The following is a 72,089-nucleotide window of genomic DNA, read 5'->3' as shown; positions in this document are numbered from 1 at the left end:
CGTTCAATGTTTAAATTAGAAATTAAATTCAAAATAGTTTAGGGGCCCAAATTCTTTATGAATTGTTTTAAGCCAGATAAACACTACAATATTAGCCAGAAACTTGATGTTTTAATATACTAGCTTGTTACTGCTTCTTAATATAGTATATATAATTATCTGTAATTCCACCAGTACTCTAAATTTATTCGTGGTTGCAGACTCGGTTGAAAAACTTTTTTGTACCGTGTTTTTCGCCAGTGTGGCGTCCTCTTAAGTTTAATCTCTCTTTAGGAACTTTTTGAGTTTGGTCACATATTTTACACTCTGCAATCCAACTTTCAATGTCTTAAATTTAACTTCACCCCTTTTATGATGATTCTTATGCAACAAGATCAACACTTTTTTTTATAATAATTTATGTATAAAAATAACCTATCCTCAAAACAAGCAATCATGTTGAGTGTTTAATTGATTTTTTAACTTAACAAAATATTTGATATTCATTTTTTCCTCGTTCGGCTAACCCGTCATTACATATTTGTATACTGTAAATAATTCTCCTCGTGTAATAAACTAAATCTATTCACAGATATCCAAACATGCAGTTAGATGTGGATTCAAACGTGACCTTGAAGTCTTAAAGACTGTACTATCGAAACTTTTCCCTGATCAGTCACCAAAAATGTAAAGATATGAGAAGGGGTGAATTCAAACTATGTTCGAGGTATAAAGTTTTTTTGTCACAACAAAAATCCAAATCCCTAAAAAATGTTTACTGTAATTCAACTAGGAAATGAAATAATTTAATATACGACTAAGAGTATTCGTCGCCAATAAAACAGTAGTTATTTACCAAATAAAAGCATTTAGGATTTAATGCTTTTGAAAATACACTATTGCAATATACGCGATAATAGTGATGTTATGAATTATCAATGAAATCGAACAACAGGAAATTGGTTATAGTTTATTTGTCGGTTGACACACATAACGTTGCAGAATAAATATTGTACGCCTAAATATTGTTTTTTTTTTTTAAGTTAAGTTTCGCGTCATACTTGGGTCTTGAAGAAATTGCCTAATATCGAATAGTCGACACACTTTAATAGTAAATAAAAATAAGTAGCTTAATACAAAAACACATTCGAAACAGATTTCCTATAGATCTTTGATAGGACTTTACACTATCCGTTCATTGATTTATTGTCACACATTGCTGACCGCAACGTGAGTTTTTCTGTAAATCGACATCGCCCTAATATTTTATTATATTTAAAGACTGAGGTTTGCGCAGAAAATTAAATTATAGACATCTGTACCTTGAGTACTGTGAGGGCTAAGTACATTTCGTCGCTTAAGACGCATCACCTCACCGCGAACCATTTAGTTATAACCGTGTGGTCAATAATTATTCGATTGTCTATTAATTTTATCATATTCAAAGCTATTTTCAGACACTATATTGATTATGTAAATGCATCTTGACCTAATTAAGTTTCACGTTAAAATAAAATATTGATATACCTGACAATTTTTTGTATTAAATTGAGGCGTTGTGTACTAACCTTCCGAAAACAAAAAATATCAGTAATAAAACAAATAAAAATAAGTCTGTATAGTATAGTTTACTATATTTAATTCTAAAAAAATGGTACTGTCACCTCAATTTTTTAACTTTTATAAACTTAGTTGGTCGCATCAAAAGCCTCAATTTTGATTTTAAGGGGGTAGTTTCTATAAACACCATTTTTTTAATTTAATTTACACAACCGTTCACTACCTAATATTATGACCATATGATGTGTCATTATTTTTGTTTTGTTTCTGGACACCCGATATTTACTTAACCACTTAACTGATTTTTTTTATGTGCAAGTCTATAGATCACAAAATACAAATGGTATTCGGGGCAAACATGATAAAAGACCCTCATTCAACCATAGAACTACCAACAAAGGTTGACAAACCAAAAATGATCATAAACCCTTTCCCTCAAGAGAGGTGGATATTTTTTCATAAGATTCATTCATTTTTTCAGCGAACTTTTAGGTCTTAAGGTCTGAAAATTAAACTGTTTTTGTGTATTATTTACACTAATTATGTTGTTGTTATTGTTTTTTTGTAATATATTTTTCAATCCGCCATTCTTATCCTACTGCGTTTGTTTATTATAAACACCATAACGTACTGAATAAATATTAATTTGATAAATTATTTCACCCACTAGTACCTATGGGTGTAAATCATTTTAAAAAGTAGGTCACAATAATATTATGTAAGAAAACCTCCAATGATATCTCGGTTGGTTGAAATTTAGGCACACTTTAGGACCTGAATACTGTCCGAAGCATTATTTTCATTACTGCGTCACAAGTAAAATTTAACATTTGTGCAAATATACCAAATATCCGTAACAGCAAAAAAATATTTGTTTTTGTGAAAAATTATTAATTATTTATGTAAGACTTAACACAAACAAATAAAAACTTGTTTTGGTTGCATTTAACCTAGTACCGAATTGAGTTATTTGGGTATAAAAGTAACCGAGTTGAACACATAATACACAGTAGTCTTTTACTTTGAGCACAGTGAGTGTTTGAATTTTGACCAACCCGAAATCTCAGTTCATACATAGTGTTCTATTATGTCGACCCGTTTATTCAACATGCGCTTGTCGATGCTATTGATATTATTTGTTGAGTATAAAACTTAATAAATTTGCAAAAAAAATATTGTTGTTTAATATTTATCTAAAAAAATTAATTTTCCTCGAAATTTAAATTTTTTTCAGGCATTGATTGGCGGTATAAACTGCGGTTATGACGACCCAAATTATCCGGTAAAGTTTAATCAAAATAATAAGTATTATTTTTAAGAAAATATATAAATGAGTTAAACGATTATTATTGATAATAATAAAGCAAAAAAAAAAAAAAATAGAAATATGAAAATGGCCTTATGCAGTCGTTAATGACCAAAAATGGTTTTATTTCTTATAACCAAAAAAATTATTCAAGATTAAAAATGTTAGTTATTTTTAGTTAGTATAATTATTTGTGGAGATCAAGTTAACATCAGCTCATAACCTAAAATCAAATAAAAGTTCAGCTTTATTAATTATAGACTAAAAATGGGATTGTTGTGTAATCAAAAATCGTATACAATTTGTGTAATTGGTGACAATTTTTCAAGGTTTTTTGTGTAATACATTATTTTGTACTTAAAAAAATAATAAAAAAATTTGTAGTATTTTACTATTAAGTACCGGTAATGTATTCTTAACGATACTAGTAATTTGAATATAATCCAAACATTTATTTTTTATGAATACCATAATATTTTTAGGCTTCAATCAAACTTTTTTTTTTTTTGAACAAATCAGAAAAAACACTTTTTAAATATTAACATCCATATTAGAAATTAGTTTGATAATGAAACCACCTAAACACATTTTGCCACTTTGTGCATTACCTACTTATTTTAAAACTTATCGGTAATTGCACGAAAAATTTTCATTCTAAACAGACGTTGTATCATCGTGTACCTTGAAGGCGCAAAGCTGCGATCTTTATTATGAGATGGTTTACAAAAAACATATAGTGCACCTACATACAAATTCAAATTAATTAAATTTTGTTTTGTTTACAAATTAGGGAGACTCCAGAGTTGATGGTCCACAGTTGACTGCCGACCAGCCAGTAAACGCTGTACGTATACTGCTTGGTTGATTTAGTAATGTATGATTTAAGAATAAATATAACACGTCGAAATGTATGTTTTTTCATCTATCTTATAACCAGTTCTAGTAACAAAGTAGCCGTTTTTTACCAATATGGCGGCCACCGGTGTGCATCGATCAGCTAATACATGTTTTTTGTGTGTAAAAACATGGCGGAGTTACCAGACCTGGTTATAAGATAGGTACCTGGTTCTGTACCGAATATAGATAACACTATCAAACGACAATGATAAAGTCGTGCCAAATGTCAGTAATTTTAGCCAAAATACAATTTGGACAAATTAGATTTTTTTTTTTTAAATATAAATAAATTACAATACCTTACTGACAAAATTATAGTTACTCCTCAATTTGAATCACTTCGAGTGTCACGGGACTATTTGGACAACAGTATATTTCTTTGAACGTTTTGTAATTGTTTTATTTGTTATATTTTTACAGCCCACGCCACATTACGATTACGATTATGAGCTCAGTCATGCATACAATACCCGGCCAAGGTCAAATTATGACCAAGAAAACAGTACTGTTACTTACGGCACACATGAATCATATCCGTCACAGAGAGGTCGCTATTACCTAAATGGCCAGGAATATTACGTTTAATAATACAATAAAATTATACTATTATATTATTACGTGTGTGATTTAATCGTGTAACGATTTTTTCAATAAATATTATCATAAACCTATAAAACACTAAAATGTTTTTATTAATATAATTTTAATGGATTTTGCTAATCTGGGATATTGGATACATTTTTTTTAACTAGCAGAGAAGTTTGGGGGGGGGGAGTTTTCCCCTCCTTGTCAATGGGCGCTCTTGATTAAGTCTCTATAATATTTCATACCATTCAAATAACAATTATCATAAGTATTATAGTGAGCTATCAGTTTTAACATTCTCTTGTACAAAGACAACCCTTTTGTTGTGAATCGTCTGACTAAGCCTCGGAACTACGATGGTAGTAAACAGGAAACAAACTGGAAGTCGGAATGGAAAAAATGTAAAGACTTTTGTGTCAATTAATTAACGACTATGTTACATTCAAATAGCTAGCCGCCAGTGTGATGTAATTGTAGTTAACTATTATGAAACAGGTGAGAAAGATATGAATGTATTTTACGAAGAATCAAAAAGAATATCTGATTATTTGCTAAAGCGTTGTTTAAGAATTACATGTTAGGTTTTTATCAATACCTACACGAATGGAGGATATTACATGAAATATCCTTATATCTATCTTTTAGCTACAGTGATTGTCTCATAGAAACAAATACTAAGTATAATATTATGGAATTAAATAACCCTGCATGGCTAAAAGTTTGGAGATTTCGTTTTTACTTCCTCCGTATTTTTCAAACAAACCAACAATTATAGTCAAATCGTCCGATGCATTGCAAAACAACAAACCTTTGAAATAACTAATACACTTACCGTATATTATGTAGAATAAAAAAACATACGGGACTCTATGTATTTAATAATACAACTATCATAAAAGCACACACACACACATTTAATACAAAATCAGATATTTACTAGGTGATAAAAATCAACAAACTGAATAATTTATAAAAAAAAAAAATATAGATATAGAATGGCTAAAATAACGTATGAAGAATATTCTAACATGAAACATACAACAACAATCTGATGTTGAATAAGGACCAACGTTAGCCACATTTTGTGCTTAATTCCAACATTTAAAAACAAAACGTTTAACACATTGGTTTATACCCAACTGTTGAAAAGTTATAGCAATTTAAAATTATTATTTAGTACCGGATTAAAATAATTTGTATAGTTAATCTCATAATACAAATTATTTAATATGCCCAGTTGTTTGTATGGTTATAATGCGATTGAATTCCAGTAAATAATATTAATCTTATTGCTAAGCTTCTGAACTAAAAAATTGTACATTTTTAAATGTCATAATATCACGAAATGTTATTTTATAAATATTATGACTTAAATAATGTATTATAACGGCACAACATAATATTATCAAAAAAAATTACATTTAATAGATCACTCAAAAATATTCTTATTTCTAATATCTTTTATAACAATAAAAAATTCAAATAGCCAATGTAAATGAAAAGAGAAGAACATTTTATTAACTAGGTATATTTAATTTATTTCTTTATATAGTCTCTTTACAGGGTGATCCAACTAACGTAAGACACTCATTTTCTCTGATAATATGAATATTTTGCAAATTTTTTTTTCCTAAACTTTTAGGTACATATATTAATATTTAGAAAATTTTTATTTTCAACCCTTATACGTTAAAAAAGTACGAACCTCGTTTTTCAAATGGGAACATAATGTGTTTTAAATTCAATATATATATAGATAAAAAATTCTAGAAAATGTTATCGTTTGAAATAATTTTCATCCATTTGTTCGCTTTTTATGACCTTGTAAAGATTTGAATTTTCTAGTCTACATTTTTTAATAACTTCATTCGATTCAACAAAGACAAGTAGTTTTATTACGTCGGTCATCACATGAAATATAATAATAATTTGATGTTAGCGCAATCCGTATCATAATTAGATAGTCATTAGTTGGTTATCTCGAATGACAATTTAGTATCTAAACTATGCACTAGTTACACCTCGGAATTGTATTATTTGTACAATATCGCATAATATTTATGACCAGAGCTTCGCCGGCCACTGTGTCGAGCCATCGCAATACGTCTTAAAGTAATGTCGTTATAAATCATTGGGCATCAGAATTCATACCTAGTTTTGGACAAATATTGCAAGCTAAGTACCGATTAAGAGACTACTCAGCACCGTCAAATTCGATAATGATTGTTTATAAGAGATAATAGAAAGAGATAAGAGATTAGAGATATGGTTATCATAACGGTTAGGTTGTCCGACGTGTCAGAGGGTCCTCGGCAGTCTTCGGTTTACCCTGTTTATATCTGAGATAGAAATTAAAGAAAACCAATATTTAGCGGTTATCAAGGACGAAGATCCTCATTCCACTGAGTACGGATTGTATAAAAATGATAAAAGCACTTCTGATAGAGTAAAGTTGCACGATGATACATTAATGAAGTTAATAGTTATTAATAGTTAATATAAATAATTATATAATATTATAAATAATTTTGTGATGTTAAATTTGAATCTGTGAAGACAGATGAAAAATAACGTGTAAATAAATTTGAAATACCAAAATATTATAATATTATCAGCTTGATCTGAATCATATGTCATAGATACAATTAAGGTACTAGTTCGACATTTCTACAATTTCAGACAATCACTGTGTACTTACATTGGACTTAATGCATCTAATGCACGACACTCATTTTCTCAGAAAATAATAATATTTTGAAAATCACCTCTCTTCTAAAACAATTATAGGTACATAGTTTACTATAGTCTATATAATGAAAAATAAAATTATTTTAAAATTTTTAATTATTATCATTTAGTAGGATAAATTGTTGGTTAGCCATCTAAAAATATATCAACATATGTATTTATACCTTTCATGGTTTACTTAAAAAAATATGAATGTATATATCAATTAATCTATTATGTATAAAATATGTCTGGATAAGTATCAAATAATATAGGTATTTTATGCTCTGAATATTATTATTATTATTATTATCATTCTGTACTCTGACCGTTTTTATAATCACCGCCAGACACTCGAATAATCAAAAATATTTGCTACAAATTATTTTTACTTATTACTCTTCAATTATTTTCCTATTTAATATATAGTATATTATACTGATTGGCCTCTAGACATTTCATTCATGTTTTGTACTCTTGAGTTCCTAAGTAACCGTCACACAAACATGTCATTCTTCTACACTTTTAAACTTCTAATAACCAACAAACGTCAGACCTTAAGTATCAAAGTACCTTTAGAATTAAAGGTCCAAAAACTAAAAGATTTGCATCGAGACATTTCATTTAACCTCTCTTTGGACGTTTTTATAAGCACTGCCAAATAGTCAATCAAAAATCAAAATAATGTATTTATCACTCTCCACTTCTTTCCCTTTTAAGTTTTAATATATACAGAATAAACTCTAGACATTTCATTCATGTGATTTACTCTTGAATTCTTAAACACTTATGAACTTCTGTTAAACCACCAGGGCGGAGCCTCCAGCTAGAGCGAAGCTCTAGTGTTCAATAATTTATTGTCAAATAGACAACCAACAAAATATGTTGAATTGATCCATAATGATAAATTTAATGATCTAACGTGCACAAAATTCCTGCTGGCCCATTTGTAACTTCGATGTCAAACGAGTGAGAGTTTAATACCAAATGAATTGATCTTCTAATTGAGTTATTGATATTTTTATGCTAACGCAACGCATGTTTCTCATAGATAAAAAAATCGAATAATGTTAAACTTACATAATAAATACGACACCGGCTATTGTAAATGGATTTTTTATTCGTACACACATATGTTATATTTAAAAAAAACAAATCATACAAATATGCTGGTTCATACTGTTCATAATAAACAATATTATACTCGTACAAGCTAGTAATAACAAGTTTGTTTATATATTGTTATATTTCTTGACTCACATATATCGGGAAAATGAGTAAAATTTCCTTTGTAAGTATCTACAGAAATTCGTTTTGAAATGCAATGGCGGTTTTTTACGGTAAACTTTTAACCAGAACTTGAATTTTATTTTGCAATTGTTGTGCGCTACCATAATAGCTACCATGTTTGTCGGCCAGTTCGCTGCGCCGACAAACATGACGACGCATATGAAAGACTTACGCCCGTGGGGGGCAAAGGGCTCCATTCACGTTGTAAGTACCTATTCTAAAAAAAGCTATATCTACGTATATTAATATATAATTTGTTTCACAGTGGGCAGGAGAAACCACGGTAAAGCCAAAAGATACGCCAAAGACAACCGGCTGCTACGTTATAAACCAGAGTAAATTATAATATTTGTAGATTAATTCTACAGTAGATTAATCCCATTATCGGAATTGTACACCATCTCGTTTTTAGAACTTTTAAGTTGCTGAACCGTTATAATAACAGAAAGTGTTAGAATTATCATCTCTGTGTCAATATTTCTCATTACGTTGAACATTTATAAGGGATGAAGACATAAAACAAGTACGGATCTCGTTTTTCTTAAATGCAAACACATTGTTTTAAATTCCATTAATAATATGTTGACAACAATTTTTAAAAAATGTTAGATTTAATCTGTTTGTTTGCTACGTATTCGTTATTTTACATCAGATGGATCATCCTGTATAAAGACTGTGTTTTTAAAAGTCAATTTAAATGTGCATTAAAAAAAAAGACGTGTATCTTTGTAAAAAAACATTATGCAAATAACACTACAAAATATATTTGAATATCTGATAAAAAATGACTTGGATTAACTTAGGTCAATTATTAAGTTATATACTTTTTTTAATTCGACGGTGTATTAATTTGATCCCCCCCCTCCCTGAAATAACTTTATTGATAGTTACTTTTGTAACTATACATGCGTAGTACATATCATTTACCTGTAGACCTGTACATACCTATATTTGTTTTAACTGTAACACCACTACGATAATATTGCTCAAAAAACCGCTTGAAATTTATAAAATACATTTATTCCACATTTGCCACAATAAATTTGTCATTCAGCCACAAATACAGAACTACGATCGACAGAAACTGAATCGATAATGATTGTTTATTTATATCTGAGATAGAAATTGAAGAAAACCGATATTTAGTGGTTATCAAGGACGAAGATCCTCATTCCACTGAGTAAGAGAATGTTTAAACATTTTGTAAATATTTTTTTTGTAACAAAGAAAATTGTTTTCGTCACAGAAGCACCGTGTAATCGTATAGACAGCCCGGGGGAAGGATATGTATTATTTAAAGTTGAGGCTATCCAAGTCAATTGTACTTAATGTCGATTTGGTAGCTTTTGTTGCGTGCTTATAACGGTTGCATGTTTTTCAACATAAACAACCGGATGTGTGCAACTCTTGTTTTTTATAGGCGAAAACATAAATCAAGCAAATTAATAAGCGCGCACCGGACGTTATGTCTTTCAACATACCCCACCAAGTACTTCCAGCTTATTTTGCATTTATAATTTATTAAGAAATTGACATAATAAATTACGTTAAATTTATCGTTTTTTAGACTACTTTTTACTTGTGCCATAATTGAAATGTAACCACAAATAATTTTTTTAAATCCAGAGAACTCCATTGTCCTTATCTACTATCTAGCGAAACTACAGCCAAGACTGTCTCCAGTGAATGGGCCCATAAGATCTTCGCCTTATACCTAAACTCGTAAAAAAACCCTAATATTTGTAACTGATATTTAATAAAATATAGATTATTTAGATTATTATTGGCAAAAATCATCATCAATTTTGTATAACATATTCTATATTTATTCAGTTCAGTGCCATCAATTCCTATGGGAACTAGCCTAAGACATTTTTTTTCATGCTTTGTCTTTTATTGTGATTGTGATGTTCAAATTTATGGCATTTAATTTAGTTTGTTTGGTTTTTTGAGTTTAACTACAAATATTGACGTATGTATATAAAAGAACAATAATTTAAATACATTTTTTAATAAGACAATAAGTGTTTCAAGTTACACGCAAAAAATTAGGTAATAAGAGGCCAGATTTCAACTTTGGTAAGTTCCAAAACAGTTCTTTAAAATATAATATGACGGTGTAATATCGTTATTTTTGATAACTAAGTCTAGATATTATTATTTATAGGTGGTTTAATAATATCTTTATTATTATACCACAATATATAAGTGTATAGATCATGATTTAGGGTTTGGAGTGGGACTTTTAAAACCGAGAGTAAACCTGATTTAATTGAATCAATTTTTAAGCAACATTTTAGCAATATGGAAATCTTACAATTGTTAGATGAAATTGCAGAACTCCTAAGAGAGCCATAGCTGGTGTAACGGTTACATTATCTAACCTTTCCTGTTTACTCCGAACCACACATACCCAGGCACTCATTAGCCAAATAGGTATGAGCAGCGTTGACACAGAGAGAGGACAACTTGCGTGACATGTATTAAAACAAATTTATGAACGACTACGTGTAAAATTAATTACCGAACACTTATTTAAATTTGTCAATCAGCCACAAAAACATACAACGGTTTTCGACAAAATCAAAATCGATTTTGATTGTTTATTTATATCTGAGATAGAAATTGAAGAAAACCAATATTTAGCGGTTATCAAGGACGAAGATCCTCATTCCACTGAGTATGAATTGTATAAAAATAGAAAAAGCACTTCTGATAGAGTAAAGAAGCATGATGATAAATTTCTGGAAAAAAAATACTATGAAAGAGGTAAATTGTAATCATATACAATTTTTAATTGTATTTTAATCATCTAACTTATTTTAAACAGGGTCGTCTAAATGGCTTAGTTCTTTTAAGCTATTATCGAGATGAATTTGCCAAAAAACCAAGAAAAATAGAATAAAGTTAGAATAATTATTTTGAGATATTAAATTTGAATCAGTGAAAACAGATGAAAAGTAACGTGCAGCTAAAATTAAAAATGTTTAAAGTAATTATATCTATATTATTTATATCTGAGATAGAAATTGAAGAAAACCAATATTTAGCTTATAAATTTAGATTAAATTATTATTGGCAAACAATATCATCATCAATTTTGTATAACATATTATTCGGTTGAGTGCCATAAAATCCTACAGGAACTAGCCTAGGAAATTGTTTTTCTTGTCTTTGTCTTTCATTGTTATTGTTGATGTTTAAATGTACGACATTCAATTTAGTTTGTATGTTTTTTGTGTTTATTCGAGTTAAACTACAAATATTGACGTATAAGTTAAAGATATATGTATATATATAAGAACAATAATTGTTTTAATTTACACGCAATAAATTAAGTAATAAGATGCCAGATTTCAACTTTGGTAATTTTGACTTTTACAAAAATTTTTTATCCGCCGTTTATTCTTCAAGACAAATTAAACAAACTCATCATCGAATACGAGAAAAAGCCAAAAGGTTATCTTTGCACCACCTCCGGCTATTTTAAATTTTTAATTTCATCATCATATTTTTGATGGCTAACTGTTATTAGTACTTTGTAAAAATATCCCTATTTCAAACACACAATAGTGCTCATGCGCAATTGTATACCTATTGGGGGACCTTTGGAGAACAATTAATCAAATTAAAAGCGGAATGCGGACGAACAAGAAAGAATTTGTTCAAATGAGGATTGTCAGAGGTTGACAATATATGTGAATGTGGAAGTACAAACATGTATATGAATGCCGTAACATTGAAGGGAAGTGTAGCAAAGAAGATATGGACGAGATTAATGAAAACTCTATACAAATGGCAGCTTATTGGACAGATGAAATATAACTATGTGTATTTGTAATCTGTAATTATTTTGTAATTACCTGTGGTATTTTCGGATGTAGACTCATCTCTCGAGCAATGGACAACTCGTCTTTTTTCTCGACCTTGTAAAGCAATACGCTGACTTTCCTTTTGTGATAATTTCGAAAAGCGTAGCGGTGTCAGATTTTCGGCTTCTCTGGTATTCGCTGGTGGCGGTGGTGAGTTGACCAACTGAAATTAGGTGTAGAAAAACAATTTATATGAAAACGGCAGATTATTTAAATCGTTTGACCATTTATAAATGAATTACATAGTGAAATATGGCCATCGGTTTGACACCATTAGCGTCAGTTTTGTCTGGTCGCAACGGTAGACTCTTTTGAACACTTTTAAAGAATACCCTCGAGGGTAAACAATTCGTTATGATGTGCATATGAACTGTTGTAAACCGGCGCTCCATATAAAATAAAAACAATTTTCCATTGTTATTAATTGGAGACTGACCTATACGTTTTGTTGTTAAAGCTGGTATAATATTCACATTGTTTTTACCGAAAATAGACAGCAGCCGTTTGTAAAAATTCTGTCGTCTTAGTAAACATAATCCTATTTCGGTCGCTTTTATTCATTTGAAAAGTCACTATAACAACAAATTAAAAATACATTTGAAATCACCAAAACACTTAATTAAGAAAAAACAATCGTTTGGGTCGACGTTAAAGTAATGATTATAGTTTATTTATCGAGATGGCGAGACTTTGCTTTTGTCCGTTGCTACGCACATAATATTAGTTGTGTACAACGACCGAATATTAATATATTATTAGTAAGCTATAATTTGTCATTAGCCAGTACAAACATTAAACGCAATAACTATATAAAATACATTGTTTTTTTAAAACAGGAACCCTACTGTAAAAAAACGTTAAAAAAAAAATGTTGCTCATTACATTTAAACTTCTTTGAAATATTATATAAGAACGTTGCAATCCTCAGTTGTCTTCATTATACTGCTTGTTATTTTTAAAATTTTCTCTTTTGTATACTTTTAAAAATGTTTAACAGAAATTAGAGCAGCCGACGACGGCAACATTCAAATTCGACAACATTCTAATTAGCAATTCAGATTCAGCATTCTAATTTATTAGAATTCATTCAATTCAATTCATTCATTCAATTTAGCATTCTCATTGGCAATCCGAAAATCCGTATTTTCACAAAAAGAAAACGCTATTTAAGCCACTTAAAAATCATGCAAGTGTTAAATATTACAATATATACCTGTGTACATAAATATTTTAGTGAGAGTTTTAGTTACTATTTAAACAAAATTGATCGGATGGTCTAGATAAAATTTGATAAAAACCGGTCGAAAAAAAGTTCAGTAGTTGTATTAATAAGAATTACAAATTAGTTATGTTAGTCAAACACTTCAGAATAGTTTAATACTAAAAAAAGGGAATACTAAATGGTCGTATAAAGTTATGTTTGATTTTTCCTTTTTAGTACTAAATAAATAATAATAATAATAATAATATATAAGCATACAATCAAATTGGTCGATAAATGGACCCTTTGGTAAACATAATATTTTCGATCTCGTTTATTCATTTGAAAAGTCACGGTAAACACAAAATAAAAATAAATATTTGAAAAAATCACTGAATATTATTAAGGAATAATAATTGTTTGAGTCGACGTAAAAGTAATGTTATTAGTAGTTTATTTATTGTCCAGGCGATTCTGATTTTTCCGTTGCTAAGAAAGTCATCAAACCAATTGTATCATTTATGTTACTTCAAAAGGTTTAAAAATATATTACTACATAAATAAACTATTCTATTCGTGTAAATTGTTTGTTTATTTTTCCGATATAAAAAATATTAATGAAAATTTTAATATAAATAAAACAGTTTTTTTATTTTATTGAATTTAGTTTGCATAATTAAACATAAAAAAAAATCTGAATTTGCGGGAGGGCAGGAGATCACCTTCCAAAAGTCACTAATGCTGTTTAAACTTTGTATATAAGATTTCGACGATGTCTGATTACAACAAGAGTTGAAGCTATTTTGGTGGTACAAGAAATCAAATAAGACCTAAAAGTCTGATAAAATTACGCCTGCTTAGGATGATGGAATTTAATTCTGCTAACATATATTTTCATCTCATCGGCCTTTTTTCCAGGTTATTGTGGAGGTCGATTTTTTTTTTTTTTTTAAAACTGAATACAATCTGACCGGATTCCATTCCCTTTAGTTATTAAATCTTTCTATAGCATGCGATTTTGGGTAGTAACTAGTATAATATTTATTATGTAGTTCTTACCTACCTTCAGGTATCTTTAGTGTCCTCAAAAATTATGCAATTATCGACCACGTTTTTCTCCAAGGACATTTTTCTGGTATTTTTTAGTCAAACTCTTTGTGAAAACGCTTAGTTTAAACTTGCGAATAATTAAAATAATTATGTTTTTAAAAAAAACACTCCGTATAGTTGTCAAGTATTAATAAAAAAAAAAAGGCTGCATTGTTTTTAGATAATGAATAGTAAATAATGAATTTATAATTAAAGACTATAATTGAAATAAACTGTACATCAAACAACAATTACCTAGCGACGTGACCATAGATATTTTGCTATATTTTATTTCGAAAACGTAGTAACGTTATACAATATATTGTCTGGGGTCGGTTTAACTTCATTCGATACTTGAACGTACAAAAACTTGACCCAACATATTATCCTTTTAACCGCTGAACCAATTTCTTTGTGTAGCAACTATACAGATCAGAAATCGTACCTAAAGTTTCTTTACTGGGCCAAAAATTCAAACAAATCCATTCATTTCCCATCAAAATCGAGAAAAACACCCAAAACAAATTTACATATATTTTTAAACTTAAAATTACGGCACTATAATTACTTTTTAAAAATAGTAGAGTTAGTTACAAATTTGAATGGAGTATTTTTTTAACAAAACTACCGTTAAACGTTGACAAAACAAAAAAATTAGCCATTTCCCCAAAAAGGGTGGAAACTTTTTCTTTTTTTCTATCTTAAGCCAAATATCAGATAGCTGTCGCAGTATTTTACGGTATAACTCAGGTAAATATTAGATTTTCAGATCTAGATTTTTTCACGAGATGTATTACAATTTTTTTTATAGCATAATTTTTTTTTCGGTTAATATTATAATAGAATATAAGTGAAGTGTAATGAAACGATGGTGAAATCCATCATGTCCCTGATATATTATATACATACGAAAATTAAATTGCTATTAATACATGCATATAGTTATTTAAATACAAAAATGAGTATTTGTAGCCTCATGAATGAACGCATCATGTTGGGCTTTTTTCTTCGGCTTTTTCCTTCGTCTTATATTCTGCTAAAAATTAAATACAACAAAATCGTATACCAATCGTTGCGTAAAAGAGCACTTTTTATTAAGTACTACAAATCAATATAAATATGGTATAAATAACAGTTTTTTTCTCGAAATTTATGTTTAAACGTTACTTATTACTTACCAACGCTATCAGTCTGTGAGTGGTTATCTGTTATGGGTTCGTGGATTCGGTCTAAGCTCTTAACATGTTCGTCTTTCTGAAATGATATTAATATATAAAGAGGTATTTATGTACAAATATTATTCCTCTGACATATGTTATACCTATTATATTAGTATAGTTTTAAATTTCAAGAATTATACACTATAAGATAATAATACTAGGTAATAACTTATATAAATACTTATAACTATTTTTATTTCCTATTTCAAAAAGTATTTTGTTAAAAAAAATGTATTTTATTATTTATTAGGAAACTGGCTTAAATAACCATTACTGTCATCCTTAAATTAATAAAAGGTACTAAAAGTTTGTTAATAAAACAAAAAATATTTTAAAACATCTTTCAAAAACCATAACCAATTACCAAAAATGTGCATCGACTTGTAGTTCTGTGTTACAACAAAACATTATTTTGTGTTATCTATTTATTATTTTAAAAAATCCCTTAGATTATCGACTTAATATATATAATATATAAATATATTTTTTAATTTTAATCATTTATCCTAATTTTAAAGTTCAGTAATTATTCTGAGGTAATAGCAATATTTCCTTAATTTATGTATTTGATATTTTTTAAATAAAATTGTATTTATTACATCAGTTATATATATTTTTAACAATAATTCGAGCATCCAAATATCATTAGTTAGGTGTTAGGTATGTCTATGCTTGGTGTAAATTCGGTGGTTTTTTTTATAGGAAACTGCTTAAAAAACTATTACTGTCAGACCATGATTAATAGAAAGTGTTCAAAGTTGGTTAATAAATCTGTCAAAGTCTGTTTCTAGAACGAAAACCAAAAGCTATAAATATGCTTCGATTTGCATCCTTAGGATAAAACAATACATTAAAATAATATTTTTTATTATTTAAAATACCTTTGGATCTGGTATTTTCTTTGGTACTGCGGTTATCGTTGGGTCAGCTATCGTTTTTGACTTTAATTTGGCGTCGACCTAAAAACAGTATTTTTTAACTAAATGTGTTTTGATCTTTATGTAATAATGTATTTATCATATCAGTTCAAATTTAAGTCGATTTTTATTTTTAACAATAATTCGAGCATCCTTATATGAGTTAGGTTATAGGTATGTTTAAGTTTGGTGAAAAGTTAGTGTTACAATTTTCATTGGTAGGAAACCGGATTAAACGATTTTTACTGGCAGCCCTAAATTAATAAAAGGCCTTTAAACCTCTTTTAACCTTTTATTCGTTAATAAAATAGAAAATATTTCCGAATCTGTTACAACTATAACTAATAGCCAAAAATAGACATCAAATTACATCCCTATGTTCAAATAATACGCAATTATGTGAGTTGCGCTACTTTTACATCTGTTTCAGATAAAATACTAAATATGAATCACTTTAATCATGAACGCTTCATCTTCGGCATTTATCTCCGCAATATCTTCAGCTAAAACAATTTTAATGATTACAACAAAATCGTATACCATTCGTTGCCTAAAAATGCGCTTTTTAATTTTATTAGGTAAACAAATCAATATAATTATGGTATAAAAAAACAGTTTTTTTTTATAAATTTGTGTTTTAACTTATTTCTTACCACGGACATTTGGTTCGATACCTTGTAGGCGTTGGAGGATTCGCAATTTCTTCACATGTAGTTTAAACATCTATAATGTTTTTAACATATTTTAAGTATTTAAATCAAAACATTTGTCTTATGAAATATTTTAATACTTAACAATAAGTATAGTTTTAAGTTCCAAGAATTATACTATATTAAATAATAATGCTTGTTTATAACTTATAAGCCAATTAATAGTGTATACAGTTATTAATGTACAGCTAGTTTTGTCAGTTTTTATCGTTACTCTTATCTACTCTAAAATTAATTTTTACAACAAATCGAGCATTAAAATATTAGTTAGTTTATAGGTAAGCTTAGGTAGCTGTAGACTAATAGAAGGACTTTAAAATTGGTTAGTAAAACAGAAAATATTTCAAAATCTCTTGCAAGAACCACAACCAAAAGCCAAAATTAAGCATAGATTTGTAGTTCTGTGTTATAACAACTCATTGTTAAATAAATATATTTTTAAAATAAAATACTAAACATGGATTACCTTACTGTGATACGTTGCAAAATCTTTCTAAAAAAAAAATATTAAACATCAAAGTAACATTTGTTTAAAATCCATTTTAATATTAATTTTACACTTTTTTTTTTAATGGTAAAAAATGTTGTAAGCAAAATGTTGTATAATATGAGTTGAACTATTTTTTCATTTATATAGGATAAAATAGATAGATTACCTCTTTTAGGTGCTTAATATCCTCTGTCTTAAAAACAAAGTATTAAAACATAAAATTAACACTTCTTTAAATCCATAATAATTTTTAACATTTCAAAAAATATTAAAAATGTTTTCAACTAAAACCACTTTTATTAAATGGAAGGTGTGTTAAAATAAATTGTTGTGATTTATGATTTGTAACGATTGAATTTCGAGAGCAGTGTTTTCAAAATCATTGTCAAAACTATTTGTGTATGTAGTACCAACATTTTCTAAAACAATGAGGTGTGTTTTCTGAAAAATGTATAATCCTTCTATTGAATCGAGATGAAGTATAACGTTATGGTTATGCAATTTCTGGGCATACATTCAAAATATTTATATAAGCTATACATAGGTAGGTAGGACATATCATTTACCTGTAGACCTGTACATACCTATATTTGTTTTAACTATAACACCACTACGATAATAATGCTCAAAAACCACTTCAAGTTTATAAAATACATTCATTCCACATTTGCCACAAAAAATGTGTCATTCAACCTCAAACTTTCATGTTCCAACCCCTCAACCCCCCACCCCCTCCCCCCAAATTAATTTTTCTGATAATTACTTTTTTAACTTTAATGGTACGTATATTTTTATTAACTTTTTTAATTAAGAATATTTTACTTCAAATTTTAATTGATAACCAATTTCAAACCACTATTATTAAAGATATAAGAGTTTGCATGTTAGGACGGCAGGTGAAGTGCGATTGGGAAGCGTGAGCAGATACAAATAATACTACATTTCCTCCTACTCCTACTGCCCTAAACGTAAAACTTAAAAATAACTTATATATTGGATAATAGTTATACAAAACTGGTTATCGACCAGTCAAAATGTTAAGTACATTATTCTCAAATTAAAAAGTTAATGCAATGTATGCGTTACCGTTTAATTAAATTAAATTATTAGTTAAACAAGCGAGATATTAAGTGGCCCGCGATAAAAAAAATCACTCTATATGTAATTTCATTCGAATAATGTTCTTATTCGAAAACATCAAGCAATATGTTTATCGTTTACTAAGAATTTTTTTTTAATCTCATATTAAAACTTTAGACACAAGCAAAAATAACCGATTAGGCATAATGTACGTTTTTTAGCAAGTGTTATTTAAGCTATGTAGAAACAGTTTTAATAAAATATGACGCAAAACACAATGTGATTTGTACAACAACAAAACGATACATGTTTTTAAAAAAAACCACTCATGTAAATTGTACTTATATAATAGTCCTCGTACAACATTTTAAGTACCTAAACCTAAAATAGCGATAATTCTGCTTCTGTTTAAAATAAAATATTAAATATGGATTACCTCTTCCATAAGCAAACTATTTATTGCTGCCTTAAAAACAAAGTATTAAACATAAAATTAAAACTTGCGTGAAATCCATTTTAGTTTTTAACAAACACAACATTTTATAATTAAAATTGTAATTACGGTTACATTTTTTAATACGTGTTTTAATAACACATTTTAAAAAATAACGTAAATATCGCTTACCTTCTGCTCCTTTGTGAGTGCAGAAACTGTTTGTTTTAAAAAACAAACAATTAAACATAACGCAAAAACTTGTTTTGCGTGCATAATTATTAATTTTAAATTATTCAATAGTTTTTAAAAACGATTTAACTAAAATATAGTATATAAAGATTAATTTTTTTAATGTCAATTTAAACGAGCATTAAAAAGAAATAACGTGTATCTATGAAGTAAAGCCAGAGTCTACAAAATATGCCTATGGCAAACCAAAATAAAATGTGTTTTACCAAACCTAACAGTTTTGCTACGTAAATGAACCAGGTAGATAAATCAAATTATGTCACAGTTATACTTAGTAGTTGTTGTAAAATGTTTACTCATTTTAAGTACATATTTTAAATATCTACACTATTATACATATTTTTTAGCATTTACTAAAACCTATGAATAACAAAATGAAACCTTTAAATCCCATTATTAATCTAACTACCCCTTCATGACCTTTATTCAACAAGTCTAGCGATTATTTTATGATACTTCATGTAGGTATAACTAATAACTATCTACCCATAAATGAATAAACAATCATTTAGAGTGTTTCATTGGTTTTTTTATTTAACATAATATTTAATTTTCATTTCTACCTCATTAACACAACACATCATTACATCCTATAATACCCAACACAATATTAGGATTAAATATCTTTAGTATACGGTGGTATTTCAGCATTGTATCAATTCCAGTAATGTTATTTACCCACTGACGGCTTGCAGGCGCTTAATGCAGTGCTCTCATATTATGTATAGTCATAACTGTTTACCATTTTTTAATTTTTTTAGTAGGAAACTGGCTTAAATATCCATTATAAGACATGATATTTGTATCCTCAAAGATACATTACCATATTTTAGCTAATTTGCAGTTTTATCATTAAAGATACACTACTTCGTCGAACTTTTAAGATATAAAATTTATTTAGTATTTAATGATTACGTGGAGTAAGTACATTTCTTTAAACTATGTATAAAAGTATGTTTATTTATATTAATTAGAAAACATTCATTTTTAGATAAAGGGGAAAAAATGCACTTATAAATACAAAACAAATTTCAGACAAATTGATACAACAGGTTTTTGAACAAAATTGTACGTGTTATACTAATTTTCAGACCAAAAGTTTTCAAACTACAGCTAAAAAAAGCCAGTACAGTGGGGTCAAGGAATAATGGGGACGAAGAGGTCACAGGTCTACAGATTTTATTATAAATGAAAGTGATAAAATCATTTTTAAATAAGCGCTTCGATGCGAATCTGTGGATAGTATGTTCAAACCAGTTATCGTGGGACCAGCAATAATGTACTTAAAATTTAATATTTAGTCTTGTGCAAGGTGGATACGATAAGGGTTGATCGTAAATAACAATGTAATAAAAATATTTTCATTACCTGTTGAGTGTTGACTCACTCGCACATAGCAACCTAGAAACTGAGTACGGCCAAAGTGTAAATTAACCCCATTTTTGGGGTTTTTCCTTAATGAAAAAAAAATTTGACTACAGATTTTTGAGAAAATTATATACGTTATAGTTCCATTTTAGATCTACCTTTGGTCTAATTTTCAGATCTAAATCTTTAAAACTTTGCTTGAAAAAGTGAAATAAAGAAAAAAATTCTACTCGGTTGCCTAACAAACCAACTATATAAGAATACATTATAGTGACAACAATATACAAAACGTGTTTGATAATATTATAAACTAAAAAAAAATCTTAATTGTAAGGGCAACCATGATAAGTGCAAAAAATTGTAATTAGGGTAGGTAGGTACTTCTAATAATAAAAAAAATTTTAACTTCAAAATGCACGATTAGAAATACAACAATCCAAAAGAATAGAAATCATGATAACCAGGAATACTTTACATTAGCCTATCCCAAACATTTTTCTATAATTTTTAGCTTCGATGCGGAGCTGAGAAGTTATTGTTTTTACTATGATGAGTTTTTTTTATTGTGTCTGGACCCACGATATCTCGTAAGTGTTCTTCAAACATAGTACTATCGATAAACATTAACAAACCAAAAAAATATCATAAACCCTTTTCCTTAGAAGGGATAGAATTTTTTTCTTTATTTCACTTTTTCAAGCAAAGTTTTAAAGATTTAGATCTGAAAATTAGACCAAAGGTAGATCTAAAATGGAACTATAACGTATATAATTTTCTCAAAAATCTGTAGTCAAATTTTTTTTTCATTAAGGAAAAACCCCAAAAATGGGGTTAATTTACACTTTGGCCGTACTCAGTTTCTAGATTGCTATGTGCGAGTGAGTCAACACTCAACAGGTAATGAAAATATTTTTATTACATTGTTAATTACGATCAACCCTTATCGTATCCACCTTGCACAAGACTAAATATTAAATTTTAAGTACATTATTGCTGGTCCCACGATAACTAATGTTTCCTAATTAATATAAATAAACATACTTTTATACATAGTTCAAAGAAATGTATTTACTCTAAGTAATCATTAAATACTAAATAAATTTTTTTTATCTTAAAAGTACGACGAAGTAGTGTATCTTTAATGATAAAAACTGCAAATTAGCTAAAATATGGTAATGTATCTTTAAGGATACAAATATCAAATGAGCTTCACGTGGCGGTGTATCGTTAAATATTCTCGCTTTAATTAAAAAATTATAAGGGACATAATAAATTTAAAAAAACATCGTTTGGAATTTTTGTGTCAATTTTTTATTTATGTCAAATGTGTGGTTAATTACAATAATATTAAAACGTAGAACTTTACACTACATCATCTATCATTGAGGGACAAAAACCTTGGATTGATAGACCAGAGTCTCTAAAGAAAAATATGTTTAAAATAATTACAGTATAACTTAACAGGTAATAATAGTAAACATACATAATTCAACTATTCAGAACCCGTGTAAACATAAAAGACAAATGTGTAAAGGATCAAGAAAATATAATATTTAAATATTTATATAATAACAATGATATTAAGCAAATATAGAGCAAATAAGAAATATATGTTACAATCCAAACCGTTGCTTAAAAGAAAAAAAAATATATATATATATATTTTATTTTATTCTAATACATTTTAGTCATTGTTTAATAACCATATCTTTATTAGTAGTCTAAAAGTTACAAATTTTTTACATTTTTTATTTGCGATTAAGGAATTTCTCATATTATTCTAAATCAGTTATCAGATAATTGTCGCAATATTTTGCGGTATTACTTTGGGAAATATTAGATTTTCAAATTTCGTGTATAATTATTATTGATGTCTGGTTTCTTAAGGTTTTTTTGCGATTTATAATTCTATTTTTTTTATAGTATCATTTTTTTACGGTTAATATTGTATTTGTTTACTTGGAAAAAATCTAGGTTTATGATAAATATTCTATTGTGAGGCGTAATGAAACGATGGTGGAATAACATCATGTCCCGGATATATTAATATACAAATAAAAATTAAATAGCTATTTATACATGTATATATTTATTTAAATATAAAAATTAGTATTTGTATGCTTGTATCCGGTCACTTCGTATTGTTTTTTTTCTATGGTAATGTAGTCATCGTTGTGTTGCCGAACCTATCCGGCCACGTTTTATAAATGTGCTAAAATAATATTATTTAAATTAATTTTGTTGTTATTTGCTTAAATACATACATAATTTAATTTATTATATCAGTTAAAAGTCTATTTTTTAACAAATAAATCGAGCTTCTAAATATTAGTTAGATTATAGGTAAGCTTAAGTTTGGTTGAAAGTTAGTGGTACAATTTTGTTTGTAGGAAACCGGCTTAACTAACAATTACTATCAGCCCTAAGTTAATGTAAGGTGTTAATGAAACAAAAAATATTTCAAAATATGTTTCGAGAACCAAAATCAAAAGCCAAAAATGTGCATGGATTTACATCTATGGGTTAAAACAATACATTGTTTTATAAGTATCGCTACTTTACATGTTTTTAAGATAGAATACCAATAATCGATTACCTTATTCAAGTCAACACCATCTGCGGCATTGGAAAAGCTGTCGCGCCATTGCCAACTTTAATCGGATTATCTGTATAAAGTTTTAAATTAGTTTCAAAATACAGTAAAAACAATTTTAATAAATTCAACAAAATTGTCTAACATTTGTCACATATAAGTATGGTTTTTCATTTTGATACTTTCAATTTTCAGAAATACCATAAATAAATAGAAGAATGGTAAAAAAAACTAGTTCATTCGAAATATGTCTTTAGACGTAACTTATAACTTACCACCGAAAAACTCTATTAAATAGTGGTAGCGGGTACGCCATTTCATATTGGCCTTTGCCGCTATCTAAAATAATGTTAAAACATTTAGAAGTATTTAAATAAAAATATTTTTCTGATACTAATTAATTTTATGTTTCAATTATTCTACACTATAAGATAATAATGCTAGTTGATAACATAAAAGTCTACTAACAGTGTTATTAATCTACAGCCAGCGTTGCCTGTTTTTATCACTCATTTTTAAAAAATTAAATACTCTAAAACGCATCACCTACCCAAAAAAATAGCCTCGACTTTGATGCTTCTATTTTGTAATTTTAATGGTCATTTCAAAAAGACGCAAGCCACAAAATTGCCTTTTTTGAAAAATCGGAGACTTTTTGAAATGACCGTTTTAATTTTATACTTTCTTACTTTGCTGGTTTATACTGTGCATGGTTTGGACTGTATACAGTGATTAGTGATTTTATCAGATTATAAGTTATAAACTATAAATTCAGATTTAAAAATTCCTGTAAACCTGTGACCTCCCCATCCCCACAATGCCCCGACACCACTTTACTGGTTTTTTATTACTCAAAATAACCTTTGATTCCTTGACTTTAATAAGTATTCCGTTTAAAATTAAAAATATTAATGCCCTATTAAAATTCAATAATCATTTATCATAATTGTTACTTTCAACAATAATTGCAGCATCCAAATATTAGTTAAATTATAGTTTTGCTGAAAAGTTAGTGTTAGAATGTTTTGTTATAGGAAATCGGCTTATATAAACATTACTGTTAGCCCAATTTTTATAAAAGGTCTTTAGAGTTGGTTAATAAAACAGAAAATATTTCCAAATCTGTTTCAAAAACTATAACCAGAATACAACAATGTGCATCTATATGTAGTCTTAGGTGAAAATAATACTTAATATTGTGAGTTGCGATACTTTTACATCTGTTTAACATAAAAAACTAAATTTGAATTACCTCATTCAGGTACGCAATATCTCCGGCAATTATCTCCGCATACTTTTCTGCTGAGACTGGGGCAATTGGACGACCTGTGTAAAGTTTTGAATTAGTTCCGAAGTACAGTTAAAACCATTTTGACGAATAAACCAAGTCGTGTACTATTCGTTGAGTACGAGTGAAAATTTTCATTTTGATATTTTAAATTGTATTAGGTTGATATTAAAATACATATGGAATAAAAAAAAAAGATTTTATTTTAAAAAATGATAAAATGTACTACTTACCGTAGGAATCAGTCGTTGGTTCTTCACCTATTTGTCGTTTAGCGATTCGAAATTTCCTATTACATATTTCCTCTACCTAAAATGATAACGGTTTTTTTTTAAATTTTAACACTAATTTTATGATAATTTTAAGTTTTAAGAGTTATTAGATAGTATTACTAGTTAATAACTTTTAAGCCAACTAATAGTGTATATATTTATTAATCTACAGCCAGTGTTGCTAGTTTTAAGTGTTTATTATTTAAAAATGATCTCTAAAATAGTAAAATGTATTGGCTGCACAAATAAAAGATACATCTGAAAGTTTTATAACACATATTGACTTAGCGCATAAAATATATTAGAAATTTATATAATTTCGTTTAAAATGATAAACTATTTATTACCTATTTCAAAAACTATTTTAATAAAACAAATTTTTTATTATTTAAACCTTTGGATTCTCGTCTTAAATATTAATTTTGTTTAAAATTTTAATTATTATGGCATTTTTTAAATGTAATAATTATGATTGATAATATAAAAACAAATTTTTTTTAAATTTTTTATTTGTTTTAATATTTATAAAATTGTATTCATTTTAATAGTTTATCTATAAGTCGATAATTATGTTTAACAATAATCTGTGCATCCAAATAATACTTAGGTTATAGGATTTTTGAAAAGTTAATATTAAAATTTCTTTATAGAAAACCAGCATTAAAAAATCATAACCGTCAACCGTAAGTTCGTCAAAAATTGGTATTAAACAGAAAATATTTCAGAACCCTTAACCAGAAACCAAAAATGTGCATCGACAAGTAGTACTGTGTTAAAACAACATATTATATGAAATGCGCTTCCTTTACGCCTGTTTAAAATTAAATACTATATAATATATGTGTTACCATTTTGAGGGACGTAATACTACCTTCCTTAAAACAAAAATATTAAACACAAAATTAAAATTTGTTTTAAACCATTTAAATTTAAAACATATACTTTATATATTATTTTTAAAAAATGTTTTCAAATAAAATGTAGTATTATGTGAGTTGCAGCATTTTTCATTTGTTCATTATAAAATTAAAAATATACATTACGTTTAGCAGTTGCTTAGAGTACTCCGTCTTAAAAAAAAAGTATTTAACATGAAATTAATACTTAATTAAATCTATAATAACTTTTAACATATACATTATTTTTTATTAATTATTAAAAATGTTTTCAACTAAAAATATGTAAAAGTAAATGGTTACTCTTTTTCATATGAGTTTGTATAGTATATTTTAAAAAATAACTTAAATATCCTTTATCTCGTGCCTCATTGTGAGTGTAAAAACTATTTTTTCAAAATGCAAACTATTTAACATTACACAAAAACTGGTTTTGCATGTGTAATTTTGTTTAGACGATCTAATGTAAGACTCATTTTCTCAGAAAATAACGATATTTCTTTTATAATTATAGGTAGTGTTTTTAATTCCATTAATAATATGTAAACAAAATTTTTTAAAAAAATTTAGAATTATTATGTTCGTTTGCTACATATTCGTTAGGTTAGGGACATATTCGTTTTAACTGTAACACCAATACGATAATAATGCTAAAAAAAACACTTGAAGTTTATAAAATACATATATTCCACATTTGCCACAATAAATTTGTCATTCAGTCACAAATTTGTAAGATCCAACCCCCCCCCCCCACCACGTGTTTTTTTGGTAGTTACTTTTGAAACTAAAATGACAGCAGGTGAAGTGCGATTGCAAAGCGTGAGCAGATACAAATAATACTACACTTCTTCCTATTCCTACTGCCCTAAATTTGAAACTTAAAAATAACTTTTATATTTGATAATAGTTATCCAAAACTGGTTATCGACCAGTCAAAATGTTAAGTACATTGTTCTCAAAATAAAAAGTTAATGCTATGTATGCGTTACCGTTTAATTAAATTAAATTATTAGCGAAGCCAAGCGAAGCCAAGCGACGTATTAAGGAGCCCGCGATAAAAAATCACTCTATAGGTAATTTTTTTCGAATAATATTCTGATTCGAAAACATCAAACAATATGTGTATCGTTGTTAACTAAGGTTTTTTTTTTTTTATCTCATATTGAAACTTATAACTAAAACAGAAAATACCGTTTACGTACATTGTATGTTGTTTAACAAGTGTTATTTAAGCTATGCAGAAACAGTTTTAATAAAATATGACGCAAAACACAATTTTATTTGTAAAACAACAAAATGATACACGTTTTTTTAAAAATAAATACTCATGTCAATTGGAACTGAATTTCATATTCTTACAATTTATTGTGGTTTTATATCGATATTAGAGCTTTTGTTGTCTTAATCATATTTTATTAAAAAACAAAAAAATAATTATTTTTTTAATGTTGTATAGGTGTTTAGTACTTATATAATAGTCCTCATACAACATTTTAATTACCTAAATCCAAAATAGCGATACTTTTACATCTGTTTAAGATAAAATATTAAATATGAATTACCTCTTCCGCGTACACTTCTTTTATCGCTTCCTTAAAAACAAAGTATTATAACTAAAATTAACACTTGTGTTAAATCCGTTTTAGTTTTTAACACATACAAATTTTTGAAGTTATAATTATGGCTACATTTTTTAATACGTGTTTTATTAACACATTTTAAAAATTAACTTAAATATCGCTTACCATCATCTCCTCTGTGAGTGTAGAAACTTTTAGTGTAAAAAAACAAATTATTAAATATAACGCAAAAGCTTGTTTTGCAAGCATAATTATTATTTTTTAATTATTTAATAGTTTTTAAAAAGCCTTAAAATGATTTAACTAAAATATAGTAAATAAAGATAAATTGTTTTAACTACAATTTAAACGAGTTTTAAAAAGAAATAACGTGTATCTATGAAGTAAAGCCAGAGTCTACAAAATATGCCTATGGCAAACCAAAATAAAATATGTTTTACCAAACCTAACAGTTTTGCTACGTAAATGAACCAAGTAGATATATCAAATTATGTCACAGTTGTACTTAGTTGTTGTTGTAAAATGTTTACTTATTTTAAGTACATATTTTAAATATCTACACTATTATACATATTTTTAGCATTTACTAAAACCTATAAATAACAAAATGAAACCTATAAATCCCATTATTAATATAACTACCCCTTACATTAGGATTAAATATTTTTAGTATAAGATTGTATTTAAGCATTGTGTCAAAATAACATTATTATTTCCCCACCAACGGCTTGTAGGCTCTTAATGCAGTGCCCTCATATTACATATACTCATTATTATTTACTTTTTTGAAAATTGTTTTAGTAGGAAACAGGCTTAAATATGAATATTTACTGTCCGTCTTAAATCAATAAAAGGTCTTTAAAATTTGTTAAAAACTAAAAATATTTTAAATCGGTTTCAAAAACTATAACCAAAAGCCAATCATTTTTTGAGTACTATTGCGGTTTTTCATTTTGATATTTTTATTTGTATTAGGTACCACATATTAATATAAATATGATATAAAACACAGTTTTTTGAAATTAGTGTGTTAACCTATTATTTATCTTGAAAATCAGTCATTGGGTGTTAACCTGTTAAGCTTTCACGGATTCGGTCTGACTTCATAACATTTGCCTCTTTTTAAAGTGATGTTATAAAATGTACAAGTATTTAAATAAAAACATTTTTCTTATGACATGTTTTATGTCTATATAAGAATAATTAGCCAACTAATTGTGTAAATGCGGTCTGATCATTTTATAAAACTCCAGCGAATCTAACATTTGTGTATGGAAATGACTGTTTGTCATTTTATACAAGACATGAAAAGAAAATTAGTAGTTGAAAATGTTTAGATGAGGAGTGACCAAATTTGATAGAATTAATATGTAAAATTGTTACTTGAAAAGTATAATTGCGTACAGCACTCGGTGGTGTCAATAAAACAATGCCTAATACCATTCCCCCTAAAAAATGTATATTTGTATATCAGCGCAAACATTAGCAGGATATTTATTAAGACAAATCACATCAATAAAAAAACCTTGCTACTATTATACTGCAGAATGTAATTAATAAAATTAAATTAAAATACAATCTATACAGATAATGAGAAAATAAATTATTAAAATATATATTTTTAAATAAAACATTCCCTGTTTACGAGTTGTAATTAATTATTATAATTTATTATTCAGTAGATTGAATCGCGTGATCATTGATACTTGCGGTTGAATCGTGTTCGAAGCAGTCGTTTATTTTTTCTTTACATTTTTTCCTGGTCTCATCCAACGCCTTTACTTGTTTTTCCATCGAATTAACTTCAATTATGGGCTGCATGATATCCAACATGTCCAATTCCATCAAATTCAAAACGCCTTGGACGAAAATAGAACATGTGTTTTTTTTAAAAATATTTTACATTTTATATATTATGTATTTTTCATTATTAGATAATATTTAGAATTTTTTTTTGTGTTCATTTTTTTTATACTTCAAGCCATACCCTTTTATTATTACAGTATATCCAATTATTTAATTTTTATTATTTATATTTCATTTTTTTATTGATCATAAAATTGGTGTGGTGGTTATAAGGGAATCGAAAATATGGAAAAGCAATTTTTCCAAGAAAAAAAAAACATTTTTTTGTAGCAAAAAAATAGCAAATTTGTACTTGCTTAAAATATTTTATTTTTTTAATAAACAACATACCTATTAATTCATCTTGCACTATTAACATTTCGTTCAAAAACGCTTGTACGCTAACGACATTGATGAGCAGTTTATGGGGAAAAGTTTCTTCAAGCAAATAATCGTCACTTGACTAGCAATAACAGAAACAACACTCATTATTATTACATATTTTTTGTCTGTTGAAGCATAACCTAGACGATGATTTTTACTTACTTCATTTGAATGCTTTGAATTGTTCTCAATTTTGGCGTTCGAGTTTGTTTCCATTTCGAAAAAAAACAACAGAACTACTTTACTGACGTTTAAATCGAATTTATTTTAAGAAACTATGAAGGTATTAAAGAATGTAATTTTTTTTTTTTTGTAAATGACTGATTTGTGAAAATCAAATTAAATGGTGTCTTGCGATTTTCTTAGCTGCGTTCTCACGTTAAACCGCGGTCGACCGGTAATCACTATTGGCGGTAACCGTGGTTAGGTGATGGTAACTAAAAATGTCACATAGTCGAACATACCTATAGCCAATAAAAGTCACAGATATATAATATAAGGACCAGATTGCTAACTAGATATAAGAATAATTGAAGTCGACGTCACGTCGGCCATTTTTGAGGGATTTATACGTGTATAAATGTATATATATATATCTGTGATTCTGTTTTATCAACTTAACTTGTAATTGTTATAAGCAGTGAAAACAGTTATAAACGTGTGATAAGGTTCTATTTCCCACAAAGATGGCGGAAAATAATAACTTCAATTATCTCTATTGGCGCCGCGTACACGTCTTAGCAATCTAGTTTATTATAATATACATCTGTGCTTCAAGTTAAATACCAATTACCAGAACAGACATACTAGTGATTTATTTGAGAGAAGGAGTGATTAATTTAATTATTTAAAACGTTGCGTGGCATAAAAATCGAGTCAAAAGTAACTTTTTACATTTATACTCATTTTAAATAAATACAAACAAATAATTTTAACACAGTTTATTTACAACAAATACAATGGTATAATAATAACAATTGTTTTAAACAAATTATTTACTACATAGTAATGTACATGAGAAAATAGGGGATTACTGTGCTATTTTCTCCGTCAAATTTATAGTTGATGGTAGTTTTAGATAATTTTTAAGTAGATGTGGCGTTGTGAATCAAATATTTATTACAAAATTCAATAAAATTATAGAATGTTATCAAATATTTTATAGAAATTCATATAATCAACAGCTATTTTAAAAAAATCAACAATTTTTAACAAAGTCAGAACTAGGGCTGGATTTAAACTTTAAGTGGCCCAGGGCAAAGAAGATTTTGGAGCCCCTGGTTGGTCCATAATACAAATTGCATACTTACCGTGTGTAAAATATATTTTTAGTTTTAATTACAAATAAATATTTATGATACATAAATTTATCTATTCATACAGTAATGTATTACCTATAAATGTAGTTATACTTATATATTTTATATAAATGTTATCCAATATGATTTTTCTCTCTGCATTTGTTTTTTAAGCTCAGTATTAGTATACCTTCGGTAGTTACGTCCCAGAATTTCTGATCAAATTCCAAACGCGATATATGCATTTAGATAATTTTTCAAGTATCATGTCTTATAATATGTTATTCAATTATGTATAATATAATCAGATTTCGAATTGTGTGTATTGATTGACATGATAGCAAAACCAAAATGTTAACATATTCGGTACAAGTATAAACAAACATTTTTTTTTATGTATTTAATATGGTTTACCATTTTCAGACTACAGCTTTGCAATGCATCGTTTATTTGTAATTGATTTTTATCACATAGAGTTAAAACAATTCCTAAGATACGTGTGATGTGGCCTGCCCATAATTCCAAATGAAAATCGAGGGTCGCGTTAAGGTACAAGGCTTACTGCTAAATTTTAATTGTTATAATAAAACCAGGTATGTATCTAGAAAACGTGGTATTGGTATATTAAATATAGGTACACATTTATTTATAGAAAAGAAAATCATTTAAAACGACAACTGTTTGGAAAATTATGTTTTATAATAAAACATTTTGGATTTAATTTCGCCTTTAGTTAAAATTTAAATTGGGGAAATAAAAAACTTCAACATTAATTACATTAAAATAATACTATTCTGGCGATAAAATATGAACTTACAGACTAGAAGTAATTTAGTCGGGCATTTAAAACTAAGCTATCAGACTAGTGAAAAGGTTTGCATTTCGAAAAAAATGAGTACCTACTAAACCAAGTTTTAGTTCATAACCTTAAAAGTAAGTCCAGTTCAAAAAAGATGTCTCACAAAGTACACTTGTTCTTAATTTTGTTGATGCATTGTAGATACATTTTATAAGGTACATTACAATTTTGATGAAATTAGGTACCTAGTCATTAAAAAAGTCAGTAAAATGTTATTTCAAAATGTCATGAGAATTTTTTTTAGCACACAAGTGAGCTACAACATTTATCACGGGTGTGTTTTAAAAAACAATTTTCTATGAGTTTGTAAAAGCGTCAAGTTGATTTTGGACTTTATTGTTTGTCAATCGTTGAAGGAATCATATTTTCTTACAATATTGTGGTTAAATTGGTTGAACGTGAATATTTTTTATTATAGGTATAAATTTATTATTTATATATTTGCGCATTTTGACAGTGCTTTTATTTTTTTTGAGTTTATAACCTTCCTAGTAGGAAACAACAGTTACTACATCAAGCCTTAATTCGTACTAACCATTTCCCTACTTTAAGACAAAAGCGTTTTAATTATTTTGAACTCCGAATGAACGTTTAACTAATACAGTTTTCCACTATACGATAACGACCTCTAAACCTTATATAGTATTGTATACAGTAGGTACAGCGACCGTTCCGGCTATTATACTGTTTATAATTGGTATTTATTTGATTCTTAGAGCGGAATGCCAACGATAGTAGACTTTGGAGGACACGGTGTTGACTTAGTCGTTTATTCAGAGCATTATTAAATCGCATAATAATATTGTACATAAAAAAAAACAATTAACTCTCTGTCAGAACACATGGTTAAAAAAATAAATAATTTTTCCTTACTGAACTTGAAAAATTTAATTTTTTTATATTTTTGGCGGGTCTTATAAACGTTCATCAATGGTTTAATGAATAGATAAATGTTTAAACATAATTTAAAGTCCTGTGGTCCATTAATTCGAACGACCATTAAATGTATACAATTTTAGGCGATCTAGCATTAACATAATATTGGTAATTTGATATTTTTTTAATTAAATTTAATTATTTCCAAAAAAACTTAATGTTATATTATATTCTATTCATTATTAATTTAGGCTTAGGGGCATATAGCTCTAAAATATATACAAACATGCATGCAAATATGCTCCTAAAATCATCAAAATATACATTATAATATGCACTAAAAAAAAAGAGCATTAAATCTTGATTAATTTCATTTTTAATTATAAAAAATAATAAATAATATTTATAAAAAAATATATATATATATTTGTAAATGCCTAACTTTGCAACTTTGACAAACCAACTGTTCTGGTAAAAAAAATGTTTTCTATTTTAATTGTTTTTAACCAATTGCATCATTGGATCTGAGTCATTCTGAGTTTCTTGAAAATTACGCTGCGTACGATTAGACACTTGTTTATATTTTCAAATGTAAATCTTTTTTTTCTTTTTGATTGAAAATACTAACATTGATCAAAAACCTTTATAATATGTATATGCCAAATAAACGTAGAAATAGCAAAATATATCCCAACATAAGAAAATTCTCAAAATATGCGTAATAAAATTACATAATAATATATAAACTCATTGTACTCTGAAACGTATTTATATAATATTACTCTTCTGTATGTTTTATAATGTCCAGTATACATATGCAAATACTATAAGTCCCTAAGTCTCTAATAATTATTATTATTCGTCGTGTATAGCTGCTGTAATATAACAATATAAGAAATAGTAAATTGCCCGCCACAAAATGGCCGCCGTTGTTTTGTTATCATCGAGGCGGTGACCCTTCCGTGTTATCACGTCGTGCAGCAGCTGTTGGCCTATAGCGGTGGTCAACGTCGGCCCCGCGCCGTGCCACCGATTTCCCCCTGCCACCGCGCCACCGCGGTTGGCACACAAATGTTAACCTCGAAAAATGAATACACGTCGCAACGCCGTCACTTCTGTTATCACTCGTGTGGCCGAACCGTTTACTGTTATCCGGCGACATGTCGATAACACGACGTCCGAACATGTTATTTTTCTGTAACAATAATTATTGCACGGTAGGTACACGATAATTATTATTATTATTTTTTATATCTATACATACCTACATCGTTACGTACGTCCGTACCATGTAGTGCGTTAACCGCGTACAGTAGTGATTAAATAGTGTAGTAAAATATTATTATTATTTTTAGTTATAATCGCACGGAAACAATATCACGCCATCGGGTCGTCTCGGCCGCCGCTTTTTTAAAGGTTACACGTTTTTCGCCTCGAAAAGTCGTTCGAAAGTCGGTCAGTTAAAAAAAAAAAACAAAATTTTCAACCGGTTTTTGTTGTGATACTTATTTTTATTACCTACCGTCATCCCTCGAGACATCGTGATATTGTGTTGTTTTCCAACTGCCCCCGGTCGTGTGACATGTGTTGAGAGGTGTCTGTCAAGTTCGGCGATGGTGATGACGGTGAAGGTCTGTTGAATAAAAAAAAAAAACAACTGTCTGTTTGGCGATTCGTTAATTAATACAACAGCAGTGGGTGTCCGTCGCAGCCGACCGTAACATCATGTTTTACGTCACCAAAGAGAAGATACTGTCGCCGGCTCAACTGAAAAGGCTCAGCGAGCACACGTACAAATGCGAGAGTCGCAGCATATCCGACTCGTTCATGCAACCGTTTTGGAATTGGCTCGTGTTGCAAACGCCCATTTGGCTGGCGCCCAATTTGATCACGCTCATCGGACTCGTCGTCAACGTGGTCACTACGTTGGTGATCATAAGTTACAGCCCTGACTCCAACTCGGAAGTAAGTCGTACAGTTACCAAGCGACTTGGCTAATTTTTAAGTGTACTTAGCATAACAACGGTCGGAGGTCGAGTTTGTTGGCAAAGAGCTATATTTTAAAGGCTTAGTACTTGGAAAAATTATTCGTGTTTGAATTTTAATTAGCAGCGACTTAAAATATCTATAGACACAATCATTGTTATTGAATCCAAAGAACAGTTTGAGAGTGAAAGTAATAAGATTTTAGTGTCAATATGGTATTAAATTGACACCATATTGAAATTAAAAAAAAAACGGGAACATTTTAAAACAATTTAAACGCATCTTTTATTTTTTTTTTAGTTAGATTTTGTAAAGTTAATTTATAACTTTTTCCTAACGTATTTTTTTCTCAAATTCATTAAATTATTTATATTAATTTTTTTAATACTTGTTTTAGGTTCCTAGATGGGCCAGCTTTTTGTGTGGTCTTGGCCTATTTATTTATCAGAGTCTTGACGCGATCGATGGAAAGCAAGCTCGTAGAACGGGTACTTCTACTCCATTAGGCGAACTCTTCGATCACGGTTGCGATTCTATATCTACCGGTAATTTAAATTTATAAATATAAAATATATTATCTAAATTGTAATTCATATGATAGCTAATTTTTATTTATTATGGTTTTTGTGTTTTTGTTTTATTACAGTGTTTATTACGTTGTCGACGTGTGTTTCTGTAAAATTGGGAGAATACCCTTCTTGGATGTTTGTTCAAAGTTTTTTCGCCGTCGCTCTATTTTATTTTGCACATTGGCAAACTTACGTATCCGGTATGTTTTTTTTTCTTTTTTATATGTTATGTAATTGCTATTATTATTATTTTATTTTTTTGTTCAGGTACTCTTCGGTTTGGTAAATTTGATGTAACCGAAACGCAGCTAACTATTATATTTCTGCATGTTACGTCAGCCATATTTGGAACTGAAATTTGGGACTATCAAGTATGTGTTATGAGCGCGATATTGTTTTAAAAATAATTCATAAATTATTGTTTAAATGTTTTTATTTTTACTCGTAGATTCCAATGTTTCAAGTGAAAATTAAATTTGTGTTGTTACTGACAACACTGGCAGTTTCCGTATTTTTGGCCAAGTCAAATCTAGCTGTTATACTTACTGGTGGCATTGGTAAAAACGGATCTTCCGTAGCGGTAAGTTGTGTGGCCCATGTTTTAATAATACTATTATAATTTATTCTGTAGTACATAGCTTGCATATTGTTTCTATATTAACGTTTCGACTGTTGCTTTCTTAATTTACAAAACAACTTGCGTTTTAAATGAACCATTTATCATACAACTATGAATTTTTTTTATTGCCGCTTTCCTTATAATTGGTATATTTTTAAAAAAGGACCTACAGTTAAATTTATTTATAATAACTAAACGTAATGTGTAGATAAATAAAAAAATTAAAAAAAAATAATGAAAATAGGTTTAAAAACATCCAAGCTATGATTCTTGGTTAGGTTAAAAGTGAGTAGTTTTTTTCGAAAAGAATTACCATCTTGTTGCGAGCTAAACCAGCTACTTTATTGTGTTATTTTGTTTTTTAGGGGACGAGCGTTCTGTCTCCTGCGATTGCTATCGCTTTGGTAATGCTGCCTGGCTACATTATTAGCTGTAAAAGTACCGAAAACATTTACGAGAACCATCCCGTGCTGTATATAATGGCGTTTGGTTTAGTTTCTGCCAAAATAACAAACAAACTCGTGGTGAGTAGTAACATTTATTTAAACCAATAAAAACACAATAATTGTATTATATATTTTGAATACAAAATTAGGTACATTGTGACTTGACAAATAGACTATAGCTTTAACCCGAACAAACATTAAATGTAAAATAAACAAAATAGGAATATGTTTCATTTTCTTCAATACTTTTGTTGGCATAATATTGATAAATTATAAATAATTTTAAGACTAGACCCCGAAAGTTGTGAAACATTGTGTCTATTATTTGTCCAACATTTTTATGTTTTATGATAAATTTCAATCTGCAAACCTACAAATTAAAAGTAGAAAAATTACAATTTGGCTATTAAAAATACCTAGTTAAAAAAAATCTACATTTCTTATACTAACTAGAAAAACAACTTGAATAATATTTTAAACGAAACAACACGTTAAAATAAACGTTTAAGACCTTCTCTCTTTTTTTTTTTAATTTTGTCACTTAATTATTCCCAATGTTAAAAAATACGCGAAACACATTTTTAAATATTTATATCTCGTCAATGTTAGAGATTTAAGTTCGACATTTTTATTTAAAAAATTATTAAAGCCAAGTGAGAATAAAAATATTTAGTAAAATCTGAAATGCAATCATGAAATGAAGTAATTTGAGATCTTTTTTTTTTTTTGGTTTTAAAAATCCCTATACTGATAAATAAAAACTTAATATTTAAGATTTCGAATGACATTTGTATGGTCTTAAAATGATAGGCGGTGCTCTTACCACTGATAAGCAATTAGCGATTAGCAATCGCTGATGAAGATTGTCCGATTTTAATCGAATACTAGAAATGATATTTTAGTATTTGATTGATTGACACGACAAGGTTTTTGTATATTTTTTGTATTAATCGGCTTACAATTTTTCACGTTAACAGATAGCTCACATGACCAAAAGTCCAATAGACTATGTCGATTCCACTCTGATCGGGCCGGCAATGTTATTTCTAAATCAATATTTCAACTGCGTGCTGCCCGAGTATTACGTCCTTTGCGCATGCCTGGTATTTATACGAGTTCATGATCGAAGGGTGAAAAACAAATAGATTATTATTAATTTCAACAATGATTATTATTATTCACAGGTGTGGTCAGTGATCGACCTATCGTTGTATTCGATATTTGTATGCAAGGAAATTTGCGATCACTTGCGCGTTTATTTGTTCTACATAACGCCAATAGTGTCGTCGTCGTCCAAAACCAACTTGTCCAGCAGAGCGACAGGCTCGTCTAGCAAAAACGGCGGCGGCTTGAATAGTCATCATCATTTTAAGTATCCGTCGACCATGACTAGTTTTATCTATCCATCCAAAGCAAAAACGAAATAATGGTTGATTATTTCTTTTCGAATCAAAGGTCTGGTCATTGTTATAATCTCAGTTTCGACAATTAAACATATTAATACTAATAATAATAATAATGTTTACAGTAACTATTTGGGTTGTTGTCAATATTTATATTCAATTAATTTTTTTTTTTTTACTCTTTCATTATATCTCTTGTTATTTTTAAAATTGTATATAGTTTAATAGTGGATGTGGCAATCCAGCGTAGTCTCTTTTATTATTATTTTTTTTTATAAATACATGAAATGCCAATAGTACGTTTAGTAAACAATTGTTAGTTACTGTTTGTCCGATATAAATCTGTTATAACAAATATGACTAATATTTTTTTTTTTCGTTCACAAACAATGATTATTTTTGAGCTATGGTCGAACATAATATTATGCTAATGCATTTTTTTTTTCGCCAAAGAAGAATTTAACGTCTTTACGAGATCGAGTAATGTGCACTTGTGATAAACTCGATAACAAAACAAGCTTCGTGTGTAAATAATATAAAAATTGTATTGTTATCTAAAACGTTATATAGTATGTTAGAATATATATTATCGAATGTAACTGTGAAAAAAAAACAACGAAAAGATAATACTTGCCTAATTATTATTATTATTATTTCTTTATCAACGGTTTTTTATTAAATCATTTGTTCAAGTTAATTATTATTGTTTCTTACTATTTTTTTTTTTATATACGTATTTTTATTTTATCGTCTATTCGATTTAGTTTTCAGATAATTGAATCTCAATTGACCTCGTTATTACCACAAAATAATATCACTGTTTGTTTGGCGATCTGTTACGTCATGGCAAGTATTTCAAAACTTCAACTTAATATTGTTATAGTAATCATAATTTACTTTTGAATATAAATAAAATGTAATAAAACTCCTAATGAGTAACTTTTGGTGCTTTGAAGTTGCTCATACTTTGTAATATTTAAATTATAATTGTAATTTTATTCCATCTATATCTGACCCGTAAAGAACCGTAAAAGTGGGTAATAAGAAACTGAAATACATTTTATTGGTCACTTACTAGAACTACTACTGTTTTTATAATTAATAATTGCCCCTTTTATAAGAAAATGTTTTTTTTTTCTAGCAATGGTCAATTTAACCTTAAGGATCCTCTACACTAGCATTTGTGCCAAGGCGCATTGTAAAATTAATTTTCAATAAACTTGAAGCTAAAATTTGTAAATCATATAAACACAAGAGTTATTTATATAAACATTCATTTTTTCTCTTATAACACATTTATATGCTTTATTTTTGTACGAAAACATGTTTTTACTTCTATAGAACCTACTATAAGTAAACCGATTCAATTTTTTTTAAAAAAATTTGTTCAAGGGTTTCCCAAGGCATCGACCGTGGCACAATTTCCCAACTTTTCAATCGGTTTTACAATATTATTTAGATAGAAAATTAAAAATGCACTTAAAACTAGAGGAATCTATATCTATTTTCATAACTATTGTAGAATTACTCGTTTCAGAGTAAAAATCATAATTGATTCAATGTAGCGGCAGTTCTCTCTTCAGCCAACAGTTTATATTTAATAATAAAATGTCAAATTTAGGTTGTATTGTCATGTAACGTCTAATTAGGAATGCATTTTTGTCCATAGTTCAAATTCCAAAGTACCAATCGCAAACGATTTGTGATCCACAAGGTTGTCTGTGTAATATATTGTATTTGTATGTAACGCAAACAAAAATCTAAAAAAAAAGTCCTACGTGTTAGAAAACGTTTAATGAGTTTGCTTCTTTCAATAGGTTATAATAACTGGCGAGATCCAACAGAATTCTGGTCTAGTACAAAATGAGTTTTACCATTATATAGTGTTGCTCTGCCGCATATAAGGCGGCGGCTTGGTTTAAACAATATTATAATGTTTGACTAGATCAAGTCTAGTTTAGTGGGTTGTTTATCTTCTTTTTTCTATACGAGTGATTCACATGCACTATTTTCTCTTATGCACCGACACTTGGTGACTACGCAAAAGGCAATGAAAACGGTTATGCCGAAAACGCATTTGAGCGGCAAGTAACTTTTAGGAGGATCCTTGCACCGGCGTCTGACGTCGACCATCTAAAATACACAGTAATTGTATTGTTGTTCTATCGAGTGGTGCCATTACACAGAGCCAGTGTGGTCATAAAAACCACTCTGAAACGACAAGGGTGCAATGGACTTTACTTTGCTCTGCAGAATCAGCAAGTAGTCCAACCGTTCCTGGTACGGCAACGTCTTGGACCACAGAAGGCATCTGGCCAGCTGTTTCATGGTCCAAATGTAAGTGTCTTCGGTGCCTACAACGGGCAGCAAGTCGGTTTGGTCCATCGGTTCGGATGCCACAGTGAAGTGCAGATGACACGCCAGCGACAACAGCAGAGGGATGTACATTTTTCGCAATTCAATATAAATGTACTGGTTTTTTTCCTTCTTTCTAGACCTGTGCCCGTTACCGTTGTGACACGGTATGCTTGTCAGTCGAATAGGTATGTAGCCAACGGAGAAATAATAAAATATGTAAACAAAACAAAAATTACCATGGCGGAAATGAACGGAAAAATTTGTTTAAAAAAATATCTCTGCCAACCGAGAAACCAGAAGCAAATGTTTCCAAAGCAAGTGGTTATATATTTGGTATGTATTTTATAATCAATATCTTATCAAGAAGGCGAGAGTGAAATAACTGTAGTATTTGTAGAAATGTTAGTGCCTAGTGGGTACTTCTGTTCTCCGTGGTCTCCAAAGGACATTCCTCGTTTACTCAAATATAAAGAAATTGCATTCAATTGATAGGTACCTTATGTCTAATACCCAAAACTTGTTGTTTATGCACATAATTGATTTAATTCTGAAGTGAGCCAGTTTTTTGTGTCATTTTAAATGATGTCCATTATGGACAAAGAATGAAAAAGAATAATATTTGCTTTAAAACGGTTGTAAAAAGGCATTAGCTGATGATAAAGTGTCATCATATACAAATTTGTAATATTTCATAATATTCATCTGAAGAATAAAAAAATATATACCCTTTACTATTTTAACCCCGTTTTCTGAAACAGTTTCAGTCAAAATAAATTAAAAGAGCTACTTTTGTCTATTGGCACAGTGGTAAAACTGGAACATCTACCCTATTTCCATAATATTCTACATAGTTGCTATAATATGGTATAACTTAAATGTATTATTTGTCAACTGTCAATTAGTTCTGATTGTACTCTATGAAAGTCCAAGTAAAAATGAAGCCTTATAAACGAGCTGCGCTTCAATAACCAGTCAGTGGGGATTATTGTTAACTTGTTATAATATACATTTATACACAGGACCCTCAGAAGTGATATTATTTATAACAATTTTAAATTACTAGCAATGCTGATTTTGAGAGGGTAGTATATCACTTATACTGTACAGAGTATAATATTTTGAGAGGCTTACCAACTTTTTTAATCATCCTAGGTCTTTTTAGCGCTTAACTTTAATAGTGATTATCATGTTATTTTTAGTCATGTATCAAACAACTCGGGTTTTTAGTGTTTTATAATAATTTTATTCCATCAGAAGATACAATAAGTCAATGTCTTAAAAAAAAAACTCAATAGTAAAATACAACGTGTATTTTTTTTTTTTAATAATAATAATAAGTTATAACATATCAACGTAACGCTAAAAAAACATCTACAAAATATTTTTGCAATTGCAATGGTCGATTTTTGGGTTTTCAATAATCATTACAGCTAGATGATAAGAGGTACGCACGGTAATACAAGAGAACTATTCACAATAAAATAATTATTATAATATTATATTATACGAATTTAAAAAAAACAAAACGGCTTACAGTTAATCGTTATCCTCTACTGTATAGTTACATGCCTAATGCGCGGTTTAAGTTGTAAATATCTACAAAACAATTATTTATTTTTAATAAAACGCATTTTGTACTTAAGAAAAAAAGTCGTCTATTTTATTAATAATATAATGTGGAAACAAATTAACGCCCGGTGTAAACCTGACGGTTTGTTTTGTCTAAATTAATTTTTGTTCTTCAAACGGTTGTTAACATGACATTATAATAATGTGTAAAATAAAGGAAAATCGTTGGTATAGCGTAGCAGCAGCTGTTGTTAATGGCTAGTCTAATCAAACACTGTGTCTCCCAAAGCTCAATATTATTATTTTGATACATATTATATTTGTATATTACCGTTTGTTACAAACCAGACTATTATATAAATAAGTTTAAATTGTATATCTGTAGCTCTGGTCTATAAGGGCAGAATCTTCACGAGTTCAAAGTCAATTTTTGCAATAAATTATGTTTTAAAATGTATATAATTAACGGACACACTCGTTTATACCTATGCACAAAATTAGACCCGAGACACAGATATAGATAATAATGTATATATATATTAAAAACAAAATGTAATTTCATAGGTAAAAAAACAACATGAAATTTGTGTATAAAACTTATGACGGATTTAAATTTTCCCGCCACCGGAATCAGCCGAGACCGGCAACTGTTGGGTTATTGCCGCCGCTTTGCCGGTGGATGAAGTATTGCCTGTCGACGGCCGTTTATGGCCAGCAGCAATATAGGAAAAAACGCATAGCACAGCATAGCATATTTGGCCGGCCTTAAACAAAAAAAAGAACAATTTTTTTTTTGTTTTGATCCAAAGAAACGAAATTTTAGAAAAAAAAAAACGCAACATTACTAAATCATAACAGAGTTTAGGTATAAATAATAAATTTAAAAAACATAAACAAAACAAAAACTTAACTTTAACAGGTTACAATAATAATATGGCAGGCAAATAAAACGACAATATAAAAAATGTATTGGCAATCGTGGTTACATGCGGTATGTGAAGTAAGCGAAAAGGCGAAGTACAGTGTGACCAAAATGACGAAATTATATTTCTCTGGTACATGTATTTTTTTAAAAAAAATTTTAACTACAGCCACCATGTGATATACAAAACATACTGATTGCCAGTTATAATATTAGTATCATGTGAAATTCGAATTTAGCATGTGTTAACGATCATCCGTGATTAACTGTTGATAACAAAATACAATTGTATTTTAATTTAAATTGGTCATACTGTCGTTCGCGGTTAACAGCTTTTTAAAATTTTTACACTACAGCACGTGTTTGTGTTGAATAGGGTTAATGAATAAAAGGTATGTATATTAACAATGCGGGTAGGTTAAATTATTAAATAATTTATTTTGTTTGGCCGTCCACCGCTTTCGATTTTCTCAGCATCAACGTTTGCGAATATACAATAGACATGATGCGATGCAAAGACAATAGCATTGCGTTAGCCTAAAACAACACACGACTTTACTAAAAAAAAAAATAAAAACAGTCATCAACAAACAACAAGCTTCATACTGCAGGTATAATAGCAAGTACCTACCTACCTACACAACAAGTGTTCAAAATCACACGGACCTACACCAATTTATAATGGTTTATCCCAAAATAAACAAATAAAATAGAGAAAAAAAAATCTATCAGGGTACCGGGAGATTAAATTGAGTTAGGATAGGCCAGAAGATAATTTCCGATATAATACTTATTTTAAATTTTATTTCTTTAATAATGGTACTATAGAGCGAAAAATTTTAAAAATGTTTCCAAGAAAACAGTCTAAAAAATAATATAAATAGTTTTTAAAGTTCTAAGATTTGATTCATTATCATAGCTGAAATATTTATATAAATATTGTATTGTATCAGTTAGAAAGTTCTTTTATACATTTTTTTTTTGTGGTTTTAAGTTCTTTTATAATTACCCATTAGTTTTAAAAAATTTAGGCGCATACAAAATGTAATTTAGTTTTATTTCATTCAAATAACAAGTATAATATTTCTAAGCCAAACCTAAAACAAAATTGATCCACTAAAAGGCAGAACTTAGTTTGTTTGGAATTGGCATTTATAAAATTTAAATTGCCTTTTTAGTCTTAACTAGTATCGTATAAGCGACTTTTTTGTAATTTTTTCACAATAATGTGTTTTTCCAAAAGTATTCCAATATCTAGACTGATTTATATGTAAACACTATTTTATATATTTAATGTTGTTATTGTTCATGTTTTATATCCAAAATTGTTTACTAAAAATCGTTATTTGTACAAAATATCAGTTTATGAAATTTTGAACACATTAGGTGTAAGGAGAGCAAATAAAAGAGTTAGCCAAAGTTGAGTTTTTGACTTGAAAATACACAATATCATACCGGGTTGCATAATGCATTAACTTTCATTATCGAACCGTTATATGTTTGGTGTTATCTTTATTTTTAAACAGTTAGTTTGCAACCCGGCAAAGAAGGCGGGACTCGATATGAGAGGACGTTTGAATATTATACAAATTAAAAAAAAGAAAAACGAGGCACTTAATTAAAAAAATACCTCATTCAAATAATATAATTGTCATGCAAGCGTCTTATCGGATAATCGAATTAAAGTAATGTAAATATCATATTTTTTGTATAGACGACTGCGCATCCAAAAGTATGTCTGATCGCCATATTATGCAAGTAGAGCAATGTTTATACTAGTTATCAATATTTCATTGTGATAATATAATCAGTCCTGGCCACTGATATGAATTAACATGATAATAATATGTCCTATCACACAAAAACGTAGCGACCATCTTTTCGTTTGTCAAACGGTATATCCGTGTGTATTATTATTATATCAAAATTCATCACTGATAACATATTATAAACATTGCCCTATTTGCAAAAATGGCGGTCATACTTCTTTTTTGAGTTTAAATTCGTAGTTATTCGCTATTTGTGTATATATCTGTGGGTTTACTAGACTACGAATCATGCAAAATATTAGATAGGTATCATAAGTCGCATGCTTTATAACATTATATAATATTCGTTTCAAAAATCCGTCGTGTGTGTGTCGGACGGGGAAAAAACACTTACCATAGGCGATTCGTATTGCCGTTGAATGATGTGTTTGAGTTTTGGATCTGAAACAGTTTTAGAACGTTAACAGTCGCATAGGTAAGGGCATTTTTTATTCGTCTATTAGACGCTATTATTTGTCATTATAACTATTTTGTAGAGTAGGTAAGATTTTGCGAGCCACACTCACTGTATTCTTCCAAAACGAAAATCTTTTTCTGCACCGTGAAACATTTTCGCACGTGGTCCAGCCGAACGAAAAACTGAAATAAAACGACAAGGCAAGTGAATTGACGTAAGGCAAACAGGGCAATAGGTATAATATTTGTGCTTGGTGGTTTTTAAATACAATCAAATATATTGGTCCGTTGACTCGACAACGTCGTGACACATCGAATTTACTGGTGGGGTGCACCTACTATCCTAATGTATAATAAAAACCACGTACATCTACGTTCGGAACATAATCCTCTAAGGTAATCAATATATTATATACAAAGTGCTTCTAATGTAATAAAAAAAAAAAATTAACTATTGCAGGGTCTGTAGAATTCACTACAAGAATCGATTTGATATTACACCTAAGATGTATTTCAAGTGGTGTTTCACTTGGATCGTCTTTAAGGTTGATCAAGGTTCGGATGGCGTTTTGGTGTGTACATAAATCCTTGTTGGCACTAGTTGTTATCCGGATTTTGAAATTCAGTTAATTGAACTCGGAGAGATTTTGGAGAAATTCAAGAAGTTTGGAAGAAAAGAATTGAGTGTGTCGATGAGAAACCGCTGATTTGCATTGTGTGATTGGAAAACGAGGCACGTTAGAATTTAAAGATGTACGAATCTCCTTTAGGAGATATGGAGTAACGGTTAAGTACCGTGGACCGCTGTTACAAAATGAATTGGTTGTTATTTTAAGAAGATATGGAACACAGGGTGAAATGACAATGTCAGAGACTGGAGACAGTCATCGGGTGTTTTGTGCGATTACCGTAGTCCACTTAGACTAAAGAGAAGAGGATATGCAATTAGATTTTAGAAGAATATTAGTTTGTAAAAAAGTAATAGACAGTGAAGAAATAAGCCAAAGTAACTGATGAGAAAACCAACCTGAGGACAGGTGTGTTAAGGCTGAGATAAAAAATCACGAAGAGATGGCGGATAAAGAAAAGTGAAAAATAATTTCAAAGTGGTGGACCATTGGATTTATGACAAGAACTTTTGGAGATACTTTTGGGTGTTTTTAAATAGGTATAATAAAAAGAGAATGGAATTGAAAATATTTTATTCCACTAACTGATATCTTCTAAATCTATATCTAGCCTAAGGATCATACATTTTAGTTGCAATCAAAGAGGTGGGTTGGGTTATTAAAAATGTTAATTTCTCTGTGTTTCTACGTGGGAATTTATTTGTTATTTTTTTTTATCCTAAACCTATCATGGCGAGGGGGTTTATATTTTAACCATGTAAAACGAGCCAACCGGTAATACACATAACGCACAACTCGTCCGTTTCGTTTTGGGCTCTAGCTTGAGCATATTATACACCTTGAGTACAATTTTAAGACCGAGGATATGTATTCATTACAAATCGGACGGGTCGTACATAAAGTACACCATAAAAACATTATAGGAAAAAAAACCATTAGTCTAATTATTGTAAAAAATCTATTGAATTTAGTATAATTATTCATCACTACGCATGCAAGCAAAACCAACTATAGTGACGGGTATAACGTTCAACCGCATGCTCTATACACAATACAACAATGCATTTTCATATATAGGTATCTAATAATATGCAATATAATATAATACTATTTACGTCATGTACAATAATATTATTTTCAATTACCTTTTGGGTAGGTAACAGTGTAATATTATTATTAATCGTACACTAATAATATAATATGCACAATACACGACCAAAGCGCATACAAACGGAATGTAAGTAAATCGTACCAAAACTGCAATCGAATACACAATATACAAACACACACTTACGGTATAGTAGACACAGGTATATCGTATATAGATATATATATATATATATCTCATAAAACACACATTATACCGTCATAATGGTAGGCATTACACTCGGTATAATATTATACTATGAAATACATTTTCTCCCGAGTGTGTTGTCTGTTGTGTTTTCGAACAATCGTTTTGATTATTCGGACAAAGCGCAAACGTCAAAAATCAAAGCTTAAGTCAACTAGTGAGATGGCCAGGCAGTAATTACTGTAAATATATGTTATGTATTATAATTATAATAATATATATAGATATACATTACGATAGATGTACACACACACACACACATATATATATTCCAACATTATACATCAAGGCCATAGTCATAGTCGGAACGAATAAATAGAACATACAATTTTTTTATACACACCTCAATGTCAGTATTCAAAACCAAAAAAAAAAACACCCTGTGGCAATGCACCCTGTTCATTGTGGGTTTCTGTACGATACGAATAACTCTTGACAATTTAATTTCGCCTCGTATAATGTATATATATAAAAGTTAATATGATACATACATACATATATATATATATATATATATATATATATGGCTATGTGTATATATAGCTATGTGCTCATATGTATATATAGCTATGTGAGTGTGTGTATTTTGAGTGCACAGTACATAATTTTTTTTTTTCTAGCCATGCTCTCCCCGTGTACGGTATACGATAATAAATTCCTAAACAAACGCATCGTTGTTGTTTATTTTGTTTTATATTGTAAGTATAAAAAAAAATTAACGTGAAGGGTCGTGGGTGTGTGGGCATGTGAAGGGTTGATGATCGAGGGAACGTAATGACTTTTTTTTTTTTTAAACAAAAATATGTATGTATAATAAAAAATAAAAACATTACGACGCTATCCGTCCGCAAAAATATATAAAATAAAAAAATAGAAATATAATATTTAATAACAGTCCATATACGTATATAATAATAATAATAATGCACTAGAGTGGATATGACATTTAGCAAACAGGAAAATCAAAACTATGTTATTTATACATATATATATATATATATATATATATATAAATATAATCTATGATCAATTACAAAAAAATTAAATAAATAATAATTGTAAAACCGTACTATAAACTTTTTAACGTTTAAAACAAAAAATTTGTTTACTGTATTTAATTATTATGTACCTCAAAGTCCTGAACGAGAGACAATTCAATCCATCGCGTTACGACGTTTCATAGAAAAAAAAAAAAGAAAAAAAGGACAATATAGTAAATATATTAAAGGCATGTATATTATATATGATATGAAAATCAATTAAGTACAACAAAATAGGAAACAAGAAAAATAAAATGTGTTTTGTTATAGTTTTTTTTTCATACGTTCATTTCATAAATCTTTATTGTTAATGTTTATTATTTTTGTTTTTTTATCTACATGTTATTATTCTTTTTCTATTCCGGCAATGGTAACAGGTAATAATTACACCATATTACTATCATCACCATTATCGACATCATCATTATTATTATTATTATCATCATCGACCTGACCGAGGACCATCTCAAAAGTTTCTTAAACTTTGTTTTAAAATAAGAGTAACAACCACACGATGTGAGTGTTTTCAGACTGAAACGAATAAAACTTTTTTAAAAAAAATTATATAATATGTATAAAATATAATATTAAAATGATATCCAACGAAACCAAGGCGATTACAATATAGATCATAATACCGTCGCATTTATAGTATAAAAATAATAAATATACATGTATAATATACGTACGTTTATAGGTGTATTATACATATAGGTTTATCAAAAAAATAAAAATTAAATATATATGTATATATAAGAGCGTTAAAAAAAACACGTGTGAAGTATATATTTTAATAACGAGCGTGGTGTTGAGTAAAAAAAAACTCTGAGAATAAAATAACAAAAACAAAAAAAAAATTAAATAAAATAGTAAAAAGTTTTAAAGCAAATTGAACATTCTGAACTTTAAAAAAAAAAAATGTAAATATTCCCGTACAAACATATACATATACGAGTATATACAATATTGTATAGGAATAATATGTAATGCATATTATTTATTATATGTATGTATATTTGTGTATACGTATGTATATGTATATGTGTTATACTTGATCACACAAAAAATGTATACAAAAAAAAAGTAAGTAAATATATATATAAATGTAAGTAGGACAGAAAAAAATATGTAAAATTTTGCATGCCTAAACTCTGGGAAATACGGTTATATTATATTATTATCGTTTTTAAATATAAGTAGTAATAATAATAATAATAATAATAATAATTAAGTGCGGAGACAAAACGGTATTTGGCAATTTTAAATTAGGTATTATCTTCATATTTTTGGTTTTTAAGAAATAATCCATTATGCGATTGAGGTGGATATTTTCACCGAGCAGAAAACAATAATAATTAAGCGTATAATAATAATATATAATATTATTATTATTGTGAACTTTATAATCTTCTACTAATAAAATGTATGTTTTTGGAGTTATGTTTGTGCGCAACTAATGTGTGAATTATATATTCATTTCTAGATATTAGTAATCGTTGCTCTAATCAATATTGTTATACTGCACCGGGTCGTTTTGTAATGTTATGGTGTATTTAAGAAAATTTTGAGAGGTCCTTATAAAAACATGAAATTACTGTTGGCGAATGGCTGTGGTGAACGGCTTTCCTATATACATTTTCAAAACGGTTAACAGAACAATTATTATTATAATAAGTATATAATATTACCTATATAATATATTATGTTTATACGTATTAATATACTATCATATAACGTTTGTTTCAATATTATAATTAGTAGTTTTCATATAATATATAATACTATAGCTAATTATTCGGTAGACACGGTTAACATAATTATACTTAGAATGTTACACCAATGACGTTTTTTTTTTTAATGATATGCACAAGTACAGTGACGTGTCCGGGTTGATTATAAAAATACACTTCTTGCACAACGTCAATATTTATATTTCTCTACTTTATATACACATAGCATATACCAGCTGTAAACAATACACGGTTTGTTGCTGTTCAACTATACTTCTTAGACACAAAATATCTTAAAAATATCAGTATATTACAATATTTGAGCCAATAACGTTAGGCCAAACTTATTGATGACAGCTCCTCTTACATGATCCATAATGACTTTGACGCTTTAAGTCAAGCCCGGTAAATTCACATACAAATTAATTATCAGTTATCACCCTCGTGTAATTTGTAAACCGTGACCAAGTAAAATGAAAAATGTAGAAGAAATGATCAAAAAAATAATTATTTGAATAACTTTTTACTACACGATTAGGCCGAAATCAGAACTCACGAGATCCAAAAAATGGTAAAATGAGTTGACCTTAGGTTGGCAACACTATGTTACAGGATTTTTGATGTAGATATCATTCTGTTTAGTTCTATATTTAGCTTTCAAACCAATGATTATAGTATGAAAACAGATTTGGATTTGAATTGAAGGGTTCAGTGCAACAACTAGACAAGTCCACATTTTTGAAAGTTATTTTTCATGGAAAATTCATTTTCATTTTGATGTCGCAGACCGTGAAATCGGACTATTACTTATAAATTTAATACAAAAATTAATTTCCCTGCCAATTACAGTAGATGGAATAAAGACATTTTATTTATCCTCCTTTATATTTTTATCGAGTGGACTTATCTAGTTATTGCACCGTATCTTTTAATTAATTATTTCTTGTGTTTTCCAACGAGTTTTGATTTCAGCCTACTCATAGATCTGTGCGCACCGTGTAAGTGCAAATGATTAGGATTGTGTGAGTAAATTTTAGAGCCTACCCCCGGAACACGTCACATACTAATGACAATGATGGAACAAAAAATCATAAAAAAAAATATTATTTGAACTGTAATAAATATAATATGTTATCATGGATTTAAACGAACAGCGTTTGGAAAATCAACGTACTCGAATGTACATGCTATAATTCCTATGACCTAGAAATTCCTGAAGCTGTCGTTAATGAAAACAATATAGCAATAACAAATTTGAACGGTAAACTATGATAGAGATCTTTGGAAATAAGTGACTGTACTTGGACAACTCGATAGTTTTATTCCGTTGCAGATTTGCCGAAATACGGAGAGGTAACAATCGAATACAAAATCGCATTCTTCTTCAAGTCATGATTACACAATTTTCTGAAAACTGGAGGATAGTGTAAAATGCAACGATGAAAACGAACGATACGAAATTTGAAAAAAAAACATTAAGTCTAAAAAGTAAGTGCTTATTGTTAACCGGATATGCTTCTTCGTTAAAACCTATAAGCATTAAATCAGTGGACTTGAAAATGTTAATTTAATGTTTACAAAGGCTCGAGACAGCTTTCTCGTTTATTTTGGGCGTTCACGATTTATATCAAATGTGTACCGAGTTGACCAACTAATTTTTAAACGAAATCATAATAGACATGTCAGCTATATAATATTATTATATCCATTTATGAATAATTTAGACTTCTTAACGCGAATCGATCCGTCAAGTTTGCAGTGTCAACAAAATCAAACTTTGACGGCTCGCCTCTTTATCTACCGTCCGAGTTGGGCGCTTTCAGAATATTGATCACCCGTGGTATTTTTCTCTGAAAATATTATCGTTTATTTTGCGAAAACCATGACAAACCCTATCAATCAACAAAAACGCATTGTCAAAAACATATTTTCGATAATCCTGTTATGTAAAGCTGTTATACAAATATAATAACATGTAGAATTGAGTATGCAGTGTACTCAATGTGTTCAGAACTGTCGTGGCAAGAAATCGGATAAGCGTGTGGTAGTTAAGTACCACGCGTCATCTGATGTGACGTGTCATTCGCATAAAAATATTCATGACATTCGTAAAACGCGAAAAGAAGCTTTATTAATAATAACTGTGTATTTCAATCGCAACAGTGATCGTTACGGGTACGTTTTTTGCTATGAGTCTTTAAGCAAACCGAAAAAATTGGTTTTTACTTAGCTGGCATGTCTATAATATAAAAACTTGGTTGGTTAGTCGTATAGCTGTGACGTCATGTTAAAAATAAAATTAAAAATTAAAAAAAACATATAGTCATGTATTTATCTCGGATCGTGGGAAACGAAATGCTATTCTTTTAACAACAATAAACGAACTGAGGAGGAGGAGGGTTTTAAACAAAATACTAATAAGTATAATAAGTAATAATAATAGTAATAGTAATAGTAATAATAATAATAATAATAATAATAATAATAGTAGATAATAATAATAATAATAATAATAATAGTAGTAATAATAATAATAATTAATAATAATAAAACGCGTAGTATAATAGTAATAATATGTATATATATTTTTTAATCATATAATTGTTGCTGCGGCATGCATTTCTTGTATTACTTACCTTGCTGTCGGAGAATAAAAGACCCACTCCTTCCATGCATACTTGAAGTATACCGCCTTCTCCGGTGGCCATGTCTTTGACCGGAAACTCTCCGCCCAGTTCCACGCCGGATATGATGCCTTGCCCCCTCTCGGCGGCTTTTTCCATCGACGTTTTAATGCGAGTATACAATTCTTTGCACTGAAACGATACAAGCCGGTTACGTTTTGCTTAGAGGTTCACCGAGTGTTTAACATGAGTATGTTTTTGGGCCGAGGGTCTGAAGAAAACTCACATGAAGCTTTTGCAAGGCGAGAAGAAAAAAAGGGGTGGCAATGGGGTAGGGAAGGGATTGTGATAAATAAGCACGAGGAGGGGTGGGATAACGATAAGGAAAAATCGATAATTCCTGGACAGCTGATAAGATCCAATCGATGAAAGATGATCGATAAGACACAGAAAATCAGCTGATCACAAGGCGTGTTCACGATCCAACGTGTCTTTCATCCGGAGGAAAGATTAAAGATTTTATTTTTCGATGGAAGGGGATGAGATATAATATATTTAAGAGCGTTTAATATAATATCTAACCATTCATTTCAAATTTGTCTTAGATATGCCCTTTATACATTTTTAAAAAGGCTACTTAGGTGATATATCACTCTTCAATTCTACCCCTTGAGTGGTTTTGCTTAAGACTATCTAATCACACCTCCAAAAGTGTGCCAAACTTTATTCGACGCCAAAATATATTTCCATCCCGCTTTTATATGGTTCTCAATGGTTATATCATAGGTAAATTTCAAGTGAATAACTACTTTTTTCGTGTAATATTTATTCAACTGCAGTTGTCCGCCGTTGGCCGTCCTCCACAAGCAGAATATTTTGCTTCTGGGGCTGTACGTCATGTTCACTATGCGTTCGTACCACCATCTGCTAATGATGATTCCCGACCCCGACCGAAGCACAAGTCCGTCGTCTCTGACTTCCAAAAAAAGCAGTTCCCCAGACGAGTCGCCACAGTGTACGGCAAAACTTTGTCTGTGGGCCTGCCTTGAATTGGACGGCTTCAAGTCGACGTCGTTTCCGTGCTAAAACAGTCGATTTAAATGTGTTTTAAATTCTCGCTAAGGCATTAGCTAAAGTTTAGACGATAAACATTGTAAGTAAATTATTGTAAATACCAAATTCGTTAGCTGAGACATGAGTCCAGTGATTTCGGTAGCGTAGCAATTAGTCACCCGACTTTTGCCCACTAGAGTCCGCACGATTTTCATCAGGCTGTCTTTAGGCACGTTCATCATGATCATGAACGCGATCAAGTTGTGTATCATGACCGACAAAAGTTTGTCCTCGTCGTATTCCAAACGTTTCTTTTCGCTCTGACTTAAATTTTTGTACCTAAGAAATGAAAAACGACAAACAATATTATTATTTCTGGGAAACCATTTCATGCATTTGGACAATTGAAACATTACCTTTCCATCATTTCTATTGGTCCTTGATCCATTCCTATCATATCTCTCTCTTGGCTGACTGTGTCGATAAACACGTCTTCCCAAAATTTAAGTTGATTCCAGATCGTGCTCCTCTCTTTACCCAATATACCTTTGTACAAGTACATTATTCATATAAATATATTCGTTCACAGTGATGTAAACTTTTGTCGTTAATACGTTAAATTACAATATTAAAATATCAATTGATCAAACTAAATATGGCTCAATGCAAGAAAGTCCAATGTCACGTTTTTAAACCTTTTATATTATTTGAGTATTTTATGATTATTTATTTTGGCTGAGTCGATGACCGATTCTTACATCAAATTCAAAGGTATTTCTTTATATCGACCACTAAGTACTGTAACTTCACATACATACCTTCGAATAAATAAGTTCGTCCTGACTCTGGACTGGGCGACCCAGACGTGGGGTTCAAGAAGTTTCCACCGGGATATCGGAATCCAGCACTGAGCGAAGATTTACTGGACCAAATACTCTGTGTCCGGTTTTTGTTTGAAGCTTTGAAGAGCTAACAGTATAATATGAGGATGTTACAAGTTTGGTTATTTCAAAATATTTATGTTTTTTTGTTTACAATAACAATTAAATACAGCCTTTATTCTTATGCAAAGGTAGTACTTACTCCAGAATTGTCAAGTTCGCTGTCAGATACGGCACTTCGAAAGAGTGTTGCGCTATTTCTGTTGTTGTTGTTAGGCGATACTCTCTTTAAATAAAATGCCGGATTGTTAACTAGCCCAGTGCTACCACTGCAACTGGATATGTCCGACGTGGCCGATGAGATCACAGTGGTCGTGTCTCCCTTTATAAAAAATAATATATAATATTAACCCGTGAAATATTGATGTCTGTATTGAAAAAGACTGACGATCAGTACTCACTTCGTTATCCATGGTGGGACTGTTACCGGAAACGTTTTCTTGTTTCTTATTGATAAACTCGTCAAACATTTCACTAGTGGAAACCGTGGGAGTGATGGATCCTCTGCTTTCGCTAATGATTGAAGATTCGTGCACCAGCCTTCCTCCGCTTTTGCAATCTGCGTACATATTAAAACCGATTGTATTACGTGTACAATGCCACCGAACAGATGGTGTTTGTTTAATGTGGGAAGCGCTGAGATATTTTTTTGGTTTGTTCGAATGTTCAATCGAAAATCCAATTATTTACCAAAAAGTCCAGAAGTGCTTGTTTGTGAGGATTTTCTGGATTCTTGATTGGCACTGGAAACCGGAGAACCGACCGCGCTGGGACTTAGGGGCGGCGAACGTATGTTCTCGTGGCTACCGTACGGACTGGATGCCTGTAATAGAAGCCAACCGAAATAATTATCAACTCTAGTGTCTTGTGTGTATTTAACCGCGGCACTCACTTGTGACTCGAAACCGACCATGGATAAGTCTTTAGTCCAGTAATGAGTGTGCGCTATTTCCAACACTTGAAACGCAGATGCCAAACCACCGCCTGATTGATTGGCAAACGACACCTCTAATCCGTGAACGATGGCCAACAAAGCTTTCAACATTCCTTTCCAAACGGGCCGGCTGATGTACTGCGATAAATGAAAAACACATAACGCGTTGTATTCGTTTGTTTGTTTAAAGTGAATGCATATAAAAGCAAAAAAAAAAACGGTTTAATTACCACATCGTCAATATGATCGCTCGGGCTGATTTTGTAGTCTAGTGTTCGGTTTAGTTTGCTGAGTACTAAATTACGGTATCCCTCTTCTTCCATTAATTTTTTAAATCGGTTCAACTTGAGCCATCCGATTCCGTCGCCGTCGAGAATTTGTTTTGTCACCTGAGTGCACAACAAACGAAACATGCCGTGTAAACGAATGAACACTTTAAAGTGGACGAAATTTTATAACCGGTGGACTTACGTCTTTTAGAAAAGTTTCGTTGTCCGTATGACTGTTGAGCTTGACGTTTCGTTTGCTTTGAGCTTTAGGCGGATCTTCGGGTTTTTTGGGATTCGAATGTTTTATCAAATTGGACTTTTCCACTAATCCATTGCGGCCTACTGTAAAAAAAAAGTTATTATAATTTCATGACAATATTACTGACAGGTTTTGTTTTGTATTTTACCTCTGCTGGGGAATGGCCCGAAAGGTGTTCGGTCCTTTGATTTCGTTACGGGCAACGTGAGCGAAGTCTTGTTGCTTTTTTGTTGTTTGTTTCCTGTAACACATAGGACGGGATTTATCAATGCCTTGCAAAATGACGGGGTTTAACAGAAAACGCATACCGAAAAGATCACTAAACATGCTGGACGTTTGCGTCGCCAGTCCGTTTATGTCGCTAGTTATATTTGAAAAAAAGTCTTTGCCGCCGCTGGCTTCCATCGATGTGGTGCTGGGAGTTCGGCCGATGTCAGATGTGCTTTTGAACCCTGAACTCATCGTTGGATACGCCGGGGGGTCGTTAACGTCGTCTTCTAAACTCCTGCTCAAAGAAGACGACTCGCCGAGCAAACCGACCTACAAGTGTATGAAATAATCGTTTGTTATTCAACTGGAATTTTCATAAAACACTATTCGTCATCGACAACCTTGCCGATGCAGACTTACCTTAAATCCCTTTTTCGAAGCCACTTGTTTGGCGCTTTTCGTCAAGTCGTCAATGGTGCTTTTTCCCACATAAGTCAAATCGTCGAAAGTGTTTTTACTGACACCCGCTGCCGTTTTACTGGCTTCCAACGCGGACTTGCTAACTTCGTGCACGGATTTGGTAGCTTCGCCGGCCGCTTTTTTTGCTTGTGTCGTCAACTTGTCGGCCACGTGCGCGAATATCCCTCCGGATCCGTCTTGGCTGCTCTGCCTAGCAGTCTCCCTGACAAGTTCTTTCGCTTGGAAAGCGAATTGCTCCAATATTGAACTGTTCTGACTGGACTGTCTCGACAACTGGCTGGGTAGGTTGCATATGCTTTCCTTTCGACCAAGCGGCGGACTTGAGGTAACACTCGGTCTCTTTTCACCGGCAGGTACCGCGGGCACTTGGAAAGACGTCGAAATCTAAAAAATGGTTAAAACGACAATTTTCTTTTAAACGTGTGTACCGCGCAGGGATAATTATTATATACAGGACCCAAATCATTGTTGTTTCTACGTAGCTTGCCCGGTGAAAAATGTACTCACTCGAGTTTACTTTGTTAGATATTAACAAAAAAAAGGAAGCGCTGCGTAGAGGCCAGAAAATAAACGGCAAGTTAATTACACTAAAAACTACGTACGAAACAAAATGTTTGTCAAGTTTTTTTTTTGTTCGTGATTCAATCATAAGCAGTGCGACTAAGAGAGAGAAGCGTTCCTTTATGTTAACATCGAAAAAAGTATTACCGAGTTGACACGGTTTTCGGGTGACGTACGGAAAACACTGATGTTACACCCTTGTATATATGCATTCGAAGCGATAAAAAAATATGTCGCTACAGTATTTCAATGCAAATAGATTGCACTGATTTTATTAACAAAACTACTTACAGCGGCCGTTTGCATAGCGGGTCTATAATAGCTGTACGGTTTTTGTACAGTAACTAAATGGTTTAAAGCGGAATCACTACCACCGGTACCGTGTCGATTAATTACCAGTCTATTGCCCGCCACAGGTGCAGGCAACTGTAATGATAATATTAAAGCTAGAAACTACATAATATACAAATTACATAATATTATAATACACATGTGTTGGTTATTTATTTTTACATATAATTATTATTTTCTAGTCAACGTTTAGCTGTTTGTAAAATATAAAACCACAACGATCGCGCTCGTGAATTTTTTTTACATATTTTGAGTTAACCTTCGAGTGTGTAACTTGTATGTGCGTGTGTAATATGTGCACGAAGCTACGTTCACTTAAAATGTATCTCGTGTAATCGATTCAAAACGAAACGTTGAATAATCAGGTTTAGGAAAAATTTCAGAAGCAGCTGTATAATGTGCCACAGCAGTTAACTTGCTAGCACACTTGTGCAGTTTTTATTTCATTGAAAATTCTATGTACTAGACAATAATAAATAAATGTATTTTCTATACTAAATAAGCTGACATCCGTCTTAGTGGTGTAACACTCGTAACGTGTGTATCATTGTAAAGTCTACAAAACAGTACTACGGCGTCAGTGCGTTGGACTCGACATAAAAGTCAATATTAATAATAATAATTATATTCCAACTATTTAAGTACTGACCATGATGGGTTCTGGTTTAAACATAGGTGAGCTCATGTCACTGTGACTGCTCGACGGCGACGAACCGATGGACTTGCTACCTGTCGATTCGACCGCACCGTCGTCGTCGTCGTCCGGTCCGGTAGAAAGTTGCAAGCTCACTGGAGGTTCATAGATCATATTTATGTCTTCTGTAACTGGTCCTATATCTCTTTCTTCTGTAAGTAAATCGTTTTTTTTTTGTTTTAAGCATTGCATAGGTATTTATGACGGTTATAAAAATCCCACCTTGTTCGATAAAAGGTGTTTGATAGACATTGTCGTCTCGATAACCCCGTGAAGGTTGCTCGTCGCCGCTACTACTCGAGTCGGTGTCGACGTACAAATCACCTGTTTGAACGTAAATCGATTATTTTTAACTTATTACCAGTGCTCATGCTAGCTAACCTAACCCCTAGCCGCGTCTGTCACTTACCAGATGTTTGCGCTGAAGCAGTTGTGTTGTCCATGACCTTTTGAATCGACCAACCCAATTGCCACACGTTGTACACGATCGAGTCCAGAGTACTGGAATACCATTTTGATTTGTCGCCGATCATAGCCGGATCGTCGACGCCGGTTTGGATCCGTTGGAAAACAACGTTGCTCGGAGTCAGAGCCCATTCGGCGAAGTAGTCAACCGCTTGCGTGCGGGCCAGCTGGCAAGTGAACTGTGATAGGGTCGGACGACTGTTGAGAAACGAATTGATCTGGAAGAACACCACGGGCCGAGGGTACAGCCTCAGGGTTCGGGAATGTTCGGTTAGGTTGGCTAGCACGTCGCCTGACAGGAAAAATTGAACCATAGCCACTCTGATGGCAACGTCCACCGAATCGATGTCGCCATTACTGTAAATGGAATTACGGTTTCTCGTGTTCTGAGACGTTGCCGACACCGAGCTCGATGAAGACTTTCTCCTAAAACACCGAAAATTATATTTGAAAATAAAAAGAGATTTCCAGCTAAAAGCAGAAATGTAGAAGCACGAATAATGGCTTTGGGATCAATTCAAGATTGGACTTGTCCTCTTGTGCTTGGCGTGCAAAATAAAAATATTTTTCAAACCTATCCCAGTTCGTGTTGACGTCCGAGACCGCTTCGTCGGGATTAATCGGTGGGTTGTTGTAGTTGTCTGCTGTGCTCTGTTGCTGTTTCGAAGTACACTCTTCGGTTACACCTCCGATTGATTGCGACGAAGCCATGACACCGTTGTCGAGAAAATAATTTGGTGGTTTCGTATTGATGTTGGACCGAAAAAGTCCGCTTAAAGCCTAAACGAATCGAAAAAGCATTTAATTCGTGTATCCGATATTATTATGCGATTAACGGGAGGGAAATGAGAAATTACATTTTTTAAGTTGTTTTTCAACACAATCGCTTCGGATTTCGGCAATTGAGGAATAGGCCCATCGTCCCGGTTGGGAATGGCCGGCGGCGTTATTTTGGTCGAATCTAAATCCACAATCCAAACGTCTTTAGGGAACCTTTAGCGAAAAATTAAATAATACAATTAACGTAATGTTTTAATATTGAAAAGACGTTTTATAATATCATCTTTACAATTCATTAGCGGGCAACACTAACCTGAAATCTCTTTTCGTTTGAAAAAAGCTGCACGGTACACCGACCACATAAGGCACTGGACTTTCAAAGAGCTGTAAATAATACATTTAAATGAAACAAACTTGTATTACACCCGACAAAACCAAACCCGAGCACTATTGGGTGTAGTTCTATTCAATTTGTATACATCAGTGACTATAGCTTTAAAAAAATCAAGCAAAAAATCATAATATACCATTTCTGATTTCGGTAAGCTAGTCGGTAGCAATGGTATGACGGTGAACATGTATTGCAGAGGATACATAAGCGTGATTAGAGCCATTACTGACATGGAGAGTGCGTTGTAGTCTTTCGATTGGAACACCACCTGAAATAAAAGTTTAACCACGATAATGGTTTTAATGGCGTGAATAAAAATGTATGTACACACTGGTATTCGTATAGAACATATGTGTCTAAGATACACACCTTGTTCTCTAACATTATAATGGTTAGGACGTAGAGACAGGTGTCTATTCCCAATAGCTCTAGAGGTAAATGTAGTGGAAAATCAATTAACGAAAACCGTGTATGGTCGGGCAATGAAAATATTAAAGGCGGCCGTCGTTCGTTTTGGGAAAACAAATAAATCTAAAAAAAAAATAGCGGTTGACATTTTAATATATCTGATACGTTACGAAAACCGTACACAAAACGCGGTTATGTCAATATTTACCTCTAATCTTGTTTTCCCAGGCACTGGAACCGGAACGCTTAGTAACCGCAAAATCCAAGTCTCTATCTCTTTGATGTATCGAAACACTCTGGGCGAGTAGTCTCGAGTCACTAACCCAGTTAGTATACTCCATATACAATTGTTCCTGTAAATATATTAGACACCGGTTATGCCACAGAGAAACCAATAATCAACGTCAAGACGAATTGTTATTACTTTTTACGCCCTTTTCTTCGGTGGTTGCCGAGTTTTTTATTGCAAGAATCGATAATGTTTTTTAAATAAAATAAACATTCTCTAAAACTCGAAAACAACGGATGATGAGATACAAGGCACAGTGAGGTCAAAGAGAATAGCTCTGCTTGCGTTTCCTATAACACATAAACGCCATGTTTATCATATTATGCCTATCAAATTAACGTACTAGCGGATTGACTATGCAAATACTAACCGCTGTCGTTCCTTGATCAGCAATTGAATCTTCACGCGAAAAAGATTGAGAAAAAGACGAGCTAGTCGAATGGCTGAAAACATAATGTGCTGATTATGAACAAGTTCAAAGTAACACTGTTCTTAGATAACAACTACTATCAATTAAGGAGAAGGGGGTAAGGACAAATATTTTTTTTAGACACAGTCAACTGTACATTAGGATAGTATGTGGATCTTACCAGGGATTGAAAACGATACCAAGTCAAAGTGTATACTGTTTATTTTAACTATCACAAAAGTTGATTAGAATGATTGGTAGTATTTCAAATTTAAGTAATGCATTTTGTAACAATAAAAACGTTTTGTTCTAGGAACGACTTTTTAAACTGTTTCAAAAGATAAAATAATTTCCATTGTCTTTTGAAGCTCGTTGAGCTATTTGACCGTCGCAACGTACAATGATGTTAAATCAACTTTTGTGGTAGTTTAAACAAAATATAGAGTAAATTTTGACATGGTAACATTTGCACGATCTTACCATTTTAAAAACAACGAAGAATAATCCTTTGGTCTTTTGTACGTATACTGGCCGTCGGATGCTTCTAGTGTTTCGGAAGTACTTCGGACATACGGATCGATTCGCCTGTAAAAATTGACACAGACGCCGTATCTTATCCTCGCTGAAACGATAACAAATTATGTACTCTATGGAATTTATTATGTTGTCGACTAATGTACCACGTCTTAGAAACTTACTTGTGTCCTTGTCGGTAAGGGTGAACACGAACGATGTTACTTTGTTGGATTCCGATCGACCACCGCTGAAAGAAAGACATCCTTCCGGTTGGCAAAAATATGCCATTGTCTCCGGTAAAGCGAAATCTTTATGTTCGTCCGCCGGATATCTTCGGAGTAACTCTGGATCCTGTGGAAGCCATTGCAAGTTACCGTAAGTTATTATTATTGCTGGCTATAGACCGTTAAGTATAGGAGATAACAGACTAAATGTACATATAGTTCAGGAGCATAGATAATAAATGAATGGATAGGACATGCCCATAGATAATCTCATGTGAGGCAAGGTTCCCGGAATGGCGGCCAACTAAGGCGAATTATCAATATTTATGTTATCAATTATTTACATTATCCATTTGCCGACTGCCGTTGCCCGTTACGGTTTTATAATTTACTGTCTACTTAAGTACTTAAGTAATCAAAGATAAAACAAATTTTCAATTTTTGAAAACATGCAATGTGTCAACAATGAATCAAATGTGTTGTTTGACCAAACAATTCAATTTGATACACATCGTGATGAACTTATTACTACCATTTGTAAAACTTACTACAAAGTACGATTTTTTCACGAGGTCAGGAAAGTGAATGATAACATCACAATGCGTTCAAAATTTACAAAACTTATACATTTTAGGCATGAATAAACTACAACTTTTTTTAAAAATTTTGTTAAAATTAATTTTAAATTTATAATATTATAAATAAAATGTTATCCAAATGGTTTATTCATTCATGTTCATTAATTTCAAATCACTTCGGTTAAATTAAAATTTTTAAAGAATGGAAAAAAATATTTGTGTCATGGAAAGGAAAAAAAAATCGCCTCAGTTTCTTATCATTTGAGAACCAACTATTTGGGTTTATGTCCTATCCATTCATTTATTATCTATGTTCAGGAGCTAGTGTTTAGGACAAAGATAATTCGTTTTTAAAGAACCAAAATGATAACAGTTAACTTCTGGATATGTTATTTTAGCTTCGATCTGCTGATTGAAAACATATTGATTGGCAGTAAAGGATTTGGTTTTTATGACTGTATACATGATTCCTATAAGGATTCTCGGGGTCTGATATGTTTATACGACCTTCGTTTCGATTACAGTACACAATTATATAATAAAGAAACTGTACACAATGTAATGGGCACATTACATTGGTATCATTTCTATTAAGAATTTAGCAAAGGCACTCCAAGTTTTCTCAAAATGTGATTGTAATCAAAGATTCAGTTAGAACGAAAAATTGTATCGTGTAATTGGTAGACAGATTTGTATTCAAGTTCTCGGATAGTATCGAGGACGGTTTGTAATATAATTTCATTGCAATTTTAGCTCAGACATTAGGTTCTAGAAATTATATTTAATCTATAAAATTAAATTAAATAAATTATACATTATAATGTAATAGAAGAGAGCTGGATTTAGCTCGGCAGTTAAAAGAGCAAAAAAGCATTGGTTAATTGAGAGAGAAATTTAGTTTTCCTAAAGTAATAAAATCTGGTTTAGTTTATTGAACGAAAGCAGACAAAGGCGTTTGATGAACCGAATGCTCAAAAGCTGAAAGTCGAAAATTAATTAAATGTAATGTAAATTCATTTTACGGTTATAAGAAGGTTTAGTGAAAAATCATCAAACAAGTTTCGACGGAGACGATGAACAAGAATTATATGAGATTTGCAAGCAATTAGGTTAATTAAAAGTAATACGGAGAAAACATCTTAAGTTAAGCGTGTTCGACGGAAGAGTCATCCGAGGTAAAGAAGACGATGGTGTACACAAGCCGTCTCATTAAGAAGATACTAATTTTGTGTTAAAATAATTGTAATTTAGTAGATGAGTGGAGGAACTTCGACAGAGTTCACTGATGATATTATTTAAATATTTGTTTTTCTATTTAACTATTGCCTTTTTAATCTTCTTAAGAGTTCGCCAGGAATAGTTATTGGTGAGAGTTTAGAGATGAGAGGATGTGGATGATGATTGCTTAGGATAGGATGATGACTTCTATTCTATGACAAAATATTTTTCGTTAGAAGCTTTTACTTTTTATTTTTTATAAGTATCTATTGACATAAATATGTCTTATGACTGTGGCCATGACTTTGATCGAGTCTACATCCAACCTAACCTAACCTAATCTGAATTTGTGACATTAAGACCAAAAATCTAAAAGTGGATAGGTTACGAGAAGGTAAGAGTGAGGAGATGAAGATGCGGTGCGGTTAAATGTGCTGTATTGAAATTATTCCTTCTTTTATAGGGTTTAGTAACAATAGACATATTCATGATGCAATGTTTTTCGTTCAAGGGATAAAGCTAATAATATGTTGTATTAAAACAATTGCAATAATTTTATTTAAAGAGAAAACGAGTGGGTTATCCTTAACGAAACGCATTTATACGTTACCCATGTCGAGACAATTCGACGTTGATTACATTCACGGGGGATTTAAGGATCCTTAAAGACGGTGATATTGTGATTGAGATAAGTACCTGTACGTAATAGCTGCCACTGGCGCTGAAAGCCGAGTCCAAATAATCTTGATCATTGTCGGTGGGGTTTGTTTGCAGCTCGTACAGGTTAGCTCGCTTCAGCGATTGCGGTTTGGCGCCAACGATTGTTATGTAGTCGATTAGCCGAGGACAAAAGTATCGGCTCTCGCTCATAGCACACACGGTATTTGTGACTTGTTCTTGTACTTATATAATATAATATAGCTATATTTATATATTTATATTATGTTTGTAAAACTAAATAATAACGGTCGTTTAGTAACTTTTTTACAAACAAAATCAAAAATATTTTTTTTAGGAGATAATATTATTATCACAGTGTTTTTGTGTGTATATATATCATTTTTTTTTTACATAAATTTATAATAAATATTGCTCATGTGTTGTTTAATAATTAATCAAAGGCGTCAACGACTTGCACGGCCGCGAGATCATCTTGCCCCAGTGTACCTGCCGCCGCTTGGTTGTATCATAATACCGTTGTCATTATGATGAAAAGCAAATTCAATAAAAAAAACGACCGGTTATGTGACGTTATTGAAGGGGTTCGCACCGTAATCCATCGTTACCGAGACGAAACGAAAAACCACTTTGTTTGTATCGTATCGGCTTATGTCGGTCATCATCGACAAGGATCCTCCGTTGACAGACTTACACACGGCTCGCACGTTTTTTTAGCTCTGCAAAATATTTAAAAAATGTCAACGAATAACGTTAGTTGTACGTGCACACAGCAATCATTTCTATACATTTGTTTTTACCAATTTCTAAACAAACAGCTGTTAACAACAGCAAGTGTGGGTTCACACGCAAAAACCATGTGGATTGACGAACACACAACTGTTGGAGGAACGCGCTTTGAATGTACATACATTTATATATATATATATATATATATATAATTAAGCACGAGGAGCTTAAACGATATCGTTGTCACGCAAGGTTATTGGCCTAGGACGGTGGGATTTGTCTAAAAATGAAATACGCTTTTTACAGTACTATAATTATCGTTAAAAGCGACAATTGACTCCTGTAAATCAGCAAAACCCCACTAGTAGACCCAGACTAGCAGTCTGATATCGACAATGGCTATTGATGGCCGAATAATGAGTACCAAAAAAAAAAAAAAGGAACCGAATGAATTTCTAAGCTAACACTGAAGAGCTAATAAACGGTTTGAAGAAAGAGGAAGGCATTTTTGAAACGATAGGACAGAAAATAACGAGGATTTGGTAAGGCAACGACAAAGCTTGGTCCTTGGAAGCGATGAAAAAGCAAGTTAAATGTTCTACACATGAAAAAAATATTTGCCAATTATCAATAAAACACGGACTAAAAAAAAAGTAGTAACGCGGAAAAACAATTTAAAACTAATTTAGTCGTCGGTTGTGTAAAACCAATAATTCTTATTTTATTAGTTATTTATTATTGATAAAGCCCAAGCTCCCAGTGTTAGAACTTGTTTGAATTTTTTTAGAATGTGAGACCCATCATTGTTATCTCGCCCGTTTACCTTTGTCTGTAGAATAATAATTAATGGAAGGATGAAAAGTTGGTGGCCATGACATGTTAACGTCTCAAGTTTTAACATTTCCCAAAAACGTACGTCGGCGTTAATAAATTATACATAGTTTGTCGTTGTCAGTCTTAATTACAACCCCTTGTCAATTTCAAAGCCGACAGTAGCATTTGCAATTTCAGACCATCTGCTCTCATACCCCCATACACTATCTATGTCTAAAAAACAATTATTAAAAGCTTTTGCATTAGGTATTTAATTGACGTTGAAAATAATGACACTTTATTAATTGCAATTACAATCAAAGATAATTATAATAGTGTCTTGAATACAATTTTGTTTCCCATCGTCAATTACAATCAGAAAATTTGTTATAAGGTATTTTTGGATAAAATATAAGTAATAAATACTAAAAGATATTCACGTATATTATGTTATCGAAACACAAATATTTTTGCTTAAAAAAATTATCAGGATTAAAGAAGCTTTTTAAATCATGTACACTCAGTTCTGCCAGCGAAGAGTTCCATAAGTAATCGTATAAGCCCTAAAATTTTGGGTGTTAAAATTTATTTAATATTACAGATAAAATTCATCATAACCATTCAATTGGAAATGTAAAAGTTCTTAATGAAAAACTCCTTCATAAAGTTATCAAGGTATTATGGGCTTTGAACTGAACCACTAATAACTGTAATTAATAACCTTATGTAACCTTGTCTTATAATCCATAACTATCACACCAAACCGACTTTGAAATCTGTATTTTAATCCAACACTTTTACGAACAGTTCTATCATGTTTTTTAATAAGGTTCAAAATTGCCTATAGTACTATTGATTTAATAATAAGCCTTCTGTATGGGCTTTACTCAAAGCTATACAGCTGCTTAGGATGGTTGAAATACAATCACATTAACAAATATTGTTAGTCTATAGAGAATTCTAGAAGAGGTTTTTGGAGTATTTGGCCGTTGTGAAGTACTTCAACGTTTAATAATTATTATGTTAATGTGCTGAACGGACGCAAAAGATAGGAAGTGCTCAGTTTCTTGATCTTCTACAAATAGGGATGCGTTAAGTTTGAAGTGATGACAATATAAGTACCGTTGATTTCGACAAATGTGTAGAACACGAAGCGAGAGGAGAGAGGAGTTAAGGCTTCTATACAAGCATCCGTTTGCATTATATATGTACATTCTCCACTAAAAGCATTGCAAACAAAAGGGATACTATACAAAGGGAGGCAATATAAAGGGATACAACACAAAGGTAAATATACCTACAGGATTTCTAGAATTACACTGAGAAATTTATTTTCGGAATTTCATTTAAGCGAAGTGTACAAAGTTAGAACCTTAGTGAAACGTTTTAACAAAAAGAAAAAGTGTTTTTTTTTTTTTTTGTACGCACGAAAACATCTTACATCAGCATGGAATAAATTGTAAAGAAATAAACCTAGCCGAACCTTAATTGACCTTTGCAAAGGTCTGGTAAAAACGAATTAGACCGCTTGAATGATGGACAATACAAACAGCCTTTGTATTGTGTAAAACGTTTCTACCCACTTAAAAGACAAATATAACACTGCTCGACGTTAAACTGCTTTACTTTAGGGACGCCATTAAAAATAGTTGACTTCTAATTAGGTTTGTAGTATTTTATAGTCTGTATAATTTGTGTATTTTGTTTTTGTCATTGATATTGCTATATTTATTTGATAACTGTCTGTCGCCAAGGAAATTACCGACTGTTATCATAATAAATATTGCAATATCAATGGCAAAAATATATACATATAGACTATAATATTGACCTAATTAAGAGTCGACTATATTTTAAAAGTATCCTTGAAAAATTAAAGTGTAGTTTAATACACTCAAGTGTGCAGATCACAGTAACCGACATTACGTGTTCAAAATGTACTTTTTTGTATACTATTTGCTAGTAAAACATGCAAAAGATTTCTATAATATTATCTTTAGAAACAAACGATTATTTCATGGAGTTATAACACAGTAGAGTAGCACAAAAAACGGTTATCCTGTAAAATTATAATAAATATACAGTGGTTAAATAATGTGTTTTAGGTTTGATCTCCTGCGATAGGTAAGACAACAACTTAGGGAAAACAAATAAAATCTAAATTATGTTGTAAATTCAATTTTTTTTTTGACAGTCAAAGTCGGGTGAACATAGTCGCGGGTCAATAAAGTGATAACTCCAAAATTAATTACTAGTTTATATTGTTCCGAGTATAGGACACAGAAGTGACTAAGAAAAATATCTAATTTCGAAGTTATCACTGGTCGATCTGTGACCGCAGCTGATATTATTATTGCACTCAATGCTGTGTTTATTATTATAATTTAAAATCGTCGACACAAACAAATATCATTAAAAACTGTCGTGTCGATTTAAACCCATCGAATGATACAAGTATACGGACAATTTAAGAGTGTTTATTTATAAAAAAAAACAATCATCCAGTGTGTCTTTTAATTTACAGCGTGATTTATCAAGGATAAGACACTCATTTTTATTTTAAAACAATTGCAATTTTGTAGTTTTTCTCTTTGAAGACTTCCATAGTTTATGTTATTTTACAACATCAGACAATACAACATTTTTTAATCTTTTTAGTTTTTTCTAAAGCTTTATCAACTTTTAAAACTTAAAAGGTCACGTATATGTTTATTTAACTTTTTAAATTAGTAATAATTTGCTGAAAATGTTGACTGGACGATTAGGTACCACGTTTGGATAATTGGCAAATTATTCTTAATTTAAAAAATTAATAAAATAAAATAAACGTTGCCATTTAAGTTTCAAAAGTTGATAGAGCATCAAAAAATAATTATTTGTAAAATAATATAAACAAAAATGTTTTAAGAAAGAAAAATATAAACTCGGAAACTTGGAACTAATTTGGATTTTTAAAAAAAAATGTATTCTCGATTTTGAAGGGTGAACGGGTAAACTATTTTATTATTTGGCACAGCATGAACAAATCGGTTCGGCGGCTTAGAAGTTATCGTGGGTCCAGAAACTAAAAAAAATAAAAATCCCATCACTTTAAAAACAACAATACCTTCGAAACCGAAACGCTGTGGCTTAATAAAAATAAAAAAATCTTAACCTTGGCTGTGCGTACAACACAATATTGTTAAGTCGACCGTGTCGAGTTTAGAAAAATGATCAAAATATGTAAATTCGACGGGTGTTTCCGATGGGCGAGGGGTGGACTTTTTCCTGGGACAAGAAGAAAACCTGCGTTCACCGCAGAGACAAGAATGAGTTGACATAATATTATACCTACTCGCTTAAACTATATCCTATATTATATTTACAATACTTTGCCGACGATTAAAAAAAAAATATATATATAAATAACAAACTTACATATTATACAATAATTATTATCATTGATAGTAATATTTTTGAAACAATACTGTTATCGTTGCAACAGAGCCACTCGACACGGGCTGCTGCACACACACACACACACACACGGTACACGTCGGCGGTTGCACGTCGTTTATGTTAATTTAAAATATAATTAATGACTTTACGATTTACAGCCGAATGGAGAATTTTTTTTTTTTGGTACAATTTTCACGGTTAACCAAACCAAAGCAAACGCCAACCGCGGGTAAACGCCCGCCGGGTTACACTACACAGTCGGCCGACTATTACTGAGCGTACCTACATGGGTAATATATTATAGGTACCCACATACCGTGTTTCGCTTTTATTGGACGGGCGCACAGACTCGGTTTGAATTGTTTTTACAATTTTTAAAACAATCGACACTATACACGCGGTCTTATGCACATAATGTGCTATATTATAATATAATATAATAATATTATTGTAAAACGGTTCACACCGCAGAGGGGAACCTTGAAAACGCCTACACCGCCACTTTGGCGCGACAAAAGCAGATAAAAAATGATAAAAAACCTAAAAAAGGGCAAACAATAAAAATTAAAAAAACTGGGGCAAGCGTAGAATGTAAAACACATAGCGGTTCTGTGATGCGTTACACGTTTGTTTGTGTGTGTGTGTGTGTTGCGATACAAATAATAATTAAAAAAATAGGTAGGTACCGTCGAGGTGGGATAGTAATATTGTTGTTGCATAGTGTAAAACGGAAAAGAAAAACATGTATTGTATATTGACATTAATAGTATAGTGTGTTATATCATTGCAGTCGGATACGGATAGCGAAACAGCTAGTGTCTACACCGGACCGGAGTGGAGTGCATATTTTTTAAGTTTAAGTATCGCGTTTTAGAATTTTCGTATACGAATTGTGTGTATTTAATTTAATTTTGTATTTTAGTGTCTTACCTCGTGTTGTTATCCGGCCTCGGTGGTTCGACGATGCATCGCCGGCGGTCGGTGTTGTTTTCTAAACGGGTGCGATCAAAGTCCAATATCGCGAACGGGCTCGGTTGTTTTTGAAAAAACAATTTTTTCACATAATATTATAGACTACTTTACTTTTCGACAGTACGTGTGGTGGTGGTGGTGTACCTTGTGTATGCACAAGACAGAACCCCGGCGACGATACGGGTGCTGTGTCGGAGGGCGAATGTGTCTATGTGTGTATGTAAGTTGTATTGTACACACAAAGGGGACACAAGACCGTACGGCGGCAGGTCGGTCGAGCACTGAAGTTGCGCACACTAGTTTGGGGAAAATCAATAAATTCGGCGGCGGCCGTTCCCCGAGTTTAACGTGTAAACGTATAGCATCTATATACATATATATATACATGTATATGTATATATATATATATATGTATACAAAGCACGTATACTTACGCCATATCCCCCGGTGTACATGCTATATTCGTTTATGTATTAAACACAAGGCGCACGAGCTTTTGTAGTAATCGCCCGTTAACGTTTTTGCCCGACTATAGTCTGGACGCTTTGTCTTCATCTTGGTTTTTTTTTTACAACCTTTCAAAATAATAACAATAATAATATTAGGTTCGCCAGTAAATCATTATTATACACACGTTTATTTAGCTATACACTTCTGGTTGGAATCACTAAAAACATATAGTTGGCCCGACTGAATTATGTTGCTTTTACCAAAAATTTAATTGGTCCAACCATTTTTTTTTTTAGTTATTCCAACTGGAATTATTAACCATAACTAAGTTTGACCAACTATGTATTTTTTTCTGTATAAGAATAAGACTCGCTTGCTGAGCGCTTGAAAGTTATTATTTTCGTTCTCTTTTAAAATTGTTTTATCGTGTTGATTAAAATACCAAATCTTGTTTATAATTTAAGCAAAAATTATGCGGGTAAAATGCAAAAACAAAAAAAAGTCATAAAGTATGCAATATAAAATGTCAATATTTTTAAGTGTAGTTCAAATATTCTGTCTATAAATTAATAATGATTTCGATGTGTTTGACTTGATGATAAAAGCTTATATATTTTATTTCAATAGCCGGTCTATAAACTACTATGTGTTCCCCAAACTACTGACAGTCCTAGATATATTATTATAGGTACCTAAAACTATTAACATTTAAATAAACGTTGAATGAAATTTGTAGTGAGAACTTTTGTTACAATAAAGTTGTTCAACTTTTTGGCAGATCAAGAAAAAATTAACTCAGTCAAACAAGCTTTTTCAATAAGACGTCATCAACTAGCAGAAGAGTTCAAACGCTAGTCCAACTAGGTCAAAAAAAAAAGCTGCCATTTATTTCAATGGCCTGTTTGCTCCCTGAACTAAAGTCAGATCCAAGACATATTTGTAATAATATTTTAGTATATTTATTTATGTTTAAATGTTGAATTCAAATTCGATATTATATAGTTACCCTAAAACTCTATTTTAATAAGTCATGAGCATTTTTTGATTTCAGAAGTAAAGTTTTGTGAATAGATCAAATATTTATTATATTATAGTTTACAGCGTCGAACTAGTATTCTAAATTTCATTTTTTTTTTACTCAGAAATTCTTTAACTAAAAAAGTAAAAGTTTTGCATTTATGTATAGGGCCAACTTACAAATCATTGTAAATGAATTACAAAACTGACTCTCGAATCATGATTAAGCTATAATCTGGGTACAAAACTTTTATAAAAATTACATCTAATCGGCACGGCTTAAAATTGAAATCTCTTCATACAAGTAGAAGTAATGGCATCAAAGGCGAAGGTATGTATTTATTTATATACATTGTTTTCGGTTCGTTAAACAGAAAATTGACTAACAAAGGTTAGTTCTCCGAGTTCAGGATCAAATATATATTTTGCCAGGATAACGTCGTTCACGTGACCAAAATATAGTTTGTAAAATATTTTCTTTCATTATATTATACAGGTACAGTCAGTTTCCAATGGCTTTATCTAATGACGATCAGCCCAAGTCAATGGGAAACTTTGAATCCAATAACTAATGACTTCTTAATCTAAAATTTCACCTCCACGAGTGCTACATAAAACTTT

At 30.6% G+C, this 72,089-nt stretch overlaps 4 protein-coding genes across 10 annotated transcripts; 2 read left to right on the top strand and 2 right to left on the bottom strand.

The window, feature by feature from the left end:
• The first annotated feature begins 2,555 nt into the window (after positions 1-2,555).
• Positions 2,556-4,327, top strand: LOC126836986 (uncharacterized). Its single transcript, XM_050570710.1, has 4 exons — positions 2,556-2,677; positions 2,774-2,821; positions 3,636-3,689; positions 4,163-4,327. Exons 1-4 carry the CDS (start codon positions 2,627-2,629, stop codon positions 4,325-4,327), a joined length of 318 nt encoding a protein of 105 aa, XP_050426667.1. The 5' UTR covers positions 2,556-2,626.
• A 24,949-nt stretch (positions 4,328-29,276) lies between these two features.
• Positions 29,277-30,090, bottom strand: LOC126836985 (uncharacterized). The gene is made up of 3 exons (XM_050570709.1): positions 29,997-30,090; positions 29,802-29,913; positions 29,277-29,464 (listed from the first exon to the last, which is right to left on the bottom strand). Exons 1-3 carry the CDS (start codon positions 30,048-30,050, stop codon positions 29,277-29,279), a joined length of 354 nt encoding a protein of 117 aa, XP_050426666.1. The 5' UTR covers positions 30,051-30,090.
• A 3,884-nt stretch (positions 30,091-33,974) lies between these two features.
• Positions 33,975-38,959, top strand: LOC126837062 (cholinephosphotransferase 1). 2 transcript variants are annotated; one of them, XM_050570803.1, is made up of 10 exons: positions 33,975-34,084; positions 34,223-34,832; positions 35,251-35,398; positions 35,500-35,622; positions 35,690-35,793; positions 35,871-36,002; positions 36,407-36,565; positions 37,465-37,590; positions 37,672-37,942; positions 38,655-38,959. In XM_050570803.1, the coding sequence occupies exons 2-9, from the start codon at positions 34,593-34,595 to the stop codon at positions 37,912-37,914; spliced, it is 1,275 nt and encodes a 424-aa protein (XP_050426760.1). In that variant the 5' UTR covers positions 33,975-34,084; positions 34,223-34,592; the 3' UTR covers positions 37,915-37,942; positions 38,655-38,959. The 2 variants fall into 2 exon arrangements, with proteins under 2 accessions (XP_050426760.1, XP_050426759.1); XM_050570802.1 differs by having other exon boundaries at positions 34,037-34,832.
• Positions 38,960-41,502: 2,543 nt separating this feature from the next.
• LOC126837060 (MAP kinase-activating death domain protein) lies at positions 41,503-70,265 on the bottom strand. 6 transcript variants are annotated; one of them, XM_050570796.1, is made up of 33 exons: positions 69,960-70,265; positions 64,068-64,768; positions 61,534-61,702; positions 61,316-61,457; positions 60,797-60,869; positions 60,562-60,716; positions 60,346-60,490; positions 60,099-60,260; positions 59,866-59,997; positions 59,652-59,722; positions 59,416-59,551; positions 59,133-59,338; positions 58,503-58,984; positions 58,316-58,417; positions 58,049-58,245; positions 57,340-57,474; positions 56,428-56,871; positions 56,106-56,337; positions 55,946-56,038; positions 55,741-55,880; positions 55,500-55,658; positions 55,228-55,407; positions 55,026-55,158; positions 54,737-54,894; positions 54,478-54,657; positions 54,213-54,363; positions 53,811-53,940; positions 53,517-53,733; positions 53,151-53,423; positions 52,354-52,533; positions 45,075-45,147; positions 44,903-44,949; positions 41,503-42,581 (listed from the first exon to the last, which is right to left on the bottom strand). In XM_050570796.1, exons 2-33 carry the CDS (start codon positions 64,239-64,241, stop codon positions 42,426-42,428), a joined length of 5,427 nt encoding a protein of 1,808 aa, XP_050426753.1. In that variant the 5' UTR covers positions 64,242-64,768; positions 69,960-70,265; the 3' UTR covers positions 41,503-42,425. The 6 variants fall into 6 exon arrangements, with proteins under 6 accessions (XP_050426753.1, XP_050426755.1, XP_050426754.1 ...); XM_050570798.1 differs by having other exon boundaries at positions 55,741-55,877; XM_050570797.1 differs by lacking the exon at positions 69,960-70,265 and adding an exon at positions 69,009-69,261.
• Between the last annotated feature and the right edge of the window lie 1,824 nt (positions 70,266-72,089).

Source organism: Adelges cooleyi, unplaced genomic scaffold (assembly GCF_023614345.1).
Source record: "Adelges cooleyi isolate 19-005CV unplaced genomic scaffold, UGA_ACOO_1.1 ACOO_flye_CR_arks_rails_tigmint_CR_PRNA_247, whole genome shotgun sequence".
Classification (NCBI taxonomy): domain Eukaryota; kingdom Metazoa; phylum Arthropoda; class Insecta; order Hemiptera; family Adelgidae; genus Adelges; species Adelges cooleyi.
The sequence above is the reverse complement of the archived record's forward strand: the minus strand, read 5'-3'. Positions and strand labels throughout refer to the sequence as shown.

Bases quoted from the DNA above. Each gene is read 5' to 3' on its own strand.
- LOC126836985 (XM_050570709.1), bottom strand. From the start codon at position 30,050: ATGGAAACAAACTCGAACGCCAAAATTGAGAACAATTCAAAGCATTCA. The intron at 29,914-29,996 runs GTAAGTAAAAAT...TGTTATTGCTAG, and splicing joins ATTCAAAGCATTCAAATGAA to TCAAGTGACGATTATTTGCT. The intron at 29,465-29,801 runs GTATGTTGTTTA...TTTTCGTCCAAG, and splicing joins AGTGCAAGATGAATTAATAG to GCGTTTTGAATTTGATGGAA.
- LOC126837060 (XM_050570796.1), bottom strand. From the start codon at position 64,241: ATGAGCGAGAGCCGATACTTTTGTCCTCGGCTAATCGACTACATAACA. The intron at 57,475-58,048 runs GTCAGTACTTAA...TTATCATTACAG, and splicing joins TTAAACCAGAACCCATCATG to TTGCCTGCACCTGTGGCGGG. The intron at 44,950-45,074 runs GTGAGTGTGGCT...AAACTGTTTCAG, and splicing joins TTTCGTTTTGGAAGAATACA to ATCCAAAACTCAAACACATC.
- LOC126837062 (XM_050570803.1), top strand. From the start codon at position 34,593: ATGTTTTACGTCACCAAAGAGAAGATACTGTCGCCGGCTCAACTGAAA. The intron at 36,566-37,464 runs GTGAGTAGTAAC...TCACGTTAACAG, and splicing joins AAATAACAAACAAACTCGTG to ATAGCTCACATGACCAAAAG. The intron at 37,591-37,671 runs GTATTTATACGA...TATTATTCACAG, and splicing joins ACGTCCTTTGCGCATGCCTG to GTGTGGTCAGTGATCGACCT.
- LOC126836986 (XM_050570710.1), top strand. From the start codon at position 2,627: ATGTCGACCCGTTTATTCAACATGCGCTTGTCGATGCTATTGATATTA. The intron at 2,678-2,773 runs GTTGAGTATAAA...AATTTTTTTCAG, and splicing joins CGATGCTATTGATATTATTT to GCATTGATTGGCGGTATAAA. The intron at 2,822-3,635 runs GTAAAGTTTAAT...TTTACAAATTAG, and splicing joins ATGACGACCCAAATTATCCG to GGAGACTCCAGAGTTGATGG.